Source organism: Peromyscus californicus, unplaced genomic scaffold, assembly GCF_007827085.1.
Source record: "Peromyscus californicus insignis strain IS unplaced genomic scaffold, ASM782708v3 Scaffold_4__1_contigs__length_199733344, whole genome shotgun sequence".
In the NCBI taxonomy this organism is placed as follows: domain Eukaryota; kingdom Metazoa; phylum Chordata; class Mammalia; order Rodentia; family Cricetidae; genus Peromyscus; species Peromyscus californicus.
Window position 1 is genome coordinate 70,745,042 of NW_026294562.1, and position 70,597 is coordinate 70,815,638.

A 70,597-nucleotide genomic window follows, 5' to 3' on the forward strand; every position below is an offset into this window, starting at 1 on the left:
CTTCCAGGGGATTTGACACCTCCATACCAATGTACATTAAATAAATTATTATTAAAAAAAAAAAAAAAAAAAAAAAAAAAGAAAAAAAAAAAAAAAAAGCCGGGCGGTGGTGGCGCACGCCTTTAATCCCAGCACTCGGGAGGCAGAGCCAGGCGGATCTCTGTGAGTTCAAGGCCAGCCTGGGCTACCAAGTGAGTTCCAGGAAAAGGCGCAAAGCTACACAGAGAAACCCTGTCTCGAAAAACCAAAAAAAAAAAAAAAAAAAAAAAAAGAAGTGGGGGTTGGAGAGATGGCTTAGCAGTTAAGAGCACTGGCTGTTCTCCCAGGTTTAATTCGCAGCACCTACACGGCAGCTCACAGCTGTCTGTAACTCCAGTTCCAGGGTATCTGATACCTTCATGCACATAAAATAAAGTTAAATAAATTATTTTTTAAAAAAGATACAGAAGTTGACTCATTAACCCCAACACTCAGGATGAGTAGGAGGCAGGGGACCACAGACTAGCTGGAGCTACATAGGAAGACCAACCCTGTCTCAAAAACAAGTTGATTTTTTTTAACTTATAGATTTCCACAAGACACACTTTTACTGTTTAAAGCGAAATATGTAAAATATGTTTTGTTTGCAGTTTAGAGGAAGGCAGGCAGGCTGCGCTTTTGTTTTGAATGTAAAAATCATTTTTTTGAGGCAGAATCTTGCATAGCCCAGGTTGCCTTGAACTTCGTAAGTAGCCAAGGATGACCTTGGACTCCTGATCTCCTGCCTCCACTTCCCAAGTGCTGGGATTACAGGTGTGCACCATCAAGTTACCTGGTACTTGGTAAAGAACCAAACTTCATGCATGCTAAGGCAAGCACTCTGCCAGCTGAGCCAAAGGCTAAGACCCTAGCCTAGGAAGGCTACATTTTGAACTTAGGTTTCACAAACCTAAAGTCTCCAAGGTGGTTTTTGTTGCTGTTTTCCAGTTTCATTTACTTACTTTTGTTTTATTCAGACAGGGTGTCCTTATATGGCCTTGGCTGGCTTGGAATTCAACAGAACTTAATGACTTCAAATTTGTAACAATCCTCCTACCTCTGCCTCCCAAATGGATGGCATCTGACTCTGAGGTGTGCTTGCTTTTTTTTTTTTTAGTCATAGCCTGGAGTCAGGTAAACAAACCATTATTCTGCTACCAGTAACTTCCTTTTAAAACCCAGTGTCTTTTTTCCTTCCCACTGTATAGAGTGACTAGGGAAAGCCAGCTGAGTGCCCAAGTAGAGGGATGTATCCCAAGGCTGTCTCCATAGTCAACACCTCCTTTCGGCCTTCAGCTGTGCCTGATGAAGCTGTCTCTTTGGCATGTATGTCCTAACCTATGGGCTGGCTCAAACAGAGAATTCCACTTGTATTTATTTCAGGAACATATGATTTTATCTTAGGCACCTTAATGCAGCTCCTAATATCACCCACCCTCCCTCTGCATACACCGTACATTCTCTCCATTGTTAATCCTGCTCCCGGAGTGGGTGGCAGCTTCTCGAGGCTGGGCTGGGAATTACAGGCCACTTTGTTTGTGCAGTCGCTTGAGAAGCCTGGCACCATTGATTTGCATCAGTGCCTCCGGAATAGCCTTTTGCCATCTCCTTAAAGATACTATCTAAGCTGTGAAATTCATTAAATAGCCCCAGAAATGGATCAGGTTATTTAACACAACATCCCTAATGGCGCAATATCTCAGCTGTCCACACTGATAGCGAACATTGTCTTGGATAGCGTTATCAGCCCAGGACACCCGCTATGAATATTGATCCTGGGCTTGTTACAGCCATCACTTGCCATCAGGACAGGTCAGAGTTGGAACCCACCTAGCATCAAAGCAATTTAAAGACAGCACTCGAACAGAATTTTAATGTCCAGGCTGGGGGAAGAAAAACAAAACAAAACAAAACACCCCAACAACCAAATCAACTCTATGCACAGAGGGAAGATGGCTTGCCAGATGTGAACACATGTATTACATAGAAACACCCTGGCTCACACATGTGCAGTAACGTTAGTGGGTCAAGCACGTTTCCCAGTTGTGCCTGAAGGGAGGTTTTACTGCATTATAGTCCATACAAAACAAGTGGCCAGAAAAAGGGTTTCCTGCAACTTGCGGCCTCCCTCTCCCCGCAGTGGAAAGACATACCCTGGTCTTTGGTTTGTCTCTAAGCCGAGTGAGGGAGCCACAGCAGGGTTTCTTCCATGTCATTTACTATCCAGAGCCAAGCACTAAGCAGGGTCCCTGGACTATCACACTGTCGTGAACACATGTAGGGGAAACGGTGAGGAAATGAAGACAGCGATTTAAAAACCATCACAGAAGCAGGCATGCTTGAGGATCTTCAGGTTACAGAATGTGGACTCCCCATGTTCTTGGATTTTCTCTCCAATTTGTTACTTCCTGCCTTTTTTTTTTTTTTTGGCCCCTTTTCTGTATTTAGCACCACAGACTTCAAAGGAAAGATGACTTATACGAAAGGAAAAACTTTATATAACTTAAACAACAACAACAACAACAAAAAGAGGCTATGGAAGTTCAATGAAATAATCCAAGTTCTGTCTGATCACGGCGGTGTGTGTGTGTGTGTGTGTGTGTGTGTGTGTGTGTGTGTGCGCGCTGGGGCGCATTCCTGGTCCTCTGATTTGAGATACAGGTGCCCTCTGGAATGTTACCCCCTCCCCCATTCCTATGAAATGGCCTCAATGTTCCTTCCAGAGAAAAGGACTACAGAAGGAACATTTTTATCTATTTCTGGGTGACCTTAGGGAGATCTTTCCCCAGCTACCCTGAAAAATCTAATATATACAAATATATGGAAAAAGGTAGATGGAATCGGGGTCAATAGGGAAGGGAAGAGAAAGAACAAGGAAGATTAAAAAAAAAAATGTGAGAACTGGATGAGAAAGGGTTATCCAAACAGAAAACAAAGTATGTGCATTCCAGAGGGATCTGTGATTTGCAGGTATTGTCCCTGGGCCCTGCCTCTCAGTTTCTGGGTTGTCTTTTCCCTGAGTTTCACACGGCACATATTCCCTTTGGCAGGGGGTGTTCTGGTGGGCTTGGGCTCTGCACTTCCTTCCCTTCACTTTAAAAGCACAATCCGTCTTTGCTTTAGGACTGGAGCTGGCTTGAATTTCGGCAAGGCTTTAAAGTCGGCAGGGAATATGGTGGCCACCCCTGGGAGGGGCTGAAAGGTTTGAATGAGAAAAGCTACAAGGAGCTAGCCCCCGAGGATGCCTCTTTAATAACAGATAGGATTAGTAGCCCCCAGCACTTTAGTGCGAAAGAGTCCCCTCCTCTTCCTACTTCTTACCTGCTCAGACAATATTAATTGCCAAGACATTGTCTGGGAACCGCATGGGGCAAAGAAGAAAGGAGCGGGCGGGGTCCGAGGTGGCTCTGGGCAGTGGAGCTAAGTCAGAGATGCTTCAGAATTTGCGGCTGAAATAAATGACTAATGTCCACAGCGGTGACAAAAAGAAGGAATGTCACTATGGGTGTGGCTAGTGCAACCTTTTCTTTACTGCTGATGCTTGCTGTTCTCCCTGGAGACTTGGGGGTCAGATGGGGCCATTTTAATCGTATCTCTTCTCTGATCTTAAATTCAAACCAGCGGGCATCTTTTAACCTTTTCCTTCTTGGGGCTGGGGGAAGATGGGGGTCAGAAACAGTCAATTTCTGACGCTAATGATGGAATCTGTGACTGAAGAAGTCCTGATGGGCAGCGAAAATGGCACTCTGGGTCACTGAAAGGAGGACAGCTACCTTCAGCAGAGCCACCTGGCCCTGAGCCGGCGGCCCTCCTGGTTAGGCACTGTCATCTTTACTATAAACCCCCTTTGACCTCTGACCCTTCTGGCCTTCCAGGTAGAAAGAAAAGTCTCCTGCCCAAGGAGAATATTTTGCCTCTATTTCCCAAGACAGGGGCCGTGCTGAAAAATCCCTGGCCCAGCCCAGACTCTTGTGGACCGTAGTGACCCTGGGCAGATATCATTGCTCATCTTTGAACCTCATTTTCCCGGTTTTTGAAACCCAGACTGTAGTCCCAGGCCACGCCCACCTCATAGGGATGCTTAGAAAATCAAAGGAGTGTGAGAAAGCCCCAGGGCTTTGTAAACTGTAAACACACAGGGCTTTAAAAATTCGAAGTAAATGGGCCCGAAGCCGTTACTGTGGTTCACAGATGGTGCATGAGATGCGTCAAGCATCATTGTGAAGCGATCAGTCCTGGCCTCCGTGGCATCTTCAAGTCAAAGAAAGATGGCAAGTGCTCTAAGAGAAATAAGTAAACTTCAGTCAGGCAGATGTGTATGTAGAGGGGATACTGGAGATGGAAGCCTCCCTCGCGCCCTTCACGAGTCTCCACAGGATGGGAGGACGCTCGCGCAGCGTGCGACCGCGACCCCTCGAATCGGGAACGCGCATTGGCAAGCGAGGGTCCCTCTGGTCCAGGCCAGCTGCCACCGCGCCGCGCGGGATAGTCCCAAGGCAGCTGCGAACTCGCCCTGCACGTGGCGGGGGTCTGGCCAGTGCAAGTGCCAATCCGCAAGCAGCCCCCCGCTGCTCTCCTCCCGCCCCGCCTCCTTGCCACCCTCTCCAGCTTCTCTTGGCGGGGAAAATCTAGTTCGAGACTGGAGCGCTGTGACCGAGACAGAGCTTAAGGCAAGCCCTAGTGCGCCCATCCCGGACCCCGCGCGGCCAGCCTCCGGTTCGTGGGAGGCGGGCATGTTGGCATGGCAGGATGGCGGGGCCAAGGCGGCCCCTTCTCACCACAAGATCTCATTCTCTGTCCTGGACATCTTGGATCCACAAAAATTCACGCGAGCTGCACTCCCGCCGGTGCGTCTAGCTGCCCGGGAAGCCAAGAAAAGTTTAGCGGAGGTGGAAGCAGGGGAGGACGCCAGCCCCGAGTCTACGATCGGGTCTCAGGAGACCCCTGGTAAGAATGCGAGGCGGTTTCAGTCTAAGATGGTATCCGTGTGTGTGGAGCAGCCAAGGTCTGATGAATGGCTGTTGGTGGCCTGGGAGCTAGAGAAGGCGCACCCCGCGCAGGTGCGAAGTGAAGCCTCCCCTCCTTGGAAGAAGAAAGAGGCAGGGATGAGACTGAGATTCCAGGGCAGGTATGTGCCTCATTCCTGAACACCTGCTCAGTGGATGAGCGCAACAGCTCTGACTGGCTCGCATATCTAACGGAAATGTATTATGCTGTCCACGTGCTAGAACCTGGGCTAGGAGCTGGGATAAAGGTTATGAAAACGCCTTCCAAGTATATAGTATCATTAACACCACTCCTATTTTATGGCTGAGGTCATTGAGGCCAGGATTAGGTGCTTATTTTCAACCACTCGGAAACACCTGCGGAGCCCATGCCTTCACCTTTCCCGGACCTGACAGGGGATTGGGGGGTGGGCAGACAGGAAGCTTTGGGTGCTTTCTCTCCTAGACCATTCCACTTCGTCCCTGAAGTTGGTGGACGTCAAAGGGAGGGTTCAGGAAAGTTTGTGGCTGGAAGGACTTAAGACAGAAGGATTCATGCCGAGCGGGACATGGGCATGAGATTCCTCCGAAGGAGCCCAAGGTCTAGGGACTCTGGTCCTGGGATAGGCTGTATGCAGCACAGTCCCCTGCTCCTCGTTTCTAAGTTTGGCAGTGATTGTCTGGGGCCCGGAAGCCTCTGGTGGCCTGCCTTGGGGCCCGGCCGCGGGCTTGGATTAATTGTTTGGATGGTCTCTCTGTGGGGCTGCCTTCCCCTCCCCCTAACTCCTTGATCGATATTCTATTACTGGCGACTGCATATCTCCTGCCCGCAGCTTGCAGGTACTGACTTCAAACCCCCTTTCCCTGTCTGATCCTAATATTGTTCGATTAAAACTTACCTTTAATAGATGACATCTATCGATCAGGCCCCGGACAAATCTGAAACTCTATTAACACGGCCGGAGAGAGAAGATGGGAAAGGGGGAATTTCTCTTTTTGGGGGGAGGAGGACTTAATAACTTCTTTTTTAATTGCTAGGAGTCGCACACCAAAATAGGCTTCTAGGGACTGGGGAGATTCAATAGTAAACGCACTTGACATTCCTATATCGTAATAGCAGACTCCTCTCTTCTCAGCTCGATAAAGTCACTATACTTTCTTGATATGGGGTGCTATCCAACATGTACTTTTTGGGTGCCTACTGAATGGCAGATCTGTAAAGGGCAAGAGGACACCGCACTCCTGAATCTGCTCCCTAAGATGTGCGCATTGGGGACGGAAGAGGACAAAGAGAGAGTGGAGTTGGATCAAGGGGAAAGCTGAGTGTTCTGGGGGAGGACTAGAAGGTTTGGGGGTGCAGATTGGTAGAGTTGTTACAGGCTTCTGGTCACCTTGCCCTTCTCTCTCAGATGCCGAGGGCCGAGGCACTGGCCTCGCGTCCCCCCTGGAAGGCTCCGAAGCGGAAGAGGAGGAGGAAGCAGAGGATGCGGGGCGCGCGCAGCGGCCGGAGCGGCCGGAGCGCTGGCACCGGGTTCACGAGGGCTCTCCAGAGGCCCGGGTGGTGGCCGCGGGAGCGGGGGAGAGCGGTGTGGACGGGCTGCCGGCGTCCCCCGGCTCCCCCGGCTCTCCGCGGCCGCGGCGCCGGCGATCCGAGCCTAGCTGTGCCAAGCCACGGCGCGCGCGCACCGCCTTCACCTACGAGCAGCTGGTGGCCCTGGAGAACAAGTTCCGAGCCACGCGCTACCTGTCCGTGTGCGAACGCCTGAACCTGGCGCTGTCGCTCAGCCTCACGGAGACGCAGGTCAAAATCTGGTTCCAGAACCGCAGGACCAAATGGAAGAAGCAGAACCCGGGGGCCGACGGCACGGTGCAGGCAGGATGCAGTACGCCGCAGCCTGGGACACCGGGCGCCGTGGCGGGGGCCTGTGGCAGCGGCACCGGGAGCAGTCCTGGCCCACCGGTTCCGGGCGCTCTGCCCTTCCAGACTTTCCCCACCTATCCCGCGACCAACGTCCTCTTTCCCTCCTCCTCCTTCCCCCTGACGACAGCCGCCACAGGGAGTCCCTTCACCCCTTTTCTTGGGCCCTCCTATTTGACCCCTTTCTATGTCCCACACCTATAAACCCGGTACTCCAGCCGAGTTGGGATTCGCGAGTGACCAGTATGGTGGTGTGGACCCCTGCTTCACAGAGGGGCACTGACCGCCCCCTCCTGGTGTGCTGGTGTCTGTGTGCCCCTTCTCTCCAGCTGCTGGTGACGCCACCAGAGGGCGAGGAGAAGCCACCTGCTGGACTCCATACAGGCCACTAAGGGGTCCAGAAAGTATCCAGACCAAGGACTCAAAATCTTCCAGCTTCTGGACGTCGCTCTTCACTTTCATTCACTTCCGGGGCTCTGTTTTTTTTTTTTTTTTTTTTTAAGGGTCTTGGTATTCAATACCAGGCTAATAAAGGTTCCCAGGATAGAGACCAGAGGGAGCCAAGATGCCCTGGGCACCAGCTGCTAGCGCCAAAGACTGAATATTTAAAGGTTCTGGTACATTCCGAGATGAAGAACTTTCCTTCCTGGTGGTGGAATTGTCTCAACACAGTACTTCCTCTCAAATCCTGAGCAGAGCTGGGGCAAGTTGGACCCAAAGCAGATGCAGCTATCAAATGGACTGTTTTCAAGATGCATAACTCAGCATTTCTAGATCTTCTTATGAAATTCAGACTTGAGCCAGTTACTGATGCTTGTTACCTTATTTTCTGTGTGCACACGCCACGTGTATGTACCAGGAAGTTGTTCAGCTTTGTGCCTAGACTGACCTGGAAGAGACACAACTTTGTTGCCTCGCAGGTTTTGAGAGCAGCTTGGATCGACAACAGCAGTGCCCTAAATGCATAAAAAGGACAGTAAAGGGAGTGATGACCCAAAGGCTATGGTGAAGTCTGTGTGTGAGCTGTTGTGATATGCGCCTTTGTCCGGTCTACACCCTCATGGACTTCCGAACGGACAAGTTGGAGCAGAGCAAGCTCCACCCACAGGCATTGCAGTCAGGCATTTGACTACATTTTTGGAAGCACAACTGTAACATTTAGAATACCTGAGATGCTGACTTGAAAACAATTCTTGTTTTAAATAGTTTTCTCCCCCTCCTCATGATGGTGAACAAGCAAAAGCTGTAAGGGGCTGGGAAAGAAACACTTCCCACGTGTAAAGAGCCATGAAGGCCAAAACCTTGTTGGGAATAGGCTCAAGGATATATATGTTTTAATTGCTGCTTTCTTTGTGTTGTGTGATATTTTGTGTTCTGACAAATAAAGCTTGCTTGGAGTCAGAGGCGGAGCTAGCCACTAGTTAACCATAGAGGTTTGGAGGACTACAGAGAGAGGGACAGGAAGTGGTAAGGTGGGGCTGAAACAGGATCTCAGCCCCTTTGGTCCGAGGAATAGAAGAGGTAGGAAGTCACTGGTGGCTGCTCCCCTACTTCTCTGATCTTTCAAGTTTTTACCCCAATATCTGACTCCTGGTTTTTATTGATAAGATTAATTAGAATCATGCATCATCTGTCTTCCAACATTTGGGGCACTAATTCATGAAATAGCTGCTGCCCATCAGCACCCACCTAGATGGCTGGCTTTCCCTTACTTCCCCAAGCCCTCTGAGCAAGTCTGGGGTTTTCCTGTTGCAGCCTCTCTATAGCAATCAACACAAGCCCCAAACTCCACAGTTGCCTGGGCTCCAAACTCTGCTGAACATCTCTGCCTTCAGGCAGCTCTGTACTTTCATCTCCCACAGGTCACATATGCTAATTTCGAGTGTTCCTATGCCTGCCTTTCAGGTGGCTGGCTCTTTGGCTCCTTTTCCCGGTGGGTTGTCGGCTTTCCCTGGACCCCCTCCTCAGGTTGCTGACACACAATCGTGGCAGTTGTCCTCAGTCAGGCTGTGCGACACCTATGTTCTCTGCTCAGACATGCTAAGCAGCGCCAGCTGGTCTCTCTTCACTGTCATTGTCCGAAAATTTGGTGAGAAAATTGGGAATTCTTAAAGGGGGGAATTAATTTTTTTTAAAAAAGGAGGGTTTTTTCCCCCATGTTAAAAAAAAAAAGGGAAATACTATTATGATGGAGGGAGTTAGGTTTCTGTATGATTACACAATGGATGGTTTAAAAATGGAACAATTAAATGAAGGGATAATCAGCTTAGCTGGGAATGACATAATGTTAATTATCATTTTGATAATTCTAGTTTTATCCCTAAAAAAGTTGGTTGATATGCTATGCCAAGATACAGGCCTTAGAAAAAATTACTAGAGAAAGTATTGCCATATTGACTGTTAAGTTATAAGCCTTAGAAGTACGTACTAAAACAGGTAATAGAGGTATTCAGAAAAGACAGAGGAATTTAGAGGAGAACCAACCTCAACTTTACATTGTGAAATTAGAGAGGAACAGCCCATGGTTATCAAAAAACCAACCTTAATTTGTCCGGTTCCCATACAGGAACAACTGTCAAATGACAGGTAGCCCCAAGGCCGTGGAAGAGCTCACTGGATTCCTGTGGATGTGTTAGGTTTGAGGAGATTTAAGGAAGCGATAGTCTTATATGGTATGCATTCACCTTTTGTGAAGCAGATGTTAAATTCATGGTCAACTAGTAGCAGAATTGTCCCACAAGACTGGAGAGACTTGGTTACAGCAGTATTGGAACCTGGTCCTTAATTACAGTGGAGGACCTGGTGGAAAGATGAGGCTAGGACCATTGAACAACAAAATAGGGACAGAAGTATTGAAATTTCTCAAGACCAACATCTTGAAGAGGGTGATTATGCTGATGTGCAAAGGCAATCTCAATATGATGACCATGCCCTGGCTCTGTGCTGTACAGCAGCTTTGAACGAGTAGGACAGAATTGAAGAAGTCAGAAAGAGAACAGAGTTATTTAGTAAAGTTATAAAGGACCCAAAAGAAACTTTTACTGATTTTTTTTTTACAAAGATTGACTTCAGCTGTAAATAGAATGATAGAAAATTCAGAAGCTAGACAAATATTAATTTAATCTTTGGCTTTTGAAAGTGCATTCAGAATGCAAAATGGTGATTAGGCTTTTAAAGGCAAGATCTGCACCCATGGAGCAATGGATTAGGAAACTAACTTATAAGACTCACAGATGCTTTTCATTTGATCAGACATAACTTGCCAAAAGGGAACCTCCCCAAAGTTAGGATTGGGGCAAGGTTGTTTTTGTCTTTCCATAAGAATGAAGCCATTCAGCTAAGGAATCTGAAGACCACTGGACAAATGAGACATCTGAAGAAAAAGGACGAATCATCCAGAGAAAATGTCCCAAGAAAAGAGTAAATTGGCCTATTGGTATATCACATTTCCAACAGGATAAAATTTCATAAATCTTCCCAAATGTTTGTTTCTGTCATTCTCTATAGACACATAATGCAGATGATCTTTTTGTAGTCCCAGTTCAATTAAAAATTAAAGCTGGCTTTGGAATTGGAGCATGGCTCTCTCCTTCTCTAAACAAAAGAATGCTTGTTAAAAGGAAAATTCAAAATCTATGTATCATGTCAGAAGAGCCACTTGATATGGGACAGAAGAAAAACCAAAATTAAGGGACTATTCTATTGCCACTAATTTCATAATCCTTTGATTCTATTTTGACTCTTTAAAACTTTTCTTAAGGTATAAATATTATCTCAAGATTTATATATATAATTTAAACTTTTTGTCATGATATTAATGGTCATAGAGTGTTTAGCGCTCTTTTTAAAATATTTATTTTTTTTTATGTGTTTGCCTGCATGTATATATGTAAATCATGTTCATGAGGTAGCCCTGGAGGCCAGAAGAGGGCATTAGACACACCCCTGTCATGTGAGTTCTGGGAACTGAACCCAGGTCCTCTGAAAGAGCAGTAAGTAATCTTAACTACTGAGCCATCTATCTCTCCAGCCCCCGATTTTGAAACTCTTACCTCTGAAAGACTTTATAAAAAATATCATACTGGATTAGAGTCCCATGACAGGACCGCTAAAGGATGTCTTGTCTCTAGTTCCCTTGTCTTTTTCTTTCTTTTTACTTTAAGATGTCTTTATTTATTCAAAGTGCCTCTATCCCTCCCCCACTTCCTTTGTATAGTAAAACAAATATATAGTGCAAATGTCTCTTGGGTGCCCAGTGTGTGCCAGGGGCTGCCCTCAACTCTGGGAATACAATGGAAAGACTCTGCTTTGACACCGGGGAAGATGAGGTATGAGAAGGTCACAAACAGGTGAGTAGCTGTACTAGAACATGTAGCAAATGTCACAGCTTCCTTGTCAGCTGTTTCTGTACAAAGAAGCAGTGTCTTTAGCACTGATGACATTTGGACTTCTGGCTAGAAATAAATAATTCTATGAATTCTACCTTTGCCAAGTTTGTTCTCTACTTATCTGGCTTGTGTTTGCTAAGACAATGCCAGATATTTAAAAACACCTGGAGCATGGCGGAAACAGCCCAAGCACATGATATTGCCAACCTGAGGTCCTGTGTCTCTGAGCTGAGTCATTTCTTCTCTTGTCAAGCCATTAGCTTCTAGTATGGATTTCTAAATTAAATTCAGGTGGAACTACATGTAGTAATTTAGAGAAATCTCCATCTTGGGCCGGAGTCTTGGCTCAGTGGATAAAGGCACTTGATGTTAAACCTGATAATCTGAGTTTAATCCCCAGGACACACATAATGGAAGGAGAGAATTGACTCCCACAAGTTTTCTTCTGATCTTTCTTCTGCCACAGTTATGCATACTGTGACACCTGCTCTCTCTGACCCAGAAAAAATAAATAGATAGATAAATAAATAAATGTAGAAAAATCTGTCTTCTTGATAGTAAGATTCATAAGTTCATGTAATTGGACCTGTGGCTGATTTTGAAACTTTTTTTAAAACAGGATTTATTTTTGCTTTATGGGTGTGAATATTTTGCCTGCATGTATGTAAGAGTACCATGTGCATACCTAGAGCCCAAGAAGGCCAGAAGAAGGCATCATATCCTCTGGAACTGGAGTTATGCATAGTTGTGAGTACTGGAATGTTGGTACTGGAAACCACACCTTATTTATTTTTACATTATGTGTATAAATGTTTTGCCCTGCATGGATATTTATGCATCATATACATGCCTGTTGGATCCCCTAGAACTGGAGTTACAGATGGTTATGAGCTACCATGTGGGTCCTGGGAATCAAACCCAGGCCTTTGCAAGAGCAACACATGCTCTCAACCACTGAGCTATCTCTCCAGTTCCCCAAAAGATTTTCTAAAAATACCATTCTAGAACAGGATTCCATGACAGAACAGCTAAGGGGTGTTTTGTTGGTCCTTAACTCACACTCTTTATGCATGTGTATGTGTTTGTGAATGTGCTTGTGTGTTTGTGTTTGTGTAGATGCATGTAGAGGCCAGAGGACAAGCCTGGGTGTTGTCCCCAGGAACACTGTCCCTGCCATGTAGACAGGATCTCACCAGTCAGGGACCCTTTGTCTCTACCTTCCCAGGCCTGGGATAACAAACATGGACTGTCTCACCTAGAATTTAAAAATGACATGTATTTATTTCTCTCTCCAAGTCGGATGATGAAATAGAAGCAGGATGTCTCACATGTTCTTCCTGTGTGTCCACGTCTCAGCATAATCCTCTTCCCTGGCAGGCAGGCTAATCACTTCACTTCCGGGGCTCTAGCTCTTTGGCAGGTGAGATCTCATCACCTCATTTAGCAGATATGTGGGTTGGTTTGGATAGTCACACTCTCCTTTTTCCACTATAGATAGTTTTCTTGTCCTCAGGAATTCATCCGTGAGTCTGGCCAACCTTTCATCTCTCCTAACCCAGTATATGTTGGTAGTCAGTCAGTTACTGTTAATTGAAATATGCTTTCCCTTACTGGTTTGTCTAGTTCTGTCTGTTTTGTTCCTTAATAGTTACAGATGAATCTATTTTTCCACTTTTTTTTTTTTTGAAATCTGGAAGATAAACTTTTACAGCATTCAAAAATTACTTGAGGACCAGTGAGATGGCTCAGAGGTAAACATGCTTGCTATGTGGGCCCGAGGACCTGGGCTGCACTCCCGTGATGCATGTAAAAGTGGAAGGGGAGGACGGACTCCACAAAATTGTCATCCGGTCTTTACACACGTGCTGTGGCATATGCCCCTCCCCCCCAGACACAAACACACACACGCTAAATAAAATTTTAAAATTTTAAAATAATGTGAATGGACACCTCACATTCATAGAGAAGCAGTTTATAACTTTAGATATTAAAATTCTTTCTTGCAAGTGTTTTTTTTTTTTTTTTTTGGACAGTCCCTCTAATGTAGCCCAGAGTAGCCGGAAACTCCTGATTTCCCTACCTTTTCTTCCCAAATGCTGAGTTTACAGATAATGGAAGTATTAATATTTTATGAGTAATTCTAACTTTTAATTTTTTTCTAGTAAATTTTAATGGATTGTACACAGCCATAAGAAATTATTGTTTTGTCAGATATGATGGCACACGCCTTTAATGCCAGTGCTTTAGAGTCAAAGGCAGGCGGCTTTCTTCGTTTAAGGCCAGTCCGTGAGTTCCAGGACAGCCAGGGCTACACAGAGAAAACCTGTCTCAAAAGAGGATTTTTTCCCCTTTTTTGTCATCACAGACTAAAGTCAATACAAATGAATTACTTAGGAAAATGATAACCATAACAAGATTGGTAGCTCAACATTTTCTAAGTTCTAGCAGCTTCTGTCCCCATCTCACTGATTGGCTGGCCCCAGTTCACAAACTGTTTATTGAATGGCCTGGCTTTGTTCTCCTCCCAACCCTGGATTGAAATGTTAAAGCCTTGAACTGGGACCGCAGACAGGTTCTTTGACCCTGCAATTGCATTTAAGGGTTTTATCTTGCAGATAACCTGCAGGCAATGTCAGAGACAAGGTTATCTCTTATGACATGGTTTGTCACAGCAAAGATTGGAAAGTATCCAAGTGTCCAACAATCACGGGCTAATAAACAAAAGAATGAAGGTGTTCTTCCCACACTGTCCCAGGGAGAACTCTGGGCATATCAAAAGGCAAGGTGCAAGGGTTGCGATGTAGTCAAGCATGTGCATGAGCATATGATGACCAGTAAGCAGTAAAGCGAATGCTTAGCAGGCATGATGCCCTGTGGATTACTCTTAACCCCTGCCCAAAGGGGAGAAATTATAAAAGCTGAGGTGCACAGGACACATGTTACCTGCTATCTCAAGTGTTTGGCAGTTAAGAAAATAATGGATCATATTTGTTTCTATTTACACGAAGATTCACTGGAAGAATCCCCATGGAATTTATACACAGGGTTGCCCAGGGAATGACTGGATGGAGTGGTGTGTGTGTGTGTGTGTGTGTGTGTGTGTGTGCGCGCGCGCGTGCGCACGTGCGAGTGCTTTGCCTTGATTTATAAATGAAGCAAATATGTTATCTACCAAACTAAAAGAATTGGCTAGCTGCGGGGAGAAAAATCCCATAGAAAAATTAAAAGAAAAAAAAATCTTAAAAATGACAGGCCAGGTTCAGCATGACAGTTCAGCAGTTAGAGAGCATGCTCCTCCAGCAAAGGACCAGAGTTTGGTTTTTAGCACCTAATCAGGCAGCTGGCAGGCATCTGTAACTCCAGCTCCAGGGGGATCGGATGCTTCTGGTGGCTTCCACTGCATCTGCACTTATGTGCACACCCCCACACAGACACAGATTCATAATTAAAATTTTAAGTATTTCTTTTTTACGAAAGAGTCAGATCCTCCAATTTATAGAATTTATAGGTTTCCAAAGCTCCTTCTAGCATCAGTCTTCAGACAACTGGGAAGGACTGAAATTATATTTTGGTGATCTGTCCAGTGAGGCACCACGCCACTTCCCTAGGTTGATCACAAGTTTCCTTTGGGAAAATAACATGGGAGTATGGGTAGCAGCCCAAGGAAAGCCAGCCCTGTGAAGTTTGCGATGGGAACTCCACAAACTGCAAGGGGCAGCAGTGTGAAGTGTGGGGTGGAGTGGTACAGGCCTCTCAGTAGACAAAAGTGGCCTTTCCACATTATTCATGCCGACAGATCTCCATGGTATATCGGAGCCTTGTCAAGTAAGAGTACACATGGAGTTTTCTATGTATGTGACTTACTTAGATTTCAATAGGAATCTCTGTATTAGAAGAAAGCTTCAGGGATTGGTGATGCTTCCGAGAAAATGGAAAAAAAAAAAAAAACCAAAACATTCTTCCCTGGAAGGGATCTTCAGAACATCACCATTCCTGGAAACTCTGGGTGGCTTGGAAGGCAATGGTGTTTTCAAAGTGCTATGTCTATTGGTGATCTCGGAACAAACCATTTTGAGATGTTTGTTTATTTGTTGAGACAGGGTCTTTCTCTATATCCCTGGCTGGTTTGGAATGTGCTATGTTGACCAGACTAGCCTTGACATCACAGAGATCCTCTTGTCTCTGCCTCCCAAGTGCTGAGATTAAAGGCATAGAACACCATGCCTGGCCCTCAAAAACAACTCATTTTGTCTAATGGAATAAATGATCCTTGCGGTCTCAAGATACCCAGTTGGGCTGATGTTAAGACTTGTCTTACAGGTTGTCTGACTTCAAAGCCTGTTGGCTTATCCACTGTACAGTAAAGAGAGTGGGGGCCCTGCCTCCAGCTCATATTCTTTTCAGGATGCCGACCTTATAAAGACACATCAGCATGGCTGATCACAACATTTACCTCCCTCAACGCAGAGTTTACTCAGTCCCTTAGAGCCATCTGTGAGCCCTGTGCAAGGCTTTGTGAATTAGGAGGTGCTGAAGACATAGCTTAAAAGTGTAAATAAAATCTGGGTGTGTGGTGCATGCCTATAATCCCAGCACTCAGGAGTGTGAGGCAAGAGGATTGCTGTGAGTTCAAGGCCAAACGGGGGTCACATAGTAAGACCATGTGTGACGATTTATATTGATTGCACACTTTCTAGGATCTGGAATCACCTTAGAGAGAAATCTCCAGGCATGTCAGGCAAGGAGTTTTTAGATTAGGTTAACTGAGGGAGAACTGTCCCCTGACATGTGGATGGCACCATCCCTTGACTAGGGATCCCAGACTGCATAGAACGGAGAAAGCTCATTGAGAGCCAACATTCACCACCACTCTTTTCTCCCTGGCTGTGGATGCAACATGAGCAGCTGCCTCATGCTGGGGTCACTATGATGGCCTGGACCCTGGAACCATGAGCCTTCCTTCCTTAAGTGACTTTTGTCAGGTGTTCTGCTGTAGCAACCAGTAGGACAGTAATGTGCCGTGTCTCGAGTCTTTCTGAATTAGAAATGGGGTGACCAATGGCCTTGAAGTCCTCTGTTTCTATAATACATGTTTAAATGGGTGCAGAAATCAGGAAGCAAACGTAAATTTCCTTAATCAAAAGAACAAGTCAAACTGTTTGTAGGCAGGATGTAACTTCTCATCTCTAATGCAAGGGTTTAAGTCATGATTATCACTAAAATACTCTTGGGAGGAATCCAGTTCAGGTGAAAAGAGAAGAACATGTCACTACCATGGCGAGGACAGCCACAACTGTAGCTCTTCTCAGGGACTCAGTGTCAGGACTGGCATTGCTACCCGTGAGGTGACCTTTCAAGGTGGTGGGTGCACAGCTATCGCAGAGTCTGAAGACCTGAGTTCCTGGGACCCACGTGGTGGAAGGAGAGAACTGATTCTCACAAGTTGTCTACACACACACAACACATGTAAAAATAAATTTAAAAAAATCAGCAACCAGCTGGGTGGTGGTGGCACACGCCTTTAATCCCAGCACTCAGGAGGCAGAGGCAGGCGGATCTCTATGAGTTCGAGGCCAGCCTGGTCTACAGAGCGAGTTCCAGGAAAGACGCAAAGCTACACAGAAAAACCCTGTCTGGTAAAAAATCAGCAACCAAAAACTCCGTGTCGAACACGACAAAACAAGGATCTGAAAACCAACCGCATTGTATCTGGCTTCAGCTTCACTATGGTAATCTTTTTACAATGCATATGTTTATCAAGTACAAATTGCAACTATCATTTGTCAATTACACTGTAATAATGTTGGGCAGAAAGATTTAAAACTATATTCAAGTCAATAACGTCAAGAAAAAAATCAATAAGTCATGACTTTTTAAACTTGTTTTGTTTTTATGAGAGTCTCAGCTACAGAGAGACAAAGTTAAAGTCCTTAAAAGAAAAGCCATAAAGGTTATCCAGACTTTAATGTTCAGAGCCAGCCTTTGTGAAACCCATAAAAAGTTATTGCAAAATACATTGAGTGCCTTAGTATCAAAGTCGATAAGGATGTAAATATTTAACTAGTATTTGCAGCTTATCCTCTTTTTAGACTTACAAACAATGCAATATTTTCAAAGCCAATGCGTTCTTAAATTCCCCCAAATGTTTTTGTTTTCATCCTTAATCTAAATAATAGTTCCCTCGCCTCCTTTTTCTTTTGTGGGGACAGGTTCTCCATACCTCGTCTGGTAGGCTTGCAACTTGCTATGTAGACCAGCTAGCCTCAAATGGGTAGACTCCCGCCTCTGTCTCAAAATCTTCTGATGGTGCCTCCAGCATGGAGTCTTGAGTGGGGTGTCTGGCTTCTTCACGTCGTTGGCTGGGTCCCTTTTGCAAGGTCAGTGAGACAGAAAGGGGAAGGAGCGACGTGCCAATAGGGGCTCTAAGAAGTGGAGCCCACCAGTTGATTTCAGGCTGGGGTAATTACAGGGCAAAAGTTGCTGGGGCAGGGAAGGAGAGTGAGAAGTCTGCCTTTTTTGGCCGGCAGTTGGCAGTTCAGAATGTTAGGTGATGGATTAAACACATTTCTGGGCTGACTGTTACTTGGGGTCCACAGGGCAGGGAAGGCAAAAAATCTATAGAAACAAGTTACGTTAGTTTTGAAAACCAAATTACTGTACTTACAGGAATTGTCACAATTCAACCAAAATGAAGGAGCTTTACCAAATGGCCTGGACCTGGCTGACATCTTTATCTCAGCAACTTGAATTGCCCTGTACTGAAAGTGCTAGTTGGGGCATCGGGTGTAACACACTAGTAGATACCATGCTTAACATCATGAATCCATGGGTTTGATGTCCAGTGCCAAAATTCAAACTAATATTTAAAAAGGCATTGGGCAGCCAGGCACTCAGGAGGCAGAGGCAGGCAGATCTCTGTGAGTTCAAGGCCAGCCTGGTCTACAGAGTGAGTTCCAGGACAGCCAGGGTTACACAGAGAAGCTCTTTCTCAACACTCCTGACCCCCTCGCCAAAAAAAGCATGGAGCAATTTATCTGTTTGAAAAAGTTGGACATGTAGCTCAGTGACAGAGCACCCAGGCACTCTCCCCAGCACCAGCACTACCACCACCACCACCACCCAAACCAATCAACCAACCAACTAACCAAACAAAAGATCCAAGTATTAAAACCATAAGTTTCTCGTTAGTTCTAAAGCTCATTAGTTCTAATGTAGTTACTTTTCTGAATTACATATTCACAATGGCATGTCAATTTATTTCTTCTTTCCTCCTTCCCTCCCTCTCTTTCTTTCTTTTCCTATTGAGTCAGGGTTTTTCTTTGTAGACCTGGCTGCACTGGAACTCACTCTGTAGACCAGATTGGCCTCAAACTCAGAGATTCTCCTGCCTCTGTCTCCCAAGTGCTGGGATTAAAGGCATGCACCATCATACCAAGGCAGCATATCAATTTTTCAACATGGAAAATTATCTATTTTTTTTCAAGTCTACAAGTTGAATCTCTCTCTTTTTTTTTTCATTTTACTTATTACTATGGCTATTTATTTATTTATTATTTATTTATTTGCTTTTTGAGACAGGGTCTTCCTATATATGTAGCGCAGGATACCCTCAAACTTGCAGTCTTCCCTCAGTAGCCTCCCATAAGCTGTAATCACAGAAGTTTTTCACCTTGCCTGGCTTCTGGGTCTCTAAATGCTTGCTTCTGAACAGATTTAAATGGGCCATACTTCTTTGGTGACATGAATTGCTTTGATTTCCTTTCATCTCTTTTCTAGAAGTTTCTCTTCTCTTATCCCATTTTCCAGGTATACAGTGTCCTCTGTCTACAGACACCCAGGTCTCAATCCCTTTCAGGGGTTCCCTTCTCAATCTCAGTCCATGGGAAGAATTTGTCTCTTGCCTTCTCTCTTTCATACATTTTATAAATGTGTTCAGGGTAGCCTGGGGATGTGGCTCAGTAGCAGAGTGCTTGTTTAGCATGTACAAAGACCTAGTTTGATCCTCAGTACTGCATAAACCAGTTGTGGTAGTGCATGCCTATAATCTCAGCACTTAGGAGGTAGAGGCAGGAGGATCAGAAGTCCAAGTTCATTCTTTGCTGCACAGAGTTAGATGCCAGACCGGGATATATGAGACCTGGCTCAAAAATGTTTTTATTAGGCTCATGTGACATTTCTTCAGCACATGACTGTCCTTTGGCAAGACCAGCATTGAGATGTGGGTAAGAAGCACTTGATATACTTTTTCTTCAACTCAGGCTTTTAGGACTTTGGTCCGAGTGGCTGTTATTCTTCTACCCTGGGGAAAGTGTTGGGCCTCAGGACCCACCCCTTTATAAATGGCCACCTGCTTTGCCTGTAGTTGCTGCCCAAGGCCATAAAGATGAGCAGTGATACATATAAAAGAATAAATAATTCCTGTGAAAAACAGCACATAGCTGTGAGTGGTGGTGCACACCTATACTCCCCACATTTGGGAGGTAGAGGGAAGAGTTCAAGGTTGGCTAGGGCTATACAGTGAGATCCAGTGTCTCCAAATGAAGCCAAATAGATAAATAAAATACCAAACTAAACAAAGTAATCTAGTCTGTGAAGATAAGATCTAGACAGTGAACTGGGGATAAAGTAGGAACATAATGGCAGGAAAAGAGTGGACAGAAAGAGGAAGAAGGAGCAAGAGGAAGAAGAGGAGGAGGGAGAGGAAGAGGAGACCCTTGCAGGCTGGGAAGTTGGGGAGGGTCTTACAAGGGGAAGTGAAGAGAAAAAGCAGGGGATATAGTATAAAAATGGTGAGATAAAAAAGTAGATTGTTGAGTCTACTTTTGAACAACTTCTATTCTCAAATATTTTGCATTGGTATGGCTTTTTGTATACTGATACAAATCTGAGGTTATTTTTGTTAGAACATACTGTACATATGTTTCTACTCTTGTTTAAGGTATTGTACCTATGCAGTTCATTTAACAATGCAATGTAAATTTCTAGTCCTTGAAAGTTATTATTACAAACTATTTAGGATTGTAAAGAAATGCAGGTTAGTAGTTAGTCACCTATAACAATCAAACTTGTAGACATGTTAGGTATATTTCCAAGGTCAAACAGAGTTACATTTTAGATAGATAGATGGTCTTCAAACACTTCAAAGACCTATAGAATATGAAATTTAAAATGTTTTGTTAACATAGGGCTTTTCCTGACAACGAGACACGTCTACTCCTGGCAGCACCAATTTACTTCACAAAAGATGATGGGCATCAAAGAAACTCCATATAGAGTTTATTTTCTTTGTGGCAAAAGCCAGCTGCTTGGGCACAAAACTGCCCTTGCCACAACTGACAGTATGCTGTCCAAACTAGACAAGCAGGACACAAAAGAAAGTGACTGCCAAACTTTGCCAAGACAAGGTAGGACAGTCCTTCAAAAATTCTTGCTTCACCGGGCAGTGGTGGCACACACCTTTAATCCCAGCACTCAGGAGGCAGAGCCAGGTGGATCTCTGTGAGTTTGAGGCCAGCCTGGTCTACAGACAAAACTACACAGAGAAACGCTGTCTCAAAAAACCAAAAAAAAAAAAAAAAATTCCTGCTTCACAGAAAATTCTGCTAGATCTTCTAGGCCTGAAGATGAATGCCTCAACATTGCAAAGAAACCTTGGGTGACTGTCCAGGCAGCCAGATATCTAAGTCATTTTGGAAGTGGTTTGCACTGCACTTTCTGTTTATTCAGGTATTACTATATCCTTCTGGGGTCTTTGATGGAGTTGAAAACTAGGTAGTTTTCCTTAGTCATGATTAAAAAGTAAATTAGATACAAAACTCTGGACTCATCAAGAGAGTATAGTTAATGGAGGATTTTTTCTGAATTTGCCAAATACAAATGGACTGGACATTATGAGTGTAATTCTTACCTGATAATTGTTTTTATTGTATATAGTTTTACTGTGTTAGAATTCAAACTTTTTCTTCTTATTTAGACAAAAAGGGGGAAATGTTGTGGAATAATCTTTTTGTATACTGTGAATATGTGTCACTCTGATTAGTTTAATAAAAAGCTGAACGGTCAATAGCTTTTCAGGGCAGAGAGGATGCTGGGAAGAAGAAGGAAGACTCTGAAAGATGCAGGAAAGCAGGATGGATAGTACATAGAGGAGGTAAATGAGCCTTGGGATAGCATATAGATTAATAGAAATGGGTTAACTTAAGTTATAAGGGCTAGTTAAAAACAAGCTGAGCTACCATAATAAATAAGAATTCTCCATATCATTTAGTTGGGAGCTGGCTGGCAAGACAGAAAAAGACTCACTCCAGGGAAGGACTGGCATTGTAGATAGACTTCTAGGTTTGCTATGGGGCAATGAGATAGATACTTCAGACAGGCACAACCTCACATCAAGAGTGACATTTGAATTGCAAAATTTGTCAGTCTGCCCATAGCTTCTACTTCAGACTTAGGCTTTTTCCAGCTGCCCCTTTCTGGCTGTCCTTGCTCCTGCTGTGTGGTGATATATTGTGCACTCCAATAAAACTTACCTGGGGATCAGAGGACAGAGCCAGCCACTAGATTAGACATAGAGGCCAGACAGTGTTGACACACACCCTTAATCCTATCACTGGGAGATCTATCTGGATCTCTGTGAGTTCAAGGACACACTGGGAACAGAGCCAGGTGTGGTGGCACACACCATTAATTCCAACACTTGAGATCTCATGCCTTTGCTTGGGAAGCATACACGCCTTTAATCCCAGGAAGTAAGATGGCAGGGCAGAAAAAGGTATATAAGGCGTGAGGAAACAGAAAGTCCCTCTCTTTAGACTGAGGAGTTCGTAGAGGTAAGCTAGGGGCTAAAGCAGTTCAGCTGAGACCCTCAGGGGTGAGGACTCAGAGGCTTCCAGTCTGAGGAAACAAGATCAGCTGAGGAGTTGGTGAGGTGAGGTTGGCTGTGGCTTGCTCTGCTTCTCTGATCTTTCAGCATTCACCCCAATGTCTGCCTATGGGTTTTTTTTTATTATAAAACCTTTTAAGATTCATGTTACGCTACTGGATCTCTGGTGTAGTGGATTTGAGCATGCTCACTCATATCCAGACACAAATACCTCCCCCAACTCAGGGAGTGTTTGCTTGCAGGTATGTATGTCCACCAAGTGTTTGCAACGCCCTCAGAGGCCAGATGAGCATGTTGGATCCCCAGGAGCTGGAGTGACAGATGTTTGGGAGCCGCTTGATATAGGTGCTGAGAACTGAACTCAGGTCATACAGCAAGTGCACTTAAATGCTGAGCCATCTCTTTGGCCCTGGGAAGACATCTTTTTAGCATGAATATAATTTGCCACAATTTTTTTCTCTTGCTGTTTTTGTTGTTGTTGTTTTTGTTTTATTTTGTTTTGTTTCCACTAATATTCCTGAGGTCTCTTCTTAGACTTCCTCCTTGGAACTAGTGTGGATTTTTCAAATGATTAAAAGTTTGAAGCCCACCAGTGGTGGCCCACTGGGAGGTTGAGGCAGACAGATTTTTGTGAGTTTGAGGTCATCCTGGTCTACAGAGTGAGTTCCAGGACAGCTAAGACTATACAGAGAAATCCTGTCTCAAAAAAACAAAGGGGGAAAAAAAGTTTGAAGCCTAAGCCAATGTAGCCTATACTAATAACAAATAATAAGGTAGACCATGAAGTATTAGTGGGGGCGGAGCCTCCATAACCCATATTCTCTCACTTGTTTCTTTTTTATTTTTTAAAAAATATTTATTTTTATTATTTTTTAATTATGTGCATATGTGTGTGGGTAGGTGTGCATGGGGGCCAAAGGCATCAGATCCCCTGGAGCTGAAGTTACAGGCAGTTGTGAGCTCCCCTAAAGTGGGTTCTGGGAACTGAACACCAACTTTCTGCAAGAGCAGCACACACTCTTAATCGAGAGCTGTGTCTCCACTTACACCCCCCCCCCCCCACCTTTTGCAACAGTCTTTCTGGGTAGCTCTGGCTGGCTTCAGACTGGCAATGATCCTTCTGCCTCTGCTTTCCCAGTGCTGGGATTGCAGGGATGTGCCACCGGGCCTGGCCACTGCAGTTGTTTTTCTAGTCAGTAAATATTGAGAATTGTCTACTTCAGAAAACAAAGTATTCATTCCCTTCCCATGTACGATGAAGTCAAACTTGCAAGATTTCTGTTCATGGTTATTGAAGGAAGACTCCCCAGTTGTCTGTTTCCCTCCCTGTTCACACTGGTTCACTTGGTATGAAACTCCACACAGAGTCAGACACTCATGTCACTTAAGGGACGTTTGTCAAATTAACTTGTGGACTTAACTTGGGTCTTGGCTATCTGCTCATAGGTTGTTCTTTCTCACTAGGTCTCCAGTTTCTGTAGAATTACTTGCTTGAATCTGTTGGTACAGTCAAAGTTTCAACAATCCCTGCCCTGTGTGCCTTGAGTAAATGTTTTTGGATTGTGCAAGTGTAATCAGAGTTGCTCTGTTTCTCGGGTGGGAAAAGGCAGCTTTGAGGTACAGGCTGTTCTTTCTTGGCTACAATTAATGATGGGAAAAAAAAAACGGTTAGGAGGGAAACCATAAATTTTTATCATGCTCTTTGTACCCAGTGCACTTCTCCGATAAGTGAGAAGTGATAAAACCCAGACAGTGTCAGAAGTTTCTTGCTTATGAAAACCTTTTCATCAAAGAGCATCTTGTGAGACCAAAAGCATTGCCACATGTTTCGGTGTTACACTTAGCTCTTCTGATGAGCTCATCTGCTCCTTCGTGCCAAGGCATGACAGGATTCCTGGGCTCCAGCCCCAAACACTTGTCCAGGTTTGCAGAGCAGGACCACAGAGAAACAGTTCCTTTCTGACCCCAGGGGAAGAAGGGTCAAACCCCAAGGAGGTTGAGCATACTGAAGCAGGTGGTGTGAAGGGAATCAAGATCTGAAAGACAAACTTATGATCATAATGAGCCCTAGAAGGGTAATGATCACTTTGGTAACGATGTGGGTAAACAGCCTTGGCCAAAGACAGGATGAGCCCAGGAGGGCCAAGTGCCCCTGCAGATGTAGGCTCTGCCCTTCACAGCTCGGTCTCTGAGTCCATGCTACTTTCCTGCCCCTACTAGCCAGGTCAGCTAAGACTTTCCCTGTTATGGCTGTTGAATGGCTGCCATTCGACCCTCTGCCTTCATCTCCTCTCTCTCTCTCTCTCTCTCTCTCTCTCTCTCTCTCTCTCTCTCTCTCTCTCTCTCCTCTCTCCCTCTCTGTGGTGTGTATGTGCACCAGTGTTACATGGGTATGGGTGCACAAAGTCTGGTGTCTTCCACGATTGCTCACCTCCTTACACATTTTATTGAGCCAGGGTCTCTCACTTGAACCCAGAACTTTAGGAATTTTCCTGTCTCCACCTCCCTGAGCACTGGGATTCCAGAGGGGCCTCTATGCCCACCCAGCATTTATATGGGTGCTGAGGATCTGAACTCTGGTCTCTTTAGGCTTGCTCAATAATCACTTTACCTACTGAACTATTTCCCCAGCTCTTTCCCATCCTCTTTTCTATCTTACTTTCTGTCTTGGGGAGGCTGCTCTGTAGGGACTGTCTTAACAGACACCTTAGGCCTCTGGCCTCTGAGTGCTTCAGTCCATGAGAAACTCTGGCAGGAGGGAGATCCAATTTTTTTTTTCTGGTTTTTCAAGATAGGGTTTCCCTGTGTAGCTCTGGTTGTCCTGAAACTGCTCTATAGACCAGGCTGGCTTTGAACTCACAGATCCGCCTGCCTCTTGCTTCCCCAGTGCTGGGATTAATAGTGTGCACCACCACCGCCCCGCAACTCCCTCAAGTGGTCTCTCCTCAAACTCCTTTCTGGTTCTAGAAACCACACTTCTCTCCCTTGATACCTAGACTGATCATAGCTCTCCCTGGTGCACTGGTCCCTCCATCCTTATGGTTTTCCACCCACACACAGTCATTCCAAAGTGGAGTGTGAAGTCTTTCTGGCTGACCCTGATGCATAGGGTAGTGAATCACTGTGCTGGCAGGCAGTCCTCTGCTGCCTGCGGCTCGTGGCACTGTATTGGGTAACTCTGGGTCTCTTCTATTATCTGCATGTTTCCTGATTTATAACGACTGTTATAGACAAAATGATACTCAAACACCTTTTGATTCTGTTTATCCTGCGATATCCTTTTTGGGTTTTGAGTTTTAACCATGGTGGTAGAGGGCAGAGCAGGCAAGTCTGTGCTGGGTTGCTGTCATTTACAACGATTACTAACAACAGTTAACAGCTAGGCAGTGTTTTACAGCTGCAAAGATGATCCTGGAAGTATCAGTAAGCTGTTCCGCCATTCTGGCGCGTGAGGGTTCAAAGTCATGTGATTTCAGCATCTAAGAGGAGATGATGTTGCTCCTAAGAGGCTCTTCTAGGAAAGGCTTTGGAGGGTCCGTCGGCCAGGGAAACGCCGTGGGATGCCAGCATCCCTTCGAGTCTCTGTTTCCCTGCCTGTAAAAGACAGCGAACTGCTCCTGAATCCAGTCCAGAGCAGAAGCGCCGCACACACACACACACACACAGACTGCACGTTTACCGAGAGCAGCGGAGCTTGGCGCCCTGCGGCTCAAGGCCGGGTGGGTGGGGCGAGGGAGAGCCTCGTGTGATTGGTGTGCGGCCCTCCGCCTCAGCCAATGAACTGCAAGCGCAGGCGGGGCGGGGCAGACAGGGCGTCTTAAACGGCGTGACGCGCCGGGCGGCCACATCGGGCTTTGCGATCCAAGTGCCGTGGCTCGCGCCTAGCGGACGCTGTCAGGTATCAAGCGCGCGCCGGGACCGGGCGGGAGCGGCTCGGGACCTGCTAGGTGTCCCAGAGTCTCAGCCGGGGCAGCGCACGGCTGTGCCGGTCTTGGGTGCGGCACATCCCCGGGGCGGGGCGGGCTCGGCAAGGGGATGAGCAGGGAACCGGAGGCCGGAGACGTGGCACGGCTGCCTGCCAGACACAGCTCGGGCTCGTCGCCCTCCGGGCACTCGCTGGGGCCTTCCGAGGCCTCGGCTTTCGAGAAGGTGGCGGCTCGAGCTGCCTGGCTGCCGGGGGTCGGATCCCTGGGGACAGAGCAGTGATCGCGTGGCCCTGTCACCGGGCGGGGGGTGGGGGGGTGAGGGGGGCGCGCTGATGCGGACCGAGCCCGAGTTCTTCGGGCAGCCCCCTGTGTCCCGCGACTGCTCCTGCCCTTCCCTCCCCACTCTCCACTTTCTCTGCAGCCCTAAACCAAATAAGAGGATTGAGGAAGTGACGTGTACATTATTGAGATGTTGGCTAGGGATTGGCCCACAGGGCTTTCGGCACGAAGACCCCCAACCCCACCCCGTCACTCCTCCAGACCTTTCGCAAACGATGCTGAACCTCAGAAAATTCCAGGCTAATTGCGCGGAAGTTCTGATGCCAGTAAACCTTGCCTCAGGCCTACATCATGCCTGGTAGTGCATTTATTTACCTTGTAGATGTGTCAAGATATATTGAGAGAGGAGAAAGAGTGATTTTTGGAATGACGTGTCCTTTCCAACTGAATAACCTCCAATTTCTCCATCCTAAATCTCCTCAATCAGGATTGTCAGAGTGTCTGTGGGTAAATTAGTTTCATGTAACCTGAAACTGTATTTATGATTTTTTTAAATTGTGTGTGTGTGTGTGTGTGTGCGTGTGTGCGTGCGCACATGAATGCAGATGCTCTCTGAGGCCAGAGAGGTCCAATCCCTCTGGAACAGGAGTTCTCTCTAGTTGTGCCATGTAATGTGGGTGCTGGGAACCAAACTCTGGTCTTCTGGAAGAATAGTGATCTTAACTGCTGAGCCTTCTCTCCAGCCCCCGAAACTTTATTCAGAATTTATTTTTAAAGGTATTTTTTCCCTGTTTCATATATTTTTCTTCTACAGTCTATTTTTATTATAGTTATTTGCGTTTGTATTTTACGCCCTTTGCTGAGTTCTTAAGGATGAGTCAGATTCCATACTTTTAAAAACAGTAATGAATGGGCAGTGATTTGGAGGTGTGTGGAGGGTGCGGTGCAGCTGGTCCAATCCTTTTTCAGTAGTATTAGTTGTTTGCTTGTGACGCACTTGAGGTGAATTTTAGCCAGAATATTGGTTACGTAAAACAAAGCTTTTGTTGGCAGAACTTCAAAAAATAAGGCCTGTATTTGTGAATGGTTACCTCAGAAAAGTAAATATTTGACAATAGCCAAACCAAATTTACTTCTCAAGCTGAATATTTTCAATGGCTTTTGGATGACTTTACATTGGTGATTCTTTTCGAGTAATTTAGGAAAACGTTATTTAATAAGGCAGACTAAACAAATTCTTCCAAGTGCAGCCCTTTATGGACACTGTACTTTGGAAACATTGCTGTGGGCTGATAAAAGGTAGTGAACAGTGATGGCTTTGAAATTAAATGTTAGGTGTTCAGAGTTCTCGACCTACCATTAGAACTTGTTCTCATTTCTGGGCCCTTATGTCTGCTTAATGTAAATAACAAGAAAATAATACAAAAATAGTAAATATAAATAATAAGTGAATAGTAATGTGTTTAGCAACACATTATTTTGCCCTTTGAGGACTGAAAGCTATTAGGTCCAAGAGTGAAGCTTTGATGAGAAGATGAACTTCTGCACGGGAGGACAGAGAGGCAGCCTCTCAGAGTTAACTTACCCTGATGCGGGGTGGGGTGGCCTCATTCCCTCTCCAGTCTGGGTCGCTTTCTGTTGCTTTCTTGCCTCCCTTAGGAGTTGGATTCAGTAAGGACCTCGTTCACTTGGCAGACGAGAGAATGTCAGCAGAAGCCCCTTACCCAGGCTAGGTGATTTTCTTGAGACATGGCTGGTTACTCCTTTTTACTTGTCTGATTTCTGTTTATTTAATTTTAAGGCAGGGTCTCACTCTGTAGCCCTGGTTGACCTGGAACTCGCTGTGTAGACCAGGTTGGCTGGATCCATCCGGCTCTGCCTCCAGAGTTCAGAGATTAATGGTGGATGTCAGAGTGCCTGACCACCTCTAACTTCTTGGGTAGCCAAGGATGATCTTGAACTCGTGATCTTCCTACCTCTGCTTCTCCGGTGTTTTTGGTGTTGGAGATGGAATCTAAGGCTTCAGGCACATTAGGCGAGTACTCTACTCACTGATCCTCAGGCCTATATGTAGGATTTTTTTTTTTTTTTAAAGAAAATAGCCCAGTTTAAAAAGGACACCATGGCAGTGGGGTTTTTTTTTTTGTTTTGTTTTGTTTTTTGGTAGAAATTGGCTAGTGTTCCTGTGAACTTAGAGCAGAAGAGAACCGAATGAATGACTCCTTTGTGCTGAACCTGGAGCTTTAACATGAACTCCTCAAGACGCCCGTGAATGGCTTCAGCTGCAGTTGACAAATGGGGAAACTGAAGTTCAGAAAGACTGACGCATCCACCTCCTAAAGCCACAGACAGAATTTAAATAGTGAAACGCTGTGCGTTTTCTACCATTTTCTACCACTGTGGATTTCTTGACCATTTCCCAAGCCTAGAGAAGATTCTTGATGGCTATTTTAAAGGCCACTTTAATTAGTATTTTGTTCTAATAGTTCTCATACAGTACAAACTCAGTAACTTGAACACAGAGACTCTTTAATGGAAATGTGCACAGTAAATTCTGATATATCGTGGTCTGGGCACCTCTGATCTTTCCCAGTTAAGGAAAATATCCAGAGATCTACTTTTGAGAACTTGGAGGGTATTACTCATGTTTTGGATGTTTTTGTTAGGCTACTGATAATAGTCATTCTGTATAAAATTGAGGGGACCCAGCAGATAAATAGATTGTAGCTGAGCAGGTAATTCTTGTGTGAATTGAGGTAAGTTGAGTTTAGGTAGCCTTCTTTAGGTTCTTTCTCCTTGAAGGTTTGTTTTGGGTCAGCTGAGTCTAGCCTTGGACTGGAAACCCTCCTTCTCAGCTCCTCCAAGTGCTGGGATTACAGTCCTCCCCAGCCCCCTTCTGCAGTCCTATTTCAATCTGTAAAAATACACTGTTGAAGCATTTTTAGGGTTGTTTTCAATAACCAGTCTTTTGAGTATATTTCTGCCTATTGAAAAAGCAGGGCTATAGACTTCGGTAGCAAAAGTATGAGAGTCATTTTTATTTTAAAGTTTGATCCTTTGCCTATAAATAGGTGACCTAGTGGACCCAAGGCTGCACTTCCTTGGAGTATTGACTATACTTTTCTTTAAACAACATTGTTTTCTTTTCTTTGGTTTTTCGAGACAGGGTTTCTCTGTGTAGTTTTGTGCCTGTCCTGGATCTCACTCTGTAGACCAGGCTGGCCTCAAACTCACAGAGATCCGCCTGCCTCTGCCTCCTGTGTGCTGGGATTAAAGGCGTGTGCCACCACTGCCCAGTACCATAAATACAATTTATGGTCATTGTAGGAAATAGAGAATAGTTAAAGATAGTCACAGTGACTTTTTTGTTTCTTTCCTTAATAGTTTTTTTTCTAATACTCTTTGCATAATTGAACATCCTGTATGTATAATTTTATTTTCTTTACTTAAACATATCCTAAAATACCTTGCCGTGTCATTAGAAACTGATTTTAAAGATTTATTTATTTATTTGTGTATGAGTGTTTTGCCTGTGTGTATGTAAGTGCTCTCCTAAGAAGTATCTGAGAAAGCATATTTTTCTTTACTGAGATAGGGTTTCTTTGTGTACCTCTGGTTGTCCTGGAACTCACTTTGTAGTCTAGGCTGGCTTCGAACTCACAGAGATCTGCCTGCCTCTGCCTCCCTAGTGCTGGCATTAAAGGTATGTACCACCACTGCCTAGCTGGGAAAGCATGTTTTATGCTTATTTGCTAGGCAAAAATTAATACTTAATTTTTAAGTTTTTAGTAGCTCAAACAGCATATACTGTATAGACTGTAAAGAGCCTAGAAAGAACTGATAAATAGGTGTTTTAACTTAGTGGTGGTGATGGGGACCAGTTCTTTGTAGTACAGTTAGACGTTTTCGTTAGCCGCCATTTCCAGTGATTCTTGCATTGTTTTTGTTAGTGTGAGAGAAAATACCGTGGAAGTTGCAGATCTTTTCCTTAGGAAAATGTACTTTTGTATATAATTGTGTGCTTTACTTTAGGAGTCCTTGGGATCCTCTCAAGCCAGTCCCTAGAGCTTGAGTTTCAGATCCGTACTCTGGTCTGACCGTGGGAAGAAAGAATAACAGCAAGTTCTTGGCAAACCAGACAGAGTTGTGGGGTTTGATTAGTGATTGCAGATTCTTGAACCGCACTGGATTTTTAGTACGGAGTGAGAGCCAAGGTGAAAGCTAGCCAAGCCCTGTGATCGGCTGACTTGGCAGCTTAGTCAAGAAGGCTAGGATTATGCATGGTTTGACTTGTTAGAGAATTTTGTTGAAACATGAATTAGCTATTTGTCTTTTTAAAAAAATAAGGAGATATAGACATCCCAGGCGTGCCTGGCTTTGGGTAACTGTCCCCTAATCTAGAATTTATCTTCAACTGTTTCCCCCCTCTGCCCCCAGGACATGGCACTTCTGCACGCTCTTATTTCCCCTTTCCTGTGGTCCCTTCCTTACAAGTCTTTGTTTCAGGCTCTTTGCCTGCTGTGATCTGAATGGTGAGCAGTGCGCACAGAAGTCAGGGGAACACTGGTGGAGCCTGGTTTTAGGACTGGAGCAGAGAGAGTAGCCTGATTCTGAAAAATGTAAATAGTGTGAGTGAGCACCAGTGTGCTCGGAAATTCATACACCTAGCTTAGCTGTTTGTGCTTTGATATTCTCTTGGTCGACATTACTGTTTTCTTCTCTGAACAGTTGATTTTTTGATACCTCTTTTTAGTGTGTGTGTGTGTGTGTGTGTGTGGTGGCTGGGGTTATAGAAATAGCCATTCCCTTTTCATCTATGTATATATTTGTGTTTGTTACTGTAAAAGCTCAAGACTCTTGATGAATCCCAGAACAAGTCTTCTTGCCTTTGTTTATGCTCAGTTTGACTTCCAGGAGTTTTAGATATTTGTGCTAAATGACACATTCTACCTTTTGTAGTTTGGGTGCTAAACTTTTTCTAGCCTCTAAAAGTTACTTTTTCCTGTCTCTCTCCATTTTTTAAGATTTTTTTTTTAAAATTTTATATGTATTAAATGTTTGTCTGCTTGTATATATGTGCACCATGTGGGTGCCTGGTGCCTGCAGAGGTCAGAAGAGGGTGCTGGATCCCCTGGAGTTACAGACAGTTGTGAGCCACCATGTGGGTGCCGACACCTGAACCCAGGTTTTCTGTAGAAGCAGCAGATTCTCTTAACCGCAGAGCCATCTCTCTGGCTCAGTCCCTCTGTCTCTTCCCCCCAACCTTTCTATTTTGAGACGGAGGCTACTTGTAGCCCAGGCTGGTCTGGAACTTACTGTGTAGGTCAGGCTAGCCTGGAACTTGTGTTGATCATCTTGCCTCCTAAATGCTGGGGTTACCTCATCTAGATTAAAACCACATTTGTTATTGTTTCACTACTTGCATACCGGGACAGAGTAAAAATGTAAAACAGAGAATAGAGGTGGTGGTGGTCCTGCAGGGCCGGAGTGGGGTCGAGAGAGGATGAGGCATGTGCTGCTTGTAGTCCTAGCTCCAGATGGTCATTTGAACCCAGAGTTGAAGACCGGCCAGGGCTTTAAAAAAGTGCAAATGGTTCGTAGCCCCTGCTTCCTACCCCATGACTCATGGGCGCCCAGCAGCTCTGGCCTCTGACTTGGCGCCCTGATGTCTGCCTTGTGCTCTGCACACCTGATAGGAAAAGGCTGGATATTGACTGTGGTAGATGCTCAGCAGTTACTTAGTGAACAGACATGCGTTGACCCTGGAAAGGTTCTCACTGAGCGCCTTCTCGTTGCTTTGGACAGGTCTCTGTACTTCCATTCCTAAAGGACCCACACAATGTTTTCCAAACTAGCAAGTTTGCAGTCTGTTGCTGCTCTGAGGCGAGGAATCCATGCCTCAGTCGCCTCTACCGCATCTGTTGCAACTAAGAAGACAGTCCAAGGCCCACCATCCTCTGAGTACATTTTTGAACGGGAATCTAAGTATGGTGCACATAATTACCATCCTTTACCTGTAGCCCTGGAGAGAGGAAAAGGTATGTTCTCATTAACCCACCCCCACATTTGCTGTTCTAAGAATTAGTCGTTTTGTATTTTCTCAAGTCCATCCCTCACTGAATGTGTGTTGTGGATAGTGTTCCTTCGACTTTACTCAGTGTCTAGGGTTCCTGTGCCAGTGGGTCTTCCCCATGGTGGCCTCACCTAGGGGACATGCAGAAGAAATAGGAATGTGACATCACCACCAATTTTTCTTTTTAACTATTAGTTTTTATTTTGACATAACTCTAGTAAAAAATTATGATGATAGTAAAATGTTTCTTTCCTCTTCATGCAGATCGCTGAGGCCTTTATTTGTTGTGTTCTCTCCTCCCTCTGGCCCCTGATCGTCCTGTTTTCTAGCCTTTCACTCCTAGATAGTCAGCGTGTCTTTTCTAAGGTCTGCAGGAACCTTATCTTTTATGTGCACATGTGATCATCAGAATCAGGAAGTCAACAACCTAGCAGGAATCCACCTTTCTTTTATGTCCTGAATTACAAAAGGAACTTTAGACCAAGACTCTAATTCTTGTTGGGTTTGTTATGCCCAGAACGTGGGGACCCCCAAAAGACCACTACGGAGACTGAATCTCGTATGTAAAAGCAAAGAGCCTTTATTTCAAGCTCTGGGGCTTGGTCTTTCTGTCTGTCCAGTGCAGGGGTGAGAGCAGAGAGCTCAGAGCCCAGGCAGGGTGGGTTTTTTTTTTTTTTTTTAATCATAGCAGAGGTTGGGGTGAGGGGATTTCCAGGGTTCAGGACCCCAATTGGCTGACATTTGTCTGGGGGTATAGGGAATGTTTGGAATGTCAGGTATTTCCTCTTAGATGCAGGCCCCACTGGATGAAGTCAGCTTATGGCTTTTCCTGGGTTCATGTGTTGCCTGCGGGAAGCTGTGTCTGGGCCTCTAAGCCTATAATGGCAGCTGTGTGGTCAAGCTGTTTTGGGGCCCCCCACATTCTTCCTTCTCCTTCTTCCCTGGGCCAGTATTTCTTCATTGTAACACTTTCCCAACTGAGTTATTTCAGCCCTGTAAGCTAGTGTTTCTTAAAAGTTTGGCACTGCCTGAATTGATCCCTGGAATAGAATTGCTAGGTCATGCAATAACTCTGTGCTTGGCTTGCAGAGGAACTGCCAACCTTTTAAAATAACCATGTATATATGTGAGATGCCTGTGCCTGAGCAGGAGCAAAAGAGGAAGTCAGGTGTCTTACTCTCTGAGGTTCTGCTTTATTCCCTTGAGGCAGGGTTTCTTGCTGAACATGAAGTTGGCCAGTGAACTCCTGGGACCTGCCCATCTCTGTGCTTAATGCTAGGGTTATAGGAATGTGTGGCCATGCCCAGCTTCATTTAAATGTGGGATATGGGGACTCAAACTCAGGTCCTCATGCCATGCCTGCATAGCAAGAGCTCATACTCACTGAGCCATCTTCCTAGCTCAGAATGGCTAACTTTTTTCAGAGCAGCTGTACTGTTTTTGTTTAATTTTTGGTAATGGTAGAGAGACAGGCTCTCAGTGTGTAGTTCAAGCTGGTCTTGGACTTGCCGCAGTTGCAAATAGTATCTCCTTGTTTTGATTTGCATTTCTCTAATGGCTGGTGATGTATTATATATCTTTTCACATTCATATTAACATCTGTATGTGTTTGAAGAAATGCTAGCAAGTTATTTTTACCATTTTAAAAAACAGGGTCTTGCTTGGTTTAGGCTGGCCTTGAACTCCTGATCCTCCTGCCTCTCTTCTCTCAGTGATGGCATTAGAGGTACGTGCCACCATGCCTAGTCGTTTTTGTTGGTATCATCATTGAGTTCCGGATACTAAGTCCTTACCAGGCATATGGTTTGCAAATACCCCTGTTCTATGGTCGGTTGTAGTCTCTACAAGGTATTTGTCTATTTTGTGTAACTTCTTTGTAAATTCAAATTTTTGGCTCCTGAAATTAAAATTGGTAAAGAGGTTATAACCCCTTCCTTCCTTCCTTCCTTTCCTTCCTTTCCTTCCTTTCCTTCCTTCCTTCCTTCCTTCCTTCCTTCCTTTCCTCCCTCCCTCCCTCCCTCCTTCCCTCCTTCCCTCCTTTCTTTCTTTCTCTCTCTCTTTTTAAATAAACTTTATTATAATATATAAAAATAACATCACACACTGAAATTAACCAGACCCAAAGTCTATATATCTCAGTAAACTCCTATACAGTTAGACTAACCATTTGGAATGGAAGCTGTGGACCTTCACACTGGATTTTACACTTTCACTATTGGGTATATTTTTATGTGCTTATTTACCACTAAAAAACAAAATTGGAAATGACAGAGTTACAGATACTGTTCTGTTAAATATATGTGTCAGAGGTAGACAGATGAAATATAGCCTTAATACTTCTTTCTCAATCAAAGTTTAATAGGCTTGCACTAAGCCAAGTTTTTTTTGGGGGGGTGGGTGGGTGTGGGGGCTGCAGTTTCAAGACAGGGTTTCTCTGTAGCTGTCCTGGAACTCTCTCTGTAGACCAGGCTGGCCTTAAACTCAGAGATCCACCTGCCTCTGCCTCCCGAGTGCTGGGATTAAAGGTGTGAGCCACCACCCTCCAGCCACTAAACCAAGTTTTAAGCATAAAAATATATTAAATAGAATTTCATGTGTAGGTGTGGAGGGGGCTTAAAAAAATCAGTCTTCAGTTTGGGGGTCTATGGCATACAGAGACTCAAATTCTTTTTTCTTCCCTATGTATTTTAGGCATCTATGTGTGGGATGTAGAAGGCAGGCAGTACTTGGACTTCCTGAGTGCTTATGGTGCTGTCAGCCAAGGACACTGCCACCCCAAGATCATAAATGCTATGAAGAGTCAGGTGGACAAACTGACCTTAACGTCGCGTGCTTTCTATAACAACGTCCTTGGTGAATATGAGGAGTACATTACCAAGCTTTTCAACTACCACAAAGTTCTTCCGATGAATACAGGTAAAACAGTTCCATTCTTGTTAGGTTCCCAATCAATCAATCACTCAATCAATCAGTCAATCAATCGTTTCTTTATTTGTGTTTACTTAGCATCTCTCTAGATTGCCACGGCTGGTCCTGAATTGGCCATCTTCCTGAACTAATCTCTCAAGTGACTGGGATTCAGTTGTGCGCCCCATGCTAAGCTGTTTGATCATTTGTACCTTTAGTAAAATCTAAGCGTTTTCCCCACAACAGGAGTGGAGGCTGGAGAGACTGCCTGTAAGCTTGCTCGTCGTTGGGGCTACACCGTGAAAGGCATCCAGAAATACAAAGCAAAGATTGTTTTTGCTGGTATGTGAATTTAATTGTTACATAATATTTCTGGACAGTTTTATAAAGGTTGGTGGGGGAATTCCTTCTTGGATTTCTACATTACTTCTTGATGTATGAGATCTTCCTTTTGTGATGCTGTGGAATGAATTCAAGATCTAATGGAAGCCAGGTTAATGCTCTACTCCTGAGCCACATCCCTAGTTCAAGATTTTTCTTTCTTAGCTCCTCAATCTTCCCTTGAAGTAAGTGACTTTGATTTCATTTCTCATCTTACCACATTTCCCTCATAGCTGTTTTCTAGTTGCTTTTTTCTTTCTTGGTGCTAAGTTTCAAATGCAGGGCCTTGTGTTTACTATACAAGCATTCTATCACTGAGCATCTATAGCCAACATTTTTTGTTGGTTTTTGAGACAGGGTTTTATTATATAGCCATGGCTTTCCTGGAACTCACTTTGTAGACCAGACTGGCCTCAAATTCACAGAGATCTGCCTGCTACTACCTCTCAAGTGCTGGAATTAAAGGCGTGCCTCACCATGTTGGCTTGTGGTCAAGATTTTGGTTCTAATAGTGAATATGCCCTCGTGTTGTGTTCTAAGAAACTATCAGGAACAGGAGGCTGAAGCTGCCCTTGTCACACTTCTAAGAATGATTGAGAAGGAATACTTTGAATTCTTGTTAAGAGACTTACAGTTTTTTGCAATTATGTAATTTGAGATGATAATCTTTGTGGGATATTCAAATGGTAGATTCTGGCTTTTTAAAATTTTGATTTTAGTTAAAAAAGAAGTATGTGCTGATTTTGTGGTCAAATCCATTTTTGCTTTTTCTGGTGAATACATACAGTTAAATTATAAATCCTATAGCATAATAAAGTTATGACCAGAGTCAATTAATATTTGAGGTGACAGATTACGATCTGATGAAATGTTGCCATGATTCTATAACTCACCACTGTTTTTTGTGGGGAGGGGGAGAGGTGGGGAAGGTGGGGGTTGTGTGTGGCATTTCTAGACAGGGTTTCTCTGTACAGCCCTGGAGTCCTGAAACTCACTTTTTAGACCAGGCTAGCCTGGAACTCGCAGAGGTCTGCCTGCTTCTGCCTCCCAAGTGCTGGGATTAAAGGTGCGTGCCACCACCTGGCTCCATTTTTGTTTTTTAAAACTCAAAGACATTTTATTCAAGGTTAAAAGAAGAGCTATAGGGAGACAAGCTGTAAATCCTGAAGCTGCCCAGAGGAGGGACACAGAAGAAGACGACAGGAGCCACATGGCAGATGAGCAGCTACATGGCAGACATGAGGGAGGGCTTCACCAAAGCATGGAAAAGCCTAATGTACAAGAGAAAGTATAGTAGTTAGGCGCTTGCCAGCATCCAGAAGAGACAGAAAAGAGGAAATGGGAACGGTTGCGTTTTTCTGAGTAATTCAGAAAAAGGGTGGCCTAACCCAGCAGCATAGTTGTGGCTTCATAAGCGACTGCTTGTAATTTACCATTGTAAAATCCTGTGTTTTAGTTGTGGGTATCCTGGCTGGCTGTTCTAAACAGAATGTCATTTCGGTTATAGACTGTACAGTCTCTTTCATACTAGTGAAGGGTGCAAAGGTATTTTTACATTGTATTGAAAGAGTCTGATGAGTCAGTGGGCTGAAATGACAGTGAAAGATGGTCTGTTCCTGCAGAGTGAGCTGCAGGATGAGATCCCTGAGGCTAGGGAGAGGAGAACAAGTTGGCTCCTGGTCACATTGGTGCTTGTTATCTTAACGAATATGCTTTTGTATGTGGATGAGAAAAAGATGGGCTGACGCATGAGTCAGAGACCCAGGTGACAGATGCTTTTGCAAGAGTGTTCTTAGAGATGCCAAGAAGCTAAGATACAACCACCCAGTACTGAGGTCATTGAGTTACCGCTGGCATAGGTGGTGGAGATGTCAACACATCGTTAGTGAGATGAATTCCTGGTCTCTTTACTGTATTGTTCATGGTTGAGTTTAACCCCAGCTGAAATGATGCAGTTGTTTACTTTGCTGGCCGATGTTAGGATGTTTGCTTTTTACCAGAGTGGAGGCTCTGAGGACAGGCAGCTCCCAGGCTAATTACCTGTCCATCCCCTGTCCTGGAGTAGTGCCTGGCCTCCAGTGGCCCCCAGCCACATTTATTAATAGAAAAAAACATGATCCTGAGGAAAGGCAGACGTCTGTTCCATTTAGCATTATGGAGGATTATAATGTCAAGGCAGGCAACATGGAAAGTATTTGGATTGTCTGAGGATCTTTGCTGTAAGTGAATTTGAAAATGCATTCTGTTCAGTAGGTAGCTTGCAGTATTGGGCTATCAAAAGGAAAATGCTGCTGGGCAGTGATGGCACATGCCCTTAATCCCAGCACTCAGGAGGCAGAGGCAGGTGGAGTTCAAGGCCAGCCTGGTCTACAGAGTGAGTTCTAGGACAAAGAAACCCTGACTCAAAAATCCAAAAACAAAAAACAAAACAAAACAAAAAAAAGGAAACTGCTGGTCATTATGCAGGACATTCTCTTCTCACATTCCTGTTGTAAATGTTCCTTCTCTGTCCAGAAACCATGCTTGGATGTCTCAGTTGTGAGGCTTTGGTTAGAGTGGGTCTGAGAAAAGTGCCGTAGAGAAGTGTCTAAAATAGTAATTCGAAGGAGACCTGTTGGCTGCTGGCAGGGGAACCATTGGAATTAGTATCAGATTTTGTTTGAGTAATTGAAAGTTCACAGAGGTTCTCTAAATAACCCTTTATTTTTAGTCCGGCTTCCCAAGGTGCTTGTAGAGTAGTATTACTGAACTTGTAGGTTTCTTTGGAATAGTCACTATTTGTCTTTCCTTTTAGATGGAAACTTTTGGGGTCGAACATTGTCTGCAATCTCCAGTTCCACAGACCCGACCAGTTATGAAGGCTTTGGACCTTTCATGCCAGGCTTTGAAACTATCCCATATAACGATCTGCCTGCACTGGAGGTACATCAGGGGGCTATGGTACTTGGCTCATAGCAACTGGAAACTATTTTGAATTAATTATGACCTGTTCAGTATGTGGATTAAAAACACATTAATGAGGGGGCTGGAGAGATGTCTTAATGATTAAGATCATATACTGCTCTTGCAGAGGACTTAGGTTCAGTTCCTTACGCCAGTTTAGAAGCCCACAACCTTCTGTAATTCTAGTTCAGGGGACTCTTAACATTGACCATCTTGGGTAACAGGCATGCCTGTGGTGCAGATACGTACTTACCATACTTACATAACAGATAAATGCTCACATTCAAAAATTAAAATCATTAATGAGGATAGGGGAGGTTGCTCCTTGGTCAAACAGCATGTGTGAGGTCCTGGGCTTGACCCCAGTACCTCAGAACAAATGAAGTTATATGAGTCTGAAAATCCATTGTAAGGTAGGCTGAAATGTGAGACTCATTCTCAGTAGTGGGCAGTCAGGGTCCAACCCAGGGAGATCTGCTTTTGTCATCTAGTAGGCCAGCTAGCCAGTTCAGATCATAACAACTCGAATATTACCCAGTTAATTACTGTATCAAATTAATTTCTTTCTCTCTCTCCATTCCTTCCTTTCATTCTCTTTCTTTTGAGATAGACTCTCATTTTGAAGCCTTGACTGGCCTGGAACAGTATGTAGACCAGGCCAGTCTTGAACTCGTAGAGATCTGCCTGGCTCTGCTGCCTCCCAAGTGCTGAGATTAAAGTAGTGTACCATCACTCCTGGCCTAGATAAAATGTTTTTAAGACTTATAAATTGCAGTACTTTATTTGTGGTGCTAGAGAAGGAACCCAAGGTTTTGTGGATTCTAGGCAGTTGTTCTACCATTGAGGTATATCCCATCTCCAAAGTGGAGTACTTTTGTAAAATACAAACAAAAAAGTCATAAGATGGCTTTAACAGGCCACTTAGTTTTTTTAAGAAAAGTTTATGTGAGTGTTTGCCTGCATATAAATGCACCATGTGTGTACAGCCTCAAGGAGGCCAGAAAACGGCATTGGATCCTCTGGAACTGGACCTAAAGACAGTTGTGAGCCCTCATGTGGGTGCTAAAAATGGAACCGGGGTTCTTGACAAGAGTAGCCAGTGAGTGCTCTTAATGGCCGAGTCATCTTTCCAGCTCCTGCCTTAGCTTTTAGTTATAATACATCTATGATGTAGCAAAATGTGGGGATAATCTGGATAGTGGTATATGCCTATAAACCTAGCATGCTAGAGTCCTGCAATTATAAGCATGAACCACCATGCCGGGCTTCATCATCATCACCCCCCCCCACACACTTAATTAATTAATTTGAGTGTTTTGCCTGCATGTATGTATGCCTGGTGCTCCTGAAACTGGAGTTATGGATGGTTGTGAACCACCATATGAGTGCTGGGAATCAAACCTAGATCCTCTGGAAAAGCAACAAGTGTTCTAAACTGCTAAGTCTCTCATTCTTATTCTTTTTTTTTTTTTTCATTCTTATTCTTTTTTTTTTTTCTTTTTTTTTTTTTTTTTGGTTTTTCGAGACAGGGTTTCTCTGTGTAGCTTTACGCCTTTCCTGGATCTCGCACTGTAGACCAGGCTGGCCTCGAACTCACAGAGATCCGCCTGCCTCTGCCTCCTGAGTGCTGGGATTAAAGGCGTGCGCCACCACCGCCCGGCTTCATTCTTATTCTTAACAACAGGAAGTATGTGTAGTATTTGACTTCAATTACCAAATATGGTAGAATGGAAGCTATTAGAACTCCCTTCTGTTTCTTTTGTAGCGTGCTCTTCAGGATCCCAATGTTGCCGCCTTCATGGTGGAGCCCATCCAGGGTGAAGCAGGTGTTATTGTTCCAGATCCAGGATACCTGACGGGTGTTCGAGAGCTCTGCACCAGGCACCAGGTACCAGGTGGTCCCGCGGACTTGGCAGGGAGGCCAAACTTGTTTGACTTGTTTGAACTCTCTGACAGGATACGTGATTATCTCACTTTCCACTAGATGAGTTTCGAGAGTTAGGAACATTCTAATGCTTAGAACCCTCTGTGACGGTAACTTTTCAGTCTCTAGAACACTGGTGAGACACTGTGCTGAGGACTGCCGCCGCCGCAGACCTCCAGGCTCTTACTGGGATTTTCTTCTCTCATCTCTAGGAGCCTTGCACTCTTAATCCCTCCCAAGCCCTGTCTTGTGTTCCTTGGCTCTAAATGTTACGACCCTTCTTCCTTTTCTTTCACAAGGCTAGTAGTGTATTTTGCTTAGTATTGAGAATTCCAGAAAAATATTTGATGATTATATAGGAGTTAATTATCTGAGTTTGTTCTTCGAGTGAAATTAGGGCCATTGAAGCCCTCCAGACTCCTGATGTTTGAGTAAGTGCCTTTCTGCCATGCAAAGCAGTGAGTGCCACACGGGCCTCTGGGGGCTGTTAGCCTGACACGGCAAACAGATGTCCACAGGACACCACTGAAATTGTGTGGGTGCTGAAAACATCTTCACAGATTGCAGGGTGCACCGGAGAGACACTTAGTGAGAGGGTTAACATGATAGTGGTCTTTGTTTCCCCGTGAAGTGAGAATGACAGTTGTATTGTCTGTTGTCCCTCCCAGGTCCTGTTTATCGCTGATGAAATACAGACAGGATTGTCCAGAACTGGTAGATGGCTGGCTGTGGATCATGAGAATGTCAGACCTGACATAGTTCTTCTCGGGAAGGCCCTTTCTGGTGGCTTATACCCTGTAAGTTCAATGTCCCTTTATTTCTTCTGACCTTGATCGGGATACCTTTCAAGTCATTTGATTTGATCGGGTGTGGTAAAGGCCACTTGGAACATTTTAGAGTTCCCTTGTGTGGTCCGCTTGGTTAGTTTTGACCAAGTGGAGTGTGTGCTTTGGGATGTGTTGTGGCATTTGATTTGGACAGAAGCATTTCCCTCAGAAGTTCCTCCTCCCATTTTTCAGAAACTGGTACTACTAATTGTTCAAGACCTCGAACAATGAATGTAAGATGGGAACATTTGTTCTTTTTTGGGGTTTGTATCCAGAGCCAGTAATTGATGTGGGATGAAAGGACTTTGAAGAGTAGATGTTCCTGCTGAGTAGACTGAATTGTCTTCTTGCAGAGAATACCCAAGTTTGTTTTCTAAGCAGAGCATTTTGGAAAGGACTATAAATTATCTCATTGCAAAAACAGCTCTGCTTGGGTTGCAGGGATGACTAAGTGGTTAAGAGCACTGGCTGCTCTTCCAAAGGACCTGGGTTTAGTTCCCAGCTCCCACCTGGCAGCTCACAACCATCTGTAACTCCAGTTCCAAGGGATCCAACACCCTCTTCTGGTTTCCATGGGCACTGTTGCATAGACATACATGTGGACAAAACACTTCATCCACATAAAATAATAATAAAAAAGTTTATTTCTTTTAGTTCTAAGAAGGCCTGTCTTAGTTATTACTTAGTTATTACTGAGAGTCGGGGCAGATGTAAACTGCTGGCTGATCGACTTTAATATCAGCAGTACAGAAGTATCTGTGTCCCTGGCATGCTGAGAATGTGAGGAATGACACGGCGGGTCTGTCTTTCAGGTGTCTGCAGTGCTGTGTGATGACGAGATAATGCTGACCATTAAACCAGGAGAACACGGCTCCACCTACGGCGGCAATCCACTAGGCTGCCGAATTGCCATTGCAGCTCTTGAGGTGAAAACTGATAGGGCTGAATGATCCCTGCTTTGAAGTAGTGTTGAAATTATTTTTAATTTGAGTCCTGGTGTGATAAGAAGTTTAATACGATTGCCAAGTGTTAGAGAACATGAAGTATGGGGGGAAGGTTTCAGGAGCAAGGCATTCTCAAGAAGGACGGTACTTTTTGCCTTCCCCAATGTTAGCACTGGACTCCTGGGCTGCTCCAGTCTATAGTCAGTCTCCCGGCAGTGGCAGAGCTCCTGTACGATGACCACCTTCTAGGCCCCTTTGGTTTAGCAAAGCAAGATTTGTTTTTTTCTTGTTTGTCTGTTTTATTCAAATCAAGGTCTCACTCTGTAGTTCACACTGGCCTGGAATTTACCGTGTAGCCCAAGCTAGACAGCTCGAAATCTTCTTGCCTTAGCTGCCCAAGTGCTAGGATTACAGGGGATCACAAAGCTCTTTTTCCCTTTTATTTTTTTTTTCAAACTCGGATTTGAGCGCTGGTGGTCTTAGTTCAGTGGAAGAGGAAGGCCTTGGGTTTGATTTCAACACAGATAAAAATGTATCACACAGGTAAAAATGAAATCAGGGATGGTGGTACACCACTGTGATCCCAGCACTAGGGAAACTAAAAGGCAGGGTAGTCACAAGTTTAAAGCCAGCCCAGGAAAGTAAATGTAAGATACAGTAATATGTTAGGGGGAGGACAAAAAGCAATTCTGCTGCAGTTTCAAGTTAAATTAGACTTACTCCATTGAGGTGTTCCAATAATAACAGCATACTGCACTAAAGAATTTGTTTTTTCAAGACAGGGTTTCTCTGTGTAGCCTTGGCTGTTCTGGAACTAGCTCTGTAGACCAGGCTGGCCTCAAACTCACAGAGATCTGCCTGCCTCTACCTCCTGAGTGCTGGGATTAAGGGTGTGCACCACCATTGCCTGGCTTGCATTAAACAAATTTTAATCTTTATTTTGCCACGAAGACTGTTTGACAATGGATTTGTGATTAAAGCAAGGCGCTGAGGTTGTCTGTTTAGCTAGAAATTAATGCAGGCCCTGAAAAGCAAATGCAGGTGGTGTCACTCTGGTCTTTGTCTCATTACAGGTGCATTTTGTTCCCAGCCTTTCATGGATTGCTCCAGGACACTCTTAACGTTTGTGATTTTTTTAAAAAACAGGTTTTAGAAGAAGAGAATCTTGCTGAAAATGCAGACAAGATGGGCTCCATCTTGAGAAAGGAGCTCATGAAGCTGCCCTCTGATGTTGTGACTTGTGTAAGAGGGAAAGGATTGCTAAATGCCATCGTCATCAGAGAAACCAAAGGTAATGTCCCCAGCACGTTATGCCGACAGTCCTTTCAAAGACAGAGTGGGTAGAGCAGTCCTCTCTAACAGTGGACTAGACTGTTGGTCAAGCCATTTAGATGAATGTGACCTGATTGCATTAATGTTATCCTAAATGTAGATCTTTCCAACGAGAAGGCATGTTTCACTCTTTTGACCAAGTGTTTGTTCCTTGCAGACAGTTCTTTCCTGCCTCTGTTAGTCAGGCAGCACTTGGTGATCCCTGATTAGTTTCTGTTAATATTTCCCCTTCAGTTGAATGCTTTGTCCATCCAGCAGAGGCTGTAGAGGCAGCAGTAGGAATAAAATGAATGACTTCGATGTGGATACTAGATAATGAAGATTTGGGACTTCCTTGTGCCTGATACCAGTTATCACCCTCCAGGGCACCCTGCTGGGTCTTCTTGGGCTAACCCTTCCTTTTAAAGCAGTGATTCCAGCAGAGGAGCCTTTGAGAAAGGAAGGGAGCAGGTTCCACTGATGTGACGGGTGGAGATAGGGTGGACTTAGGCAGTTCTAGGCAGTTCTGCCTGCAGCCAGGCTGAGAAACACTGCTGGGAAATGATGCTTCGTTCCGAATGGCCAGGAAGTGTGTCCATTATCGGCAGTGTGTAGTGTTCCTAGGATTGGGGGATGGCTATCCCATTATTTCATTTTGCGGCTCCTACCCAAGTCCTTTCACATTAGCTCCTTATGATTGCATGTTAGGCATCCCTAATCTGAGAAGTTGAAATGGTCCCAAATCTGAAAGGTTTTGACTGCCACCATCACACCAGAGGAGGAAAATCCCATACTTGATCCCAGGAGACAGGCCATAATCAAAATGCAGGTATACTAAGAGTCTTGTGTGAGATTACCTTTAGGCTGTGTGAGTGTGAAATATGAGTTTCATGTTTACATGGGCCCCTTTTCCAAGATACGTCCTCTCTTTCTGTGTATGCCAGCATTCCTGAATCTGGAAGGAGCCCTTCTGGCCCCAGCACTGCAGACAAGGGTGCTCTGCCTGTAACAGTCTTAACATGTCGTCCAGACCTACTTTATGTGCTTGCCAAAAAGTCAGTAATGCAGCCTCTTGAGCAAAGCAACAAGCAACTTAGAGCTTCTTCTCCAGAGCAGACACTGGGGACACTCTCTGCAGAGGCTCACTCACTGCCTTTGCCTGTGACAAGGGTAGTCATACATTAATCTCTGTGTGTACATTGTGACCATTTTTCTGTAGATTGCGATGCTTGGAAGGTGTGTCTGCGACTCCGAGATAATGGTCTCTTGGCCAAGCCAACCCATGGCGATATCATCAGGTTAGCCCCTCCACTTGTAATCAAGGAGGACGAGATCCGGGAGTCAGTGGAAATCATTAACAAGACCATCTTGTCCTTCTGAGAGCAGGAACTGCGCAGTGGCCCCTGGGAGTCATTTTCAGACGGGCTTCTTGTGAAGCTCTGCTCACAGCGGCCAGATCCCACTTGTCTGTCTCTTTAAAGACATTTTTTTGGATACATATATATATTTTTCAGTTGATGCATAGTGGAGTGACACTTAGGAACTGCAGTGGTCGTGTACCAGAGGAACGAGAGTGAGTGGCATCTCTCTCAAGTGTTGACTGTGGGAACTATCTAAGGGGAAGCGCCACCATCTGTACACGGCCTTCAGATCCAGTCCTGCAGTCGTTGACATACGTTTTTATAATTTCCTTGCTGGTGTGAATGTTTTGTATTCAAAAGTTATTTCTACGTAAGAGACTTGCTTAACATCATGCAGTTGAATTGTTATAATCAGTGAATGTTAAAATGATTGAAGGTTAAGCATTTGTTAAAATACTAGTTTCAAGTAAACTTTGCATTGGCCAATATCAGAATGTATTGTATAGATTCTGAGAATTCATTCCTAAAATTTCACTTAAAGTGCTCGACTGCAATTTGTAAAACATTTATTTTCAGTATTTCTTTGAATAAAGCTTGATTTTTCTTTTTACCCCAACAGAGTATTTTGTATTTCCATATTGGTAATAATCAGTGTGTTTCACCCTTATTACTGGCATTTCATTTCCTCTTGAGACCAGGCTTTTCATTCTAAATAAAGCTATGATTACTTCATATCTGTATAATGATGTGAGTTTTGTTTTTATTTGTTTTTTTCTTTAAATTTTGTTTCGTTTTTCTCTAGTGTGTTTTGTGGAATAACTTCCTATAAGGTGCTTGCTGTTCCAAGGGGATGGACTTTCCAACCCTTCACTCCTCCTTAGGCAACCTGGTGCTCCCTGTTCCTGAGGAGGTCACCGTACAGATGCTGAACTTGGTGTGGACACCTGATCAGCACAGAGCACTACAGTCCAGAACTGATCAAGTGATGCTCCTGTCTCAGTCTCAGCCTCCCAAATAACTGGGACTACAGGCACGGACCACTGTGCCCCTGCAAAGGGGATTAACGATTAAGTGCAGTACAGCCTGGGACTGGAGAGATGGCTTAGCGGTTAAGAGAGCATGCTGCTTGTCCAAAGGACCCAAGTTTGGTTCCCAGTACCTGCATTAGGTGGCTTACAACCTCTGTTTCTCCAGCTCTAGGGAACCTGATGCCCTCCCTGCCCTCAGCACCTGCACACATGACATATACACACATTTAAAAAAAAAGCTAAGTTCAATAGCCTGATAGAACCGCGCGCGCGCGCACGTGTGTGTGTGTGTGTGTGTGTGTGAGAGAGAGAGAGAGAGAGAGAGAGAGAGAGATGTGTATACCTGAGATTCTGCATTGCCTGCAGGCGCTCTCTGAGATGCAAAGGCTGCCTTAGGACCTGGGATCATGCGACAAGAGATTCTCCAGAGGAAGCCTGAAGACTTAGGTAGACTTGGCAAATGAAGCTCCTGGCCAAATTCCTTGGAAGGCCATCATAGTCTTCAGATAGAAGAGAGGAAAGCCTGGTTGTGTGAGAAGACTTAGTGTAAGAGGTTCAGGAAGGTGGAAAGCTTTGAATTCCAGGCAAACAGGACCCTGGTCTGATGATCCCCGGGATTGCTGAAAGGAGGAACCAGGGAAGGGCAGCTTTTACCACCATAGAAAACCTGCCAGGCTGCGTCCTGAGAAGTCAGTCACCCAGCATACTTACACTACTGTGCCACCCACATGCATAGGGCAGCCAGCCAGCTGCAGTGGTGATCCAGGTGCTAGGCAGTCCTAGGAAAGGGATCGATCCGCTTAGTGGTTTGGCCTATCAAAGCTGTTGGATCTAGAGCCCAGTGTTTCTCATGAGATGGAGTGGGACCCGCCTTTTGGGAGCATGATGAATAAAGGATGATATTGGTAAGACCCAGGCATGCTCAACTAAAGAATAGCTCTTCTGAAGAGGAAAACAATTTACTCTGAGATACAATAATCATGATCTAGGATACCCTGAAAGACACTGCCACTGTTGAAGAGGTCACACAAAGTCATAAACATGCTTACAAAATAGATAGATGAACAGAGGCAGATGAATGAGTTCAAGGCCAGCCTTGTCTACAGAGTGAGTTCTAGGACAGATTCCAAACCAAAGCTATACAGAGAAACCCTGTCTTCAAAAACCAAAAACCAACCAAAAAAAAAAAAATCAAAAATACCCAACACACACACACACACACACACACACACACACACACACACACACACACACGTACGTATATCACACCTGTTTGTAGATGGCTCAACAGGTAGGTTGCTTGGGATGACATTCATTGCTTTAGTTGAGATTAGAGGGCTGTTGGGTTTAGCAGTCTATTCTGTAAATTGCACCTAGTAGTTGTCAAGAGGATGTTGCGTAGATGCAGGCATTGGAGCTAGAGGGCTACTTCAGAGACCAATGGCAGCAGCTTCAGCTCTTTGTCTGCAGCATCCAGATCTCATTAGCACAGCAGCCAAGGTCAGTCTGTGGTGGTATTGTGTTCCCCAAAATGTGTACCCTAATAAACTTATCTGGGGTCAGAGAACAGAAAAGTCACTAGATACTTAGGATAGGCAGTGGTAGCACACGCCTTTAATCCTAGCATTCCAGAGGCAGAAATCCATCTGGGATCTCTGTGAGTTCAAGGCCACATTGGAAACAGCCAGGCATGATGACACATGCCTTTAATCCCAGGGAGTGAGCCTTTAATCCCAGGGAGTGATGGTAGAAGGCGGAAAGGTATATAAGGCATGAGGACCAGGAACTAGAAGCATTTGGCTGGTTAAGCATTTGGCTGGTTAAGCTTTTAGGTTTTGAGCAGCACAGTTCAGCTGAGAGCCATTCGGATATGAGGACACAGAGGCTTCCAGTCTGAAGAAACAAGATCAGCTGAGAGGTTGGCCAGGTGAGGTTAGCTGTGGTTTGTTCTGTCTCTCTGATCTTCCAGTGTTCACCCCAATACTTGGCCTCAGGTTTGGTTTTATTAATAAGACCATCTAAGATTTCTGCTACATCAGTCAGTGGCTCTTCAGAGATGTGGCCTCAGAATGTACTTCCTTCTGTCTGGAACAGCACTGTAGGTGTGGAAGTTTGCAAGATTCCCTCTCTTGTGATTGCAGGAATTGATAAGAAAGCCAAGTAACTCAGATGAGGGAGAGATGGGGGAAGGGAGGGCTGATTGCACCATGACGGGGAGGGGCAGTCCGGGCCTGATGACCAGCACAGCAGACCAGTCCTGGTCCTGTGGTTTCTGCTGAAAGAATTCGGAGGAGACAAAGAAACTTAGTGTAGAAGATAGTTTAATACAGAGTAAAGACGTTTTAAGGGCAATGTCCAGAAAAATTCATTGTACTGACCTGCATTTAAAAAAAATTATTGATTGATTGACTAAAACAGTTTTCTGTAGCCCAGGCTGGTCTCAAACTTGCTATGTACCCAAAAATGATCTTGAGTGACCCTTCTGTCTCTACCTCCTGAGTGTAGTGCTGGGGATCAAACCCTGGGCCTTTGTGTGTGTTAGGTAAACACTACTGATTGATCTCTCAATCTACATTTTAGGTAGGCTTTATACTATGTCTAAAGTCTTTAGGACAGACAGCTTTCCCTGAGGGAGCATTTTCCTGTCTGGGTGATTGGCAGGAACATTTTGGATCGCTACTCAGGAAAGGACATTGGTATGTCCTGTTCTTTACCACTAATAGAAATCTTATGACCTTCTTGGTAGTTCAGAATGTTATGTATGTCTCCACTTGGCCAGATATGACTCAGATCTTCTGAGTATTAACCAGAGTCCTGTAGTTCCACTTTCTGCTTTTGTAAGCTGCCGAAAAAGGACAGCAGACTCCATCCCCAATAATCTTCAAACCTGCTAACATCTAGCTAGTTAGGGATGTTCCTTAGAACCCCGTTACCTCTTTACCCCTCACTGAAGACTGACTAGCTACCTATAGTAGCTGCTTGTCGGTAGTCATGATAAAACACCATAACCAAGAGCAACTCCTGGAAGAAAGTTTATTTTGGTTTACCGTTCCAGTGAGAGAAAAGCCGTCATGGCAGGAGGCAAAGCAGCCAGCTGCTGGGGCAGGGAGCAGAGAGAGCACCTTTTTGTTGTTGTTTTGTTCTGTTTTGTTTTTCAAGACAGGATTTTGCTGTGTAGCCCTGGCTGTACTGGAACTCGCTCTATAGACCAGGCTGTACTTGAACTCAGAGATCAGCCTGCCTCTGCCTCCCAAGTGCTGAGATTAAAGGCGTGCACCACCACTGCCCAGCGAGAAAGCACATCTTTAACTACAAGCACAAGCAGAGCATGAACTGAAGTGCTCTTCATGAACATGACATACCCCAGAGACATACTTCCTTCAACAAGGCCATGCTTCCCCATAACATCTCCAAACAGTGCCACCAACTGAGGACCTAGTGTTCAAATGCCGGAATGTCATTTCTCATTTAAATCACCGCAGGTAGAAAAGAAATGTCCATCTAGAAGGTAGGGGTGTCCACTTAGCACACCACCCCCTTTATTCTGTCACTGAGGACTTGTGCTTTGGAGTGTCACCTCCCAGAGTACCTCATCAAAATCAGTCACTGCTCAAGTGATAGAACAGGTTGAACGAGGGCCTCTGATTTACCTAGAATAACCAGATGAAACCAGCATTGTGTGTCAAGGGCCAGGAAGTTGGAGTTCCTGTCTGAAGTGTATGCATGTAGCGATAACGCCTGAGCTACCACCACCCGTTCACCATGTTGGAGCAAGGGGCTGTGGATCGAAAAACAGAGCAAAGACAGCGGGTCACTTGCCTCAGCAGAAGGCCGAATGCTGGTTATTGAAAGAGGGAGGAAACCTTAAATACAGGCTTACAGCACAATGGGAGAACCCCAGAGGGCAGAAGTTCGCTACTGATGTTTACAATCTTGCATCTAAGCTGTTAACACCCACTATGAAGGATACACAAACAAGGAACTTCCCTTAAGCATTCAGGAGGGTGGATACAGGCAGGGAATTAGCATAGGGAGGACATCTGGTCAAGGTCGGCAAGCAGGCAATGGCTTACTCAAAAATGGAAGGCCAGGGCCTTACATATGCACACACATTTGGGATGCTCCATGTGGGCCCAAATCTATGCTTCTCAATGCTGGTTGTGCATTAGTCACTGGGCTTCTTCCCCACCTATCAGTTCATTGCAGTGTCTAGGGCTGGAGCCTTGGTATCAGGATAGCATATGTTCCCAGGGGATTGAAACAGCCCCTAGGAGGTGGGTGTTTAAGTATAAAATTCAAGGTATCATCCATTCAGCCACTCCAGGCTCTGAGCTGCCATTAAGGGGCCACTGGTGAATGAGGCTCACAGACCTTGACCTTAGGGGGCTTTTTTAGTAGATAGGCATATTTATCGGACAAAATGTTTATTGAGTTCTGCTTGACTGGCCCTGAGGATCGGCAGTGGTTAAAAGAAACGGCATTCATCAAGCAGTCTGTACCAGGCACTATTCCAAATATGTTAATTCTTGTCAGAGGTGCAGTGACCTCCAATTACAGATGGGGATACCAAGGCTTAGGAAAGCATACTTGCCTTACTCACTGAAATAGGGAACAGCAACGTCCAAGCTGGGCAGGACTAGGCTCTGAGGGAGGGAGGGGTGGTTCTAGGTGTCTCTGGGGCCGGAGGTTGGCAGTACCACTTCTTTGTCTCTGGAGCTTGGCTGAGATGCCCTTCCGGTTTGTAAAAGCATTTCAATTCATTTCTAATTTGGGGGAGAGATTCTTTAAATGCCAGTGGGAGCCACTGTGGTGAATAATAAATACACGGTAGTAGCTTATTCCTGTTAGAAAAAACTCAAATATATGCTAGGACTTACTTCATGGCTCCATGCATGTATTAGCTTAGTTCAGAGTATTATTAGCTTCCCAGCCCAGCTTCTACTTTTACTAACTTGCAAATGAGACTTGCCCCTTTGCACCAGCCCATTCTTTCCACTGTTCATGAAACATCTGACCTAATATGGCCTTTAGAATTTGCATCATAGGGTAGGTAAGGATAAGACCCTAGGTGGAAGGCAGCAGAGGGGCAAAGGGTTTCCTGAAGGAAACCAGGAGATATTAAGAGAGCAAATGTACAAAAGAGGTTAGATATGTGTGTGTGTGTGTGTGTGTGTGTGTGTGTGTGTGTGTGTGTGTGTGTATGTGTGTGCAGGAACTCCCAGGGCTGTGATTCTGTCCCAGCCTTGCATAAGTGTTCACATCTTTCTTTCTTTTTCTTCCCTGCAGAGGAAGGGGAGAGGGGAAATGGGACTTTTTTTTTTTTTGGTGGGATTGTGTGTGATTGTGAAGGTAATGGAAGGCCCTAAGATGGAAACTAGCTTGTGAAAAGAGCTACTCAGGAATGTGAAGTGCCTAGGGGCAGATATCCTGCCATGGAAGTCTGTCTAGCTGTCACGTTCCTCTGCTGTCTTTCATGAAAGGAACTATGAGATTCCTGGGTGGGGATGCAGGCACCTTTTAACAGTCTGCTCTTAATGCAGATAAGGGAGTTTCAGCCTTCCTACGCTTGGGTAGACACCAGCCATGCTTATTTTAGGAAATATTATTTTTATTTTATGTATATATGTGTATGCCTGAGTGTATGTTTGTGTACCACATGCATGCAGGTGACTCAGGAGTCAAGAAGAGGGTGTTGGATCTCCCTGGAGTTACAGGAGGTTGTGAGCTGCCCCAGGTGGGTGTTGGGAGCTGAACCCAGGTCCTCTGCAGAGCAGCAACGGCTTTTATTTTTGGCATGCGCTGTTTTCAGGGTGTCATTGTCTGAATCCTAAGAGCTGAATGTGGCTTGAAGCAGTTCAGAATAAGCATTGACAGCTCAGGTTGTCTTATAAACTGGCAGTGTCAGATCTGGGGACCTGCTGAGCATGGCAGGAGTCTCCAGCAGGTGGGCTTGCCTTCCTAAGATTGGTAGGTCAATGGTGCCAATGTGACAGCTCCTAATCTGGCTTGACTTAATCACCAATTCATGGTCTCTGAAGTCTAATCCTTGTACCTATTAACACAATGGAACTAACTTCAAGATGTGTATGCAAACACTAATTAGGCCTGCTTTCCCTCACCCCTGTTGGCCAATATTTCTTTTCTTTTTTTATTTAGAGACAGGGTTTCTCTGTGTAGCCCTGGCTGTCCTGGAACTCTCTCTGTAGACCAGGCTGGCCTCAAGCTCAAGAGGTTCTCCTGCCTCTGCTGGGATTAAAAGTGTGTGCCACCACCGCACGGCCTGGCCAGTATTTCTTTTTTTTTTTTTTTTTTTTTTTTTTTTTTTTGGTTTTTCGAGACAGGGTTTCTCTGTGTAGCTTTGCGCCTTTCCTGGAACTCGCTTTGGAGACCAGGCTGGCCTTGAACTCACAGAGATCCGCCTGGCTCTGCCTCCCGAGTGCTGGGATTAAAGGCGTGCGCCACCACCGCCCGGCATCTGGCCAGTATTTCTTAAAGTGTAAGGGTCTCTAGTGGTAGAGTCGGCTGAGTGAGTCTGAGCTCCTAGCCAATGGGCACCAGGATCAGCTTGCCCCGACCGAAAGCACAAGGGATCCTGTCTGAGACTCTCGTAGGTTTCTTAGAGGAGCCTGCCAGAAAGCACCGACCACCTTGAGTGACATTCCCACTTCCCATCTTGGTTTTTAAGATCCCCTTGATGACTTAGTTTCCTTTGAAGTCAGTTTTCCGGGAAAAGATGGTCTATTTCTGCGGAAGGAGCTCCGGGTTGTGGGGAGCAGACAGGGATGTGGATTCAGCCTTGAGCCTTGAGTCAGACACAACACTAAGCACTAGTAGGGGAGGCCGAGGAGCACCAGGACTGCAGGGGGCGCTGCCGCCAAAGCATTGCTTAGCTCAGCCGTGGCGCGCATGCGCTCAGGGCTCTGAGCGGGCTCTGAGTTTGGGGGCTGAGCCAGGAGCCAATGGGTGCATGGAGTGGGGACAGGACCTTTTAGGGGCGGGGCCAGGCTGTTTTCTTCCTGGGCCCGCGGTCCTTTGCCGTCCGTTGGCTAAGCATCTTCTCGGCTTCAGACTTGTGTACTTTTATGAAAGTTGCCTATTAACATGGTGACTGAACGCACTTCTTGTAGACAATTGCGAAAATGAGGAAACAATTCCCTCGCCTGCATTTGCTCTGCGGCTCCGGTCTTTTGGCTGCTTAAGGGGTGTGAAACATGAATCACCCACTTGTCCCCCAGTGCACCTAATCGGTGCCCATCTTTTTTCCGGTGCAGAAGAGCTGGTACCCCAGCCGGGAAAACTACTCAGAGGTGACCATCACTTGTACATTCGCTGGAAGGTGACAGAGGGCGCCCTAACCCTATGGAAAGGGCCTGTAGCCTGGGAAGCGAAGGCTGAGGCTGACAGTGGTGTGAGTGGAGAAGAGGTGCTCATTGGTTGCAGTCTCTGCCACCTGGCTATGTCCTATCTTTGTATGTGCCTCTGCTGACAACAGTCCATCTACCACTAAGATGGTGATGACCTAGACAGCCAGGGCTGGGAGGCCCTGGATGTGTGAGTGCTGTAGGAGAAGAGAAATGCCTTTTTCTCATCACCCTGGGGTCATGGCTGAGGCCTCTGCAACAAGACAGATCAACAAAGAGAAAAGCATACACATTTGTCTAACACAAATTGTATGAGGCCCAGGAGCCTTCAAAGGAAATGGAGATCGGAAGAAATGGCAAACCTGTCTATTTTCAGCCTGTGTTTTTGCCCTGTAGAAACAAAGCGGAGAGTGATAGAAGTAGATGATCTAATGCTGATAAGCCAGGGACCTCAGGAGGTCTGTGTGTCCAGATTCTTTTATGTCCCCGATGTTGACATCAAGGACTTTGCTTCTGATGGAGAGGACACCCCTCCCAAGAAGTCCTCAAGGCCTCCTGCACTTGGTGGAGAGTCCTGGAGGGAGTCCTGAGGAGGGACTTTCCATTCCAGGGGGGTGCAAGTTACTGTCCCACCTCCAGGAAGTAGAGGTTGCTTCTGAGGAAGGAGGAGTGTGATCGGAGGGGAGTTTCTGTCCCACCAGCAACTCCTAAACACCCAGCAGATGCTTCCCAAATTATCACACAGAGGCTTATATTAATTAGAAGGTAGCTCAGGCTTATGATTAACTAGCTCTTACATTTGAATTAACCCATTGCTATTAATCTGTTTATTGCCACATGGTCCATGGCTTACCGGTCCTCCAGCATCCTGCTTCTTGGGCGGCTGGCCGCATCTGTCTCGACCCTGCTCCTCTTCCTCTGAGTCCTAGTTTGATTCTTCCACCTAACCTGTCTTGTCATGGGCCAAAACAACTTGATTATCAACCAATGAGAGAAATACATAGTCACAGTGTACAGAAGGACCATCCCATGGCAGAGGAGTCTGGTCATCAACTTTGGACAAGCCTTAATCTCTTCCTTTAGGAAAATGGGGCAGGCATTCCCAGGGAAGCGAGGACACCTGCACACTGAGTCTGACTTCAGCTGTACCTGCTGGAGGGTTGGGTTCTAATCCCAGGTGCCTAGCTCAGGGCTGGTGCCACGCCCCACAGGTCTCCCTCTGGTGACGGTAGAGTGGCCGTATATGTTACTTCTCAATGAGGGCCAAGTCATGTCATTCCTGCAGCAGCCCCAAGAGCCAGGCCCTGGAGGGCAAACAGTTCTGACCAGAGGAGTTGGGGCCTGATCTCCATGGAGCTGGTACTCAGACAGCGTCTGTGTTGTGGAATTCAGCCCAGCACCCCTGCCTCCAGCCCTGTCTGAGTGGTGGGACTGGGCCATGTTCCATCATCCTTACCTGTTTGAGTCCCAGCTCCCAGCTGAGTTGTGAGCCCCCTACCCCAAAGAGACTCCCTCTTTGACATAGTCATGATTCTATCCCAGGTGGGACGAGGTCCTGCCTCCCTCTCTGGAGGAATGTTGGCTTCACTGGGTATATAAGAGGCAGAGTAGGTCCCCATTTCAGAAGGCAGGCGGCCCTGGCTCCTTGGGGAACAGCTGAGCTATACCTTACCCCATTTGCCATTAGCAGAACTCCCCTCATTTTGTCCAGGGCTGACTGTATACTCCCACACCCCTAAAAACAGCCATCCTGACAAGTCTGCTTTGTGGCTAGAGCCCCACCTGGGGCCCCACTCACAGCTTTGCCCGTGCTTTGAAGGTGGCAGCTAGGAGGAAAAGTCAAACTTACACCCAGAGTAAACAGCTGAGGACCCGGTCTGGCCTGGCTGGGTTGCCAGAGGGCTACAAAGGGACACTGTGAGGGATGCGCTTGGAGCAGAAGGGGCCATTCAGCTCTCCCAGGATGGGACTGGCTTGCCAATTAGTTGGGGAGGACCCCGGTGGTGTGAGTGAGAGCTGGAGGAAGGAATGGGAGGAGAGGCCTGCTGCCTCCAACAGGCTGGAACTGGAGGTCCGTTGGCTCTGCAGAGCTGTCACTCTGGAAGCTTTGTGGGGAGGGGCCACTTCACATCGGGGATGCATCAGCCCAGTCTGGACTCCCTGAGGAGATAACAGAGCCCAGCACTTGCGGAGGGGGTGACTTACACATACCAACCCCCTTTGGGCACTCTGCAGGCAGCCAGGCTTTCCCACCTGCCCCTCAGCATCCTGCTGCCTGGGATGGGAGTCCCAGGCATTTCATGCCTGTGTTCACTGTGCTGTGTGTGTGTTAATATGTTATTGCCTTCCCTGTGCCCTGTGATGACAAACATTTTGAAGCATCCATGACTCTTCACTATTACTGTTATGATTACTATTACTATACCCACCAGCACAGGCTGCGTGAGGTTGACTGACTTGGCCAAGTCCACACCGTGATGGGGCTGGGTCTTTGGCCACAGTTCTACCTCTTGGAGGCAGGTGGGCCTCTCTGTAGGGCGAAGTGAGAAGTTTTTGTGCCTGTGTTGCTCCTTGACAACCTTTTGCTGCCACCCATGTGGCCTCCCTTCTCTGGGGTACCCCTGGCTGTGGGTGGGAAGTGAGGGAGGGTCCTATCTACTGCAGTTGCTCGACAGTATGAAGACAGGCCCTATGAGGGTTTGCTGGGAAAGGGACACACTTTATGCCAGGGCACACAGGCATGCAGAGAAATAACCAGATGATCCCATGTGGCAGTGAAAAGCCATATCTACACTCAGCATCCGCTTGTTTGTTTAAAAATGGTCTGGATGAATCCTGATGGCAACCGCTGGGCTCTTGAGAGGTCACTGGACTGGGGGTCGTCTGCACTCTGCCTGGCGCATTTGTCTGGGCTTAGTTGGTAAATGGATCCTAAAGGCTGTGGAAAAGGGGATGACCAGCTGCCTGCTGCTGGAAGTAGGGTCCCAGGGTTGGGCAATGCTTCTCAGGCCTACAAAGGGCAGAGACAGAGTGACTGGGAAATGTAGGAGAGAGGGGGTTCCTGAGCAATTAGTCCTGGGCCCCTTCCTCCCAAGCATTTGGGACCTGCAGTCCTGATATTCCGGGCACCAGATGTACAGCAGCTCATGTCTGGATTCAGGGTAGGATCGCTGCCTTGTGTCATTGTTCTCACAGTGGGTCAGCCGGTCTCCAACCTGCACTGCAGTACACCAACTTTGGGAGGAACAGGCCTCTTCCTGCCTTACAGCTGACTGGAATCAAGCAGGGGGTTTGGGGAGATAGGACCTACATACACACCCCATCCACATAGTGGATTCCCATGGGAATTATCTGAGGACTAGAGAAAGGTGAGTAGATTCCCATTGTCCTTCTTCATGGTCTCAGGAGAATGTACTTGGGCAGGTACTGGATGAATGGAAGGGGTTGGCTCCACAGCAGATTGTCCCCTAGGTAAGTCACAATTGGAGTGGAAAAAGTAGATTGTTGTTCACAGAATGGCCCTTGCAACCCAGCCCTTGGAGGCCTGGTAATGTCCTTCTGTCCTGTTCAAGTAGGAGAAAAGTCTTAGCTGTGAGGGTGGAGAGAGTCTAGGAGGGCTACCAGGTGTTCTCAAGTCTGGGGAACTGGTCCATGAAGTTGGACGCCGCAGCTGTCCCAATCTGGTGCTGAAAGGCTGGGAGGATCCCTGGGGAGATGCTGGTCTTTAGTCTGTGTTAGAAGACTACAGAAACATGGAAGACAGCAGCAGGCACAGGATACCACTGCCTTCCCTTGGACTTCTCTCTGTTGGTGCCACCTTGGGGGAAGGTACCACCAGCCTCGGGGAGGGCCTTCTCCCTTGGTTAATCCTTCCTGGAGACACTCTCATAGACCCAACCAGAGGTGTGTCTCTAATTCCATTCCAGTTCTAAACAAGTTGGCCGTCAAGATTAATCATCACACCAGGCCCTGAGGATGAGGTTTGGAAAAGGAGACTTGGTGAGACCTTGAGCTGTGCCTTTTCTAGCTCAGGGTCTCAAGGAGTCTGTCTGGACTGGCTGGCTGACTGCCTGCCTGCATGCAAGACCTGCCTTGGGATCATAGCGTCTACCCTCCAGCTCTCCAGCTATTTCCAAATCAGAATGGTGATGTTTCAGACAGATCTGTTCTGGAGTGAAGGTACCAGGTGAAGGTTATCAGGGGCCTCAGCTAAGTTTAATTTTATTTAGAAAAATGAGTGAATTATTAAATCTGAATGTCATCAAACAAATCCATGCAATAAAAATAGGGTCTTGTGTATCCTCAGCTGGCCTTGAATTTGATGTGTAGCTGACGATGACACTGAATTTCTAATCCTCCTGCCTCCACCTCCTGTGGTCTGGGATTACAAGTGTGAGCTGCCACACCTTGTTTATAAGGTGCTGGGGATTCAGCCCAGGATTTTGTGCATGTAAAGTAAGCACTCTACTAACTGAGCTGCAACATCTGGCCCTGGGAGCTGCTTTGTATGATCTGAGAAGTGGACTTGTGGGCCTGAGTGGGCTGTTGTGGTCAGTGGTGTACAGGACTTCTTATATATGGTTTATAAAAGCTGAGGTTCCAAAAAAAGCTGAAGTTCTCATCAGAACCAAATTCCCTTGATGGACAGGTAGAGCTGGGACAATGTCCCACTCTTCTGCCCTTCTGTAGGTTATAGTGATCTTCAGTGTCTGTTTGGGACGTGCCAGGGCCTGTGGGTGCTCATCCGGCATTCACTTGGCCCTCCGGTAGAGCTGCCGTGAACTGATCTCCCCAGTACTTGTAATGCACAGCAGGTTTACAAACCCTTGGAGCGAAGCTTTGATGATCAAGCAGGTTTGGCCTGTGAGTGGATGAAAACAAGTCCCATCCTCTGCATTGAGTAATTCATTGTTTTACTAAAGAGCAATTGCTGATCAATGTGTTTTCCTGGGACAGAATTAGAACATGTAGTTGTGGGTATGTGTTTGATGCTGGCCTTCTCCAGCTGTGGGAGCTCAGAGTCCTCCATTCAGCCAACTTTCTGGATTTTGTAGTGTTGCAAGGCAGGACCTGTTCACTAGATCCTGCAGAGAGCACCCTGAGGCTGACTTGCCCTGGCACGCAGCTGTGCTTTGCTACAGTTTGCCCTCAGATTCATGTCCTGGAAACTTGGCCCCCAGTTGTGGGAGTGGTGATGAGTGGGGCCCAGTGGGTGGTGGTTAGGTCACTGGGAGGGATTGATACGATTCTTGTGATGCCATGATTAGTTCCCCAGAGAGCCAAGTGTGGTATTATAAAATGGGTGAGTTTGCCCAGCTGGGTTCTCCTCTGCACATGCTGCTGCTATTGCTGTGCCATCTGCCCAGAGGCTCTCCCCAGAGGCCAAACAGATGAGGTCACCTGATACTGAATTTTAGGCTCCAAAACTGTGAGCTGCATAAACCATTTTTCTTTGTAAGATGTCTAGCCTTAGCTATTTTGACGTAGCACTAGAAACAAAGAATCACGGGGCAGGAGAGATGATTCAGCAGTTAAGAGCACTGGCTGCTCTTCCAGAGGACCTGGGTTTGGTTCCCAGCACTCACATGGTGGCTTATAACCATATAACTCTAGTTCCAGGGAATTAGATGCCCTCTTCTGGCTTCCACAGGGCCTGCATGCGTAAGATACTTGCAGACAAAACACTCAGACACATTAAAATAAATCTTTTTAAAAAATCTTAAAAAAAAAGCTGGGCATGGCGGCATATGCCTTTAATTTCAGCACTTTGGAGGGAGAAGCAGGGGGGTCTCTGTGAGTTCGAGGCCAGCCTGATCTACAGAGTGGGTTCCAGGACAGCCAGGGCTGTTAGACAGAGAAACCCTGTCTGGAAAGGGGAAAAAAAAAAAAAAAAAAAAAAAAAAAAAAAAAAGAACCCAAGAGAAAGCAGTATTCTCAGAGAGGTCAACTGGTACTTTCTCCATGAAAAAAGCATGGACAAAGACAGCCCAGATCTCCACCAGGACCTGAACACTCTCAAAACAGAGTTCCAGGAGATGCGGAAGCTCATAGGCACCATGCCCAGCATCCACGTGAGCCCTGGGCAGCAACAGCAGCGGCTACACAGCCTCCGGGAGCAAGTCAGGACCAAGCATGAGCTTCTGCAGAAGTACAAGAGCCTCTGCATGTTTGAGATCCCCGAGGAGTAGGGCCAGCTCCCAGGACAGCAGCCAAGGGACTGAAAGCTTCACCCGGTGCTGTCCAGCTCCTTGGGAGCCCCCCTCTAAACTGTGAGGCCACATGTGGCTGGTGGGGAGCCTCAGTGGCTGTACTCAGCCTTGACTAGCTATGCCCCAGCCCCATCAGCAGACCTAGAGGGCACAGGAGGAGAGGAGGACGCGTTCCCTTCTTTCCCTCGGCTCCTCCTGCTCCCGATACCATCAGTGGATATCAGGTATATACTGTTCCGGTTAGCAGCAGTTTCCTGAAGCATTTGCATAGAATTCGTGGGGTAAATTAGGTCTGCCCTCAGATGGCATAGATGTAATATAATTAAAGAAGGCTGGGAGAGTGCAGAAAAAAACCCTATCTCAAATAATCAAACAAACAAACAAAAAGGAAAAAAAGAGTCATACCTTCTAAGAGGTGTCATCCATGGAAAAGCATAAGCAGGGTGGAGGCTTTGATGTCTGTGTAGGGCTGTGGCTGGGTGGTCTGGACACTACCTAGTCTCCACACCCCACCTTGGCCTTGCCTAGGTCCTCTCCAGGCTGTATTAATCAGGGCCTATGTTCCTGTGCATACCTACATCAATTAAATAGGATCCTTCCCAGGAAGTGCTTTGATTCCCTTCCTCTGCTCTGACAGGTAGCATTATTGATGTCGCTGCCTCCTTCTGATAGTGCTGGCAAAAGCCACTCCATCTCCACTGTGCGGGGCGCCTCTTGTTCGCAGTGATTTATTACACTTCCAACACGAAGAACTGCATATTTATTGAAGCGCAGAGGTTTGTTCGCCCAAAATACGTGTGTGAAGGAAAAACAAGAGAGTGAAGGCGTGGAAGGTCTTCCTGCAGGGTGAGGGAGGTGGGCTTCCTCAATTTCCTTTGCATGTCTGCCCCTGCTCATCTAAGCCTCTTGAATTAATTTATAGACAACTGTTAAGACAACTGGAGGTGGGTTAATTTTAGAAATTGATGAGCAATTTAGAATTCACCTGGCACTTATTTATTTATTTTTTTTTTTTGGTTTTTCGAGACAGGGTTTCTCTGTGTAGCTTTGCGCCTCTCCTGGAACTCACTTGGTAGCCCAGGCTGGCCTCGAACTCACAGAGATCCGCCTGGCTCTGCCTCTCGAGTGCTGGGATTAAAGGCGTGCGCCACCACTGCCCGGCGTCACCTGGCACTTATAGGGTGCTGACGATGCCAGAACTATGCCAGGGGCCAGAGGGTGAAAGCTAAGAAAAGACAGATGGTTCCTCAGTGTCATGGAGAGAGAGAGAGAGAGAGAGAGAGACAAACACAGGAAAATTCAGAGAGGTGGAACCAAAAGCACCGAGGGGGCCTCGGTACCTTTGAAGTGGTGTCTTGTAGCAGGGTTAGGAGTATGAGTGGCTAAGGAAGGGGCCAGCGGCATGGTGTGAGCTGAGGCATGCTTCTGCTCATCAGCAGCGTGGGTGGAGCAGTGTGAAGCGCAGCTGGGGAATTGGGGAAGCTGCCCCAGCCCTGTCCATGCTCTCATGTAGGGGTGGGATGGGATACCAGGGTGGAATGGGCTACCCAGTGTTCTGGTGCGGTGCCTCTGAGCCGCTGCCTGGCTGGAAAAAAAATCACAGGCAATGAATGGTTAACTTTGCACACATGTGGAGTAGAGGTCTCCGTTTCCTCCCTGCAACCACCGAATCGATTTGAATCTATACATCAACTGTTCATCAGAGGGGACCAAGTCACCAGCCTTTGTGGGAACCCCATATCCCAGCTGTTAGAGTCAGGCACCTGCTCTGAGCTAAGGGACCTGGTTTGGTCACTCAAACTGAGACTCCTTACCTGCTGTTCACTCTACATTGCAGAGCAAGGTGTAAGCCAGGCCTCTGTAGCCTGTGGCTTAGGACTGGACAGCTTGGGAGAGTGTTGGATCTAGCCTTGGGTTCTCCTGGTGCCCTGGGGCAGGCCACGCCCCTGCAAGGCTTTCCTAGTCACCTTCCTTCCTCTGAAAGTCTGCCCGCTAAGGAAGGCTTCTCCATATCCTGGAAAAGGCTGGGCTGGGGACTGTACACATAGTACCTGTGAGTCTTCGTGTTGAATGGGGGCAGTGCCGCCCCCCTTACTGTTCTGGGCCAATTGTCCTGGATAAGGAATGCTTGCTGCCAACTCCCCGCCCAGAGATCTGCTGACAGTCAGCATTCCAGAGGACAGAAATTGATGACTGAATCTTTGGGAAGTTTCATGCCCCAGAAAGGCCCAGAGAAAAGGCTTTATTGCTTGGCTATGGGATGGTGGGCCTCAGCTTGGGCAGGGCTTTCTCTGCCCCCACCCCACTCCTCAGAGTAGATCTGCTGTCAGTACACAAGGGAATGAATGAAAGCCAGACTGGACTGAAAATATTTTCACCCTAATCACAAAAGTAATGTATGTTCATTGAAAAACATTGAAACAGAGGAAAATAGGTAGCCAGGAAAACCAGTCTTGACGCCCAGAGAGAATTCCTGATGACGTCCACACATTCCTTCCAAGCTGTCTGTCTCTACCCTCTTTTAACTGCTCCTGAAACTGGGCCTGTTGGCTGCACAGGGTGTGGTCAAAGGCAGCGTGTCTTCAGTGTGTACCTGGAGTCATGTGGTCCCTGGAGGTGGCTTAGAAGGCCAGAGTCTTTGGGAGAAGGGTGGGCACCTGGATCCTGGCTGCCCAGGGTTGTAAACTCAGAACTGGAGATCCAAGGAGATCCCAGTCTGGTCCTAGGGTTAGAGCAGGGTAGTAATATCTTCAAAACTGGAGGAAAGGGACTGACCAAAAGGTAAAGGGCCTAGTGCCTGACAGTCTATGTTTGCACCCTGGGACCCCCGTGATAGAAGGAGAGAACTGGCTTTTACAAGTTGGCTTCTGATTTATACACACACACACACACACACACACACACACACACACACACACACACGTGATTAAAGAAGCCTCTTGTGAAGAGTGGAGGCCTGCTGCCATGGGTTGACTGTCCATGGGCTCAAGTCGCCCTACCCTACCAGCCCGTGCTGGAGAGTCCCAGATGGTCTAAGGCTCCCAGAATAATGGAATTTATGAGCAGCGGATACGTCTTGCAGAATCCTCTCCCTCTCTTGGTTCCAGAGTGGCATGGGCCAGGAGAGAGAGAGACAGTGGTCTGGGCCAGGAGAGATGTTTTAAGTGAGCTTTTGAAGGCAGCAGGCATATGGTGGCAAAGCTCTTTTCTATATGGGAGGGTGTGAAGGGCCCACAGCCCTGTGGCAGCTTGTACACATGGCCACTCACCTGTAGTTTTGCCCATGTGGCAACAGCCCAACACCATCCATAAAAAGACGACAAGACAGGGCCTGGACCCTCAAGGAATGTCCCCTCCTGAGAGGCCATTCTCTCCTCCTCTTGTGAACTGCCCCATCACTCAGGGAAGGAACACCACAGGGAAGGGGTGTACCCTGTCTTTTTAGACCACCACTCCTCTCCATGTCCTCAACCTCAGGTTCTCAGGCAGCTGTGGAGCTCCAGGCAGCAACTGAACACTGGTCCGCTTCAGGAGAATGAGGAAGACCAGGGAGCGATGGCGGTGGTTAGAGGCGGAAGCGCGATCCTCTCGCATGGTCACCATCCCCGAACATGTATAGCACCGGCACACTGCCCAGGCCGCCTCAGAGACAAGCCTGAAATCCGAGAGTGAGAGAGCCCAGCTGGCAGGGAAAGTCCCTCCACTGACCCCCAGAGACCCTGAATGTGCCATCGAAGAGATGGCCTGAGCCACCACCTTCCAAAGCCTTTCTAGGAAGTTTACGTGCATGAGAGAAATTTTAGGTCAGCCTCTTGGAGCCATCTCTACAGAGGGCTGGGAATGCCACCCCTCTGTCCAAGGAGCTATGCCCAGGGGTTGGGTGAACACTCACCAGCTCTTTGAAGCAGAATTTTAGAAAAGTTCTTTTTTTTTTTTTTTTCAAGTTTAAGACTCTGTACTGTCACACGGGATAAGGGACAGAAGGTGAAGGACAGAAAGGGGAACCCCAGTCCCTGAGATTTCACAGGGTTTTGTCTACACTGGCATGAGGCGATGGAGATTTAAAATGGACCTTGACTTCTGCCTTCCTGATTGCAGAAAGTAGGCTGGTTGGTAGCAAGCAATGCTTATGTTCCAAATCCTGCAGCAATGAATGCTGGGAAATGTCAACTTTCCCCAAATCCTTAACCTCATCCTTACCTCCCTGTCAGGTTGGCATGCTGTCATTTGGAAGGAAATGATGCAAAGACACGATGATTTTGTCAACATTGTCTTCAGGAGAAGACAAGGTCAAGAAGGTGGGATGAACTCTAGAAACCCAGGGTCTCCAATGGGCCAGAAGGAAAGTGGTCCTAGATCTCACTATTGTCATAGCCGAATAAGATGGGGCATTCCATTTGTTAAAGATCATGGGCCATGCTACTCAGCCTCTTCCTCCCACCTCAGAGGCTCCCTAGAATTCATTAGCACTGGCATGGGCATACCTGGCCTAGCGTCCAGTTGTTTCCTGGCTGACTGCTGGGTACCAGTGGGGTAGGGAAAGGGGGGCTCTGGGAGAGTGATGCCTGATGGAGACAGCTGGAGAGCAGACCATGGACAGCAGTGCCTGAGATGTGCTCAAAGGATACAGCTGGAAGTGCCCTGAGGGTCTGCTCAGGGGTGAGGGGAGTGGAGTTCCTATATGCTAGGCTACAGAACAGTAAGCCAAGGCCCCCTAAATTCCCAGACCCCCGTGCGGCTATGGAACCAATGTCTTGATCTGACGTTTGTGAATTGCTCCTACCCCTAGAGTTACCAAATGCGCAGTGGCCCCTTTCCCTCTCCTTCAGTTCTGATGGGAGCTTAGCCACTCTGCCTTGTTTAGTGCCTCCTCTTCCCTTGGCCTCCTTGACGTCACTGAGGAGCAGACCTGACAGGGACCCTGGCCTCTGGCCTCTGGAGGCAACAGTAAGTCAGTTCCCAAGTGAGAAGTTAGTGCCCCAAGCTAGTGTCCCATGTTGTGCTCATGGGGCTTCTTCCTCCACACAGGAAGCTGCACTTTGCCTAGGAAGGGTCCTGGGTGCAATAAGCCCTGACGTTCATAAGGGATACCTGCATGATCTCTAACCCAAATAACTTAGGCTGTACTTCCAGGAGGATATCTGAAGGTGTCACACAGGAAGTAACCAGGGATTGATTGGGGGAATCAATATTTTGAGGTAGAACTCCCAGTAAGAAACAATTATTTTTTCTAATTTTTACATTAAAAAGATTTAAAATTACATTTATTTATTTAAAGATTTTATTTATTACATATACAGTGTTCTGCCTGCATGTATCCCTGCAGGCTGGAAGAGGGTACCAGATCTCATTACAGATGGTTGTGAGCCACGATGTGGTTGCTGGGATTTGAACTCAGGACCTCTGGAAGAACAACCAGTGCTTCTAACCTCTGAGCCATCTCTCCAGCCCACATTTATTTATTTTATCGGGGGGATGTTTGCATCTCAGCATTTGTATGTGGAAGTCATGGGACAGCTTGCTAGAGTCAGTTCTCTCCATCATGTGAATCTCAAGGATCAAATTCAGGTCGTAAGGCTTGACAGCAGATACCTTTACCTGCTGAGCCATCTGGCTGCCTCTTTTTTCCTCTTAAAAGAGATTTATTTATTGTGTGTGTGTGTGCGCAGACATGTGTGTGCCTGATGTGTGAGTGCAACTCAAGGACATCTCTCAAGATTTTCCTGCCACCTTGTGGGATGCGGCGAGGGGAGTGAACTCGGGTCGTCTGGTCTGCGCACAAGTGCATTTATCTCCTGAGCCAACTTGCTGGCCTGTGATTGTTCTTTTCTTCATGGGTTTCATGGTATAATTGTATAAGGTCCAGTCAGGCGAATCTAAGCATATCTTGCCTCACCTTCTCTATATTGGTTGCTTTTGGCGAGCTGCAAACCTCATTTGAGCTCATTTCTTCATCTCCAAAGTTGGGCAATAATCCCAACTGGGCGATTGGGTTGTTATAACCAAGAAAGGTGCATAGAATGCTTACCACAGCTCTGGGATCATAGCACTGTATTGATGGTGGTGGAAGAATTTCAGCCCCCGGGGAATCTGTTAGCGAGGAATGGGGGTGGCGAAAAGGGCACACCAATCAAAGGCTGGATATCTCAACGGGTTTCAGAGCTCCAAATGTCCACAGTCAGCCATTCCACAACTAGAAATCCATCCCAGGAAAACAATCTGGGGTGCAGTCAGGGGTTTGGGTGCAAACATGCTTTTCTGGTATAACTTGCGAAGTGGAAAATGGAAAATAATTTCAATGTCAAATGATCGGAAGATGGCAATTTTTAAAATGGAAGAGCCTCATTTTGGACTTATTGCACATTACAAATCAGGCTTTTAAAGACTATTGATGACATGGGAAATTTTCCACAGCAGAATGTTAAGCAGAATAAAAAATTGTGTGTGGTCAGGGCCCCAGACCACACCTAAGCTTCCAACACTGGGATTCAGTCCCAGCAGGCTGTTGGGACCAGCTCCCTGGAACCTAACTGTATCCTTAAGTATCCTGAAAAAGAAGATTCTGCAGGCTGTCTCAGGATCCATGCTCAGCACATTCTCCACGCTTTCTTATTTAACCCAACCCAGGGACTTCATGGAGATGAAAAAGCCCAATTTCAACCAGCTTCAGATGAAAAGAAGGCTGATTGGCTCCTATAGCAGACAGGTTCAGCAGTAGGCTTAGTTTCAGGCCCAGATGGATCCAGGAGCCAGATAGTGTTGTCTGAATCTCATTTCCTAGTTGACATTTGGAGACTGAGACCCATGTCCTTTGTCCCTCTCTCCACGATCCCGAGAGGTATTCTTCATGCCATGGCCAACATGGCTGCCCACAGTGGCATGCATCTCAGCCTTCCTAGCAAAACCAGCTAGAACAGACAGTCTTAACGATTAAAAAATTATTGTGTGTGTATGTGTGTGTGTGTGTGTGTGTGTGTGTGTGTGTGTGTGTGTGTGTAAAAGCCAGAGTCTAACTTTGAAGAATTCCTTTTCTTCTTCCACCATGTGGGTTCTGGGATCAAACTTGGGTTGTTGGGCTTGGTGGCAAGTTCCTTTACCTGCTGAGCCATCTCACCAGCCCTAGACAGTTCTTTTTATCTAGAAAGAACCTGGGCTTAAAGCTGAAAAGCCCCCTGGAGACCTGTGCCTATCTTTCAATGTCACAAGTGAACTTGACCCAGGAAAGCAGGCTCTGCCACCATGGGTGATTTATAGATAGAGCTCAGAGAGGCTAAGTATGATGGTTAATAGTGATTGTCAGCTTGACAGAGACTGAGATCATTTAGGAGGCAAACCTCTAGGCATGACTGTGAGGGGTTTTATAAATGGGGTTAATTGAAGTAGGAAGACCCACTCTTTTTTTTTAAAGCTTTATTTATTATGCATATGAGTGCTCTGTCTGCATGTATGCCTGCATGCCAGCAAAGGACATCAGATTGCATTGTAGATGATTGTGAGCCACCATGTGGTTGCTGGGAATTGAACTCAGAACCACTGATCCATCTCTCCAGCTTAGAAGACCCACTCTTTTTTTGACCCCCAAGACAACGTTTCTCTGTGTAGCCCTGGCTGTCCTGGAACTCACGTTGTAGACTAGGATGGCCTCGAACTCACAGAGATCCAACTGCCTCTGCCTCCCGAGTGCTAGGATTAAAGGCGTGTTCCACCATGCCTGCAAGACCCACTCTTAATGTGGCTGGCACCATCCTATAAACTGAAGTCCCAGACTGAGTATAAAGAAGACATCGAGCTGAGCACCAGCATGCATCTCTCTGCTTCCTTTCTGCTTACACAGTGTGACCAGCTGCTTCAAAGTCCTGTCTCTGTGCCTTCCCCACCATGGTAGACTGAATCCCCTCAAACTGTGAGGCAACCCTCTCCACTGTTCCTTCCTTAGTTTTCTTATGTCAGGCATTTAGTTGTAGTAATGAGAAGAGTTAACAACTCACCCAAGAGCACAAATGGAGAGAGGAGCCAGGATCCCAAGCCGGGTGTGACCATTGAAATCTACCTTCCAAACCACTCTTTTATTCTGTTCACGGACAGGAGGAGAGCTAGCCTGGAACAGGGCAATCTCAGAGGTCTGTTCAGGACCTACTCTAAAGCCTAACAGAATCCTCGAGCTGGAGGGGCTGCGAGCAAGGTACCGTGTGCTCTAGACCGCACGCCAATCAAGAAGCTCAGCCGCGAGCCGCTGAGGTTAACTGTTCATTAAAGCAGAACAGAACTGCATTAGGGAAGGCAGGCAGTTCTGGGGCTCCCAGGATGGATCTGACAGTGAGCTTTGGAGACTTTGCAGCAAGGATCTTCAAAGTTGCTGCAGGACCTGAGGTGACACATTGGGGCCTCTGGTGGGTACTGGCACCTCATGGATGGTGGTATTGGCTTTACTTGATATTGGACACTGTGGCTGAACTCAGCCCTGGAAGCTTCTAGAACTGACATATGGGTAGCTTTGCTGCCCCTAGTCTCCCCTCTGCCTGGCCTTCACAAAGGCCTAGACTCTGTCACTGACTCCTGAATGCATCTGATTGGCAGATCCTTTATCAAACATCTCTTTCCGTGGCTGAAAGAAAGGCTGAGAGGCATCTTCGGCTTCTGTAATGGGACAGGCTCTTGGCTTTCCAAGACACGTAAGATAGTTTGACTGAAAATGTCCCCATAGTACTGGCCATTTAAATACTTGTTCCCTAGTTGGTGGCACTGTTTGGGAAGCTTTAGGTAGTGCGGCCTTAGGAAGTATGCGTATTTAGTGCATCCTTTAGGACGTATGTCACTGAGGGGTGGGCTTTGAGATGAAAAGCCTCACCGGCAGGTGAGGACCAAGCTTCCTTTGCTCAGCTGCTGAGGAAATGAGCTGGCAAGTGCTCTGAATTGCGCTGAGTCCCATCTGGGGGTGTCAGCGTCCTGGCAGGAACAAAGATGTTCTAGGAGAAACACCCGTGCCCCAACTTCAGCTGTCAGCGAGTGATACAATGAGCCCCGAGAAACTGGACTTTCCCCAGGAGTTTCATACCGGGAGAAAGAAAGGACCGAAGCCTGGAGCCAGCCAGAGGGGAACTTGTCTCCTAATAAGAGGTTTTACCTGGGGACCTGTCAGGCCACCTTTCAGGAGAGACTGGAGCCCAGATAATGAAGGGTCAGTGATGGGCAAGGCCCCCATCTTGACCAAGACTGCTTAGTTTTGCACACCTCTTGCCCTCTAATTAAACCCTCACCTCAAGTCAGTACCTCAAAGATGGACTTGGTGGGTGTAGGACTGCTCTGTTTCTCTTCACTGTCTCTTGTCTCTTTAATTGGCCCACTGAAGATGGATGGGTAGGTGAGCCTAGCTTGTTAAGGCTTCCAGTGTCTACCCTAACAACTCCAGTAAGAGGAGGAGGTGGGAAGGGACAGCAGCTAGACATGGGGCAGAGCTGAGTCTGGGGGATCTGGACCATGGAGTACAGACCTTCAGGCTGGATCCCCCAGTCCAACTGTCTCTGGTCACGGCTTGTGGAATGGAGGTCCAGAGATGGGCTATGACTCCCTTGTCTCATAGCAGGGAATAGAAGCGTGCCTTTCAACTTCCTGTTCTGGATCTCCCTTGGCTCTGAGGGGTTTCACTATGGGGATGTGATGGGCTGTGGGGGTTGGGTCTGTAGAGGGTCTGCTTGCCAGTCTGTTTGCTCCAACCAGAGCTGAAGGGAGCAGATGTAATATTCTAGCACCAATGTCTTCTCCAGTGAGGGATTGTTAACTCAGTCCATCTCAGGGAGAGGGCCGGTTTGGCCACTGCGCCCCCTCAGTTCCCCCTCCTCTCACCTCCTGCACCTTCACACGGGGCTAATTAATAAAACAAGACCACCCTATTATGCAAAGACGATTTGATGCATTTACAGTTTTTGAGATGCTGCCTGCCCCAAAGCTTTGAGCACCTAACCCCTTTGAAGCCTGAAGCCTCTGGTCACTCGGCTTGGCTACAAGGCTCCTTCAACTGAGCCAACCTGAGACGGCTCTGACAGGCTGACTGCTGACTGGGCTGCTGGCTGCCTTTGTCAGAACACGCCCTCAAGTTCTTCTCCAGGAAGAGCCTGGTGCTGTTTAAGTAATTGTGTATTTTCAGGTCATTTGCTTGTTTTTAGAGCTTCCCCAGGAACTAAAATGGAGTTATTTGAAACTTGTTTGCTACATGCGAAGAGCAGAATTCAGACTCATTTTTCTCTAATGAAAAGAAGCGCTTCTATCAGATCTGCAGAGTTGAGAGTTTTTGCTGGGAGGCTCCCCATTGAGCCAGACTCTGGAACTGCTGTTTTCTGTGGCCACTGTGACAAGTTGCCACGGATGTGGTGACCTGACAGAACCCAGGTTGCTATCTTACAGCTCTAGAGGTCGAAGTTCCAAAGTTGGTCTAATAGGTGAACATCAAGGTGTCAGCAGACTGACCCCCTCCTCCTGAGGGGTCTCTGCTCCTGGAGGCTCTGAGGAAAACCTGCTCCCTGCCTCTCCCACCCCAGAGACCGCACAGCCCTTCATCCATGGTCCCTCCTCCATCTTCAAGGCATCTTACTCTTCCCTCTGCCTCTGTTCTCTGGTCTCCTTGTCACCCTCCTACAGGACCTCAGCTGAACCATCGAGCCCCTGGGAACATGTAGGATAAGCTCCCCCCACCCCCCTTAATTCAAGATCCTTAGCTTCATTACGTCTATGAAGGTGAAGGGGCCATCACTCAAGAGGACATAATCTCATCTCTGGGTATCAGGATGGGACATTTGACCACAATCCAGTTCCCTCAGCCATCAAAGCCGACGCTGGCATGTCCTCTCCAATTCTGCCCCTGCAATGAGGAAGAGAGAAAGGAGCTTGGGATCCCACTTTCCACATATCCTCAGAGGGGAGGTCGCTTGCCCCACG

The 70,597-nt window shown here is 46.3% G+C and overlaps 2 protein-coding genes across 3 annotated transcripts; both read left to right on the forward strand.

Moving 5' to 3' along the window:
- Positions 1 to 2,937: 2,937 nt before the first annotated feature.
- Positions 2,938 to 8,488, forward strand: Nkx1-2 (NK1 homeobox 2). The gene is made up of 2 exons (XM_052762870.1): positions 2,938 to 4,965; positions 6,413 to 8,488. The coding sequence occupies exons 1-2, from the start codon at positions 4,287 to 4,289 to the stop codon at positions 7,123 to 7,125; spliced, it is 1,392 nt and encodes a 463-aa protein (XP_052618830.1). The 5' UTR covers positions 2,938 to 4,286; the 3' UTR covers positions 7,126 to 8,488.
- Positions 8,489 to 25,967: 17,479 nt separating this feature from the next.
- Positions 25,968 to 45,799, forward strand: Oat (ornithine aminotransferase). Of its 2 annotated transcripts, none has more exons than XM_052711977.1 (10): positions 25,968 to 26,089; positions 32,202 to 32,434; positions 35,161 to 35,385; positions 35,623 to 35,718; positions 38,552 to 38,679; positions 40,466 to 40,588; positions 41,293 to 41,421; positions 42,264 to 42,377; positions 43,542 to 43,686; positions 44,926 to 45,799. In XM_052711977.1, the coding sequence occupies exons 2-10, from the start codon at positions 32,236 to 32,238 to the stop codon at positions 45,084 to 45,086; spliced, it is 1,320 nt and encodes a 439-aa protein (XP_052567937.1). In that variant the 5' UTR covers positions 25,968 to 26,089; positions 32,202 to 32,235; the 3' UTR covers positions 45,087 to 45,799. The 2 variants fall into 2 exon arrangements, with proteins under 2 accessions (XP_052567937.1, XP_052567938.1); XM_052711978.1 differs by lacking the exon at positions 25,968 to 26,089 and adding an exon at positions 26,663 to 26,754.
- The last annotated feature ends 24,798 nt before the right edge of the window (positions 45,800 to 70,597 follow it).

Excerpts from the sequence above, each read along its gene's own strand:
- Nkx1-2 (XM_052762870.1), top strand. The coding sequence starts at position 4,287 with ATGGCAAGTGCTCTAAGAGAAATAAGTAAACTTCAGTCAGGCAGATGT. Across the intron at positions 4,966-6,412 it reads CGGGTCTCAGGAGACCCCTG|ATGCCGAGGGCCGAGGCACT; the intron begins GTAAGAATGCGA and ends CTTCTCTCTCAG.
- Oat (XM_052711977.1), top strand. The coding sequence starts at position 32,236 with ATGTTTTCCAAACTAGCAAGTTTGCAGTCTGTTGCTGCTCTGAGGCGA. Across the intron at positions 35,719-38,551 it reads AGCAAAGATTGTTTTTGCTG|ATGGAAACTTTTGGGGTCGA; the intron begins GTATGTGAATTT and ends CTTTCCTTTTAG. Across the intron at positions 40,589-41,292 it reads AGCTCTGCACCAGGCACCAG|GTCCTGTTTATCGCTGATGA; the intron begins GTACCAGGTGGT and ends TGTCCCTCCCAG.